The sequence below is a fragment of the Pantherophis guttatus genome, chromosome 3 (genome assembly GCF_059756535.1).
Source record: "Pantherophis guttatus breed Tessera chromosome 3, ASM5975653v1, whole genome shotgun sequence".
NCBI lineage: Eukaryota > Metazoa > Chordata > Lepidosauria > Squamata > Colubridae > Pantherophis > Pantherophis guttatus.
Window position 1 is genome coordinate 76201822 of NC_142065.1, and position 72089 is coordinate 76273910.

A 72089-nucleotide genomic window follows, 5' to 3' on the forward strand; every position below is an offset into this window, starting at 1 on the left:
GGCATTTCTCAAGCCTATACTTGATCAAATAAGGCTATAGTAACAGACTCTTGAAAACACGATTGAGTTTTCTCCTTCTTCCTTCTTATTTTACAGTATGCTGTAGTGTTTCTCAACCATGACAATTTTAAGGTGTATAGGTTTCAATTCCCAGCATGCTAGCTAGGGAATTCTGGGAGTTTAAGTCTACACATCTTAAAGTTGTCAAAATTGAGAAGCATTGCTTTCATGAATTAAAGGGAAGTCAGTCTGAATTTCTTTCTCCGTTTCCTAGGCTTGAGGGATGCTTTTAGGACAGTCACCTCTGTCTTGTTTCTCCAAGATCATCTCTTTGGCTTACATATTTCAACCCTTTTGCCTGAATATTTCAGAAAATTGTCAAAATACATCACTTTTTAAAGGTTTGAACTGTTAATAGATTCTAATGACTTTGATTTGAACTGTGATTTTTTAAATATGATTTTATTATTGTATCAGTAGAAATATAAAGCTGTACAAACTAATGAAGACACATTCTAAGACATCCAGCCTTGGAAACTGATAATGAAGATACTAAAATGATGGATAGCTTCTGCTTTTTAGGATCAATTAGCAACAGAAAATAAGGCAGCAGTAAAGATATATGCCATAGAATTGTACTGGCTAGAGTAGTAATGAAAGCCTTGAAAGAGATATTCAGATGCCAGGGTGTGTCAGACCCACAAAGTTCAGAATCATGCAGTCAATAGTTTTCCTTATTACACTCTAGGAAGCAAAAGTTGGACATTGGCAACGTAGAATAGAGCATGGATGTTTTTGAAATTTGGAGTTGGAGAATACAATGGATAGTATTGTATTCCTGAGAATACAATGGATAGCAAAAAACAACAAACAAATGTATCACAGAACAAATCAATCTGGAGTTCTCATTTGATACAGAAATGAAGGGGTTCAAATACTTACATTTGATGCACATTATGAAAAGGCCCAGCTGTCCTGAGGAGTCTAAAATACTTAAAAATACTGAAAGAGGATAATTAGCAACAAGGGGGATGGACTTAATTATAGAGGTGATGAACTGAAGGATCAGGTTATGGTAGATTATCCTGTAAAAACTCTATTTAAATGATTACTAAGACTCAACACCTACTTAATGGTACATAATCATCTTTTTAACTTTCCAGGTGCTGAATAGTGGTTCTCTAGCATTCCCTTCAGGATACATGTCAGCAAAAGAAGGAAATCATTGCAAAAATTGCTTCAAGGCACAATCCACCATCTAACCCACAGGTTGATAATATCAGAGTCTACCCAAAATGGGTGCTAGATTAGGACAACCATCAGGATCACTTTCTCCTCATCAAATTTCCAATATATGGTAGATCATTAACTAAGATGACCAGAGCAATGTCAGTACCATAAACTAGACAAAACTGTAATTAAGATAGGCCTAAATAATCAAACAATTTGTGACTTACGAGATTTTAACTTTTTGACAATTTTACCCAGAAATGTAATATTAGAGATTGATCTATAGTTAAGGAGAATTTCCATGTCAATAGATGTATTTTCAGGTCCTATCCCACCCATAATTATAAGAAGGCAAGAACATATGGACTCATGAGGAAGCATTCGTCCTTAGCCTTGGGATTAATCCCCTGTTGAACCATTATTCTCCTCCTCTTTTTTCTCCTCCTTCAGCTTTCTCATTAATCATCATCATCGTCTTCACCACCACCATCACTATCATATTATAATCTTAAAACTTTAGCACATCAAGACAGGCCAAAGATACCCATAATTGTTTAGTTTCCTAACAGTAGAATAAATAATAAAAACAATAACTAAGAATCTGCTCACATTACTGGAGATCTTCTGATGCCAATCTATTAAACCTACTAACCAAAATGTTTATATTGCATTCAAATACCCTCCTTTAGATATTTATTAAAATAAGTATTAAAGTCATGAAAATCACTGTGAAAAGGGACAGTACAGAAAGACTAACTGACTGACGTACAGCTCCAACTTCACTTCTTTCAGTATAAGGTTAGATATTTTTCTTCTCCCTTTCCCTGTCTCTCTCTCCCTCCCCCTCCCTTCTTTGTTTATTTGTTATTTTGATATTTCCCTCACAGGAATACTGAAGACAGCATATTAAACTGGGCTACTATTAAAGACTGCAAGTGCTTGGAATTTCGTATGTTAGTAACATGACATGCTGGCATGAAAATTATGTTTATACTTCATGCATAGACAAAGCATTTAATCTTTGAAATTTGTGACCCAAATGTTTTGCTTATAGTCTTTTTTTTTCATTCTTAAAACTCAGTTGTATGTAAAGCCACAATGAGTAAGCCTATCTGTCAAAATTCTTATCCAGCTAGGTTTTGTATCATCTACCACAATAGCCACAAAAGGGCAAGGCAAAGAGAACATGCTTCTCATCTCTCAATAAACAATGCCTGTGCCTTGAGACTGAGTTTTATAAACTGAAAGGAATCAATATGGACAACAATGATAAAATATTACTTCCCTATGGCCTTCCCAATCTGGTATGCAATATGAGAAATTTAGAATGTCCCTGTGAGCTTAGTGATAAATATCAGCTTGGAAAATACATAGTCATCATGATGAACATAAAATTCAGAGCCACTCATTAGTGGGCAGCTTCAGCATGGATACCGAAGAACCTCAAGACAAAAAGTTAGTCCCACACCAGAGAGACTCTTCCAACTGCTAACTCAAGAACACTTACAATTAGTGTAACACAATGGTACATTAATTGTATCCCTTCTACACTATCCAGATGCAGCAATAACATTCAAACTTGACAGCCTGTTGGATAGAAGGGAGACAGAATTCCTACACCCACAATTTAACATCTTTTCCCTGAAATAGTCAACCCCATCTTGCCTCTAGAATGGGGAGGAATCATATCCACTGTACCTATAATTTTTGGGAGTGCTAATAACATATTCTTAAAATTCTATATTCCTTTTTAGTTGTAAATGGATAGAGATCCCTCACTCTAGAAGGAAGGATACACCTAGGGGTGGGATTCAGCTGGTTCAGACCAGTTCGGGAAAACCGGATGTTAATTTTAATCTGGTTCGCTGAACTGATTGTTTCAAAGACTGGCTGACCCCGCCCACCCTGCCCCTCCCCTCCCAGGAGTCTCCATGCGGCCCATTTTGGATGCCAGGTAAATGCAGGGCATACACGGAGGCTCTGGGAGGATGAAAAATGGGCCTACCAGAAGTACTGGAAGTCCAGAAACAGGCCCATTTCCACCCTCCGGAGGCCCTCCAGAGGCCCTCCAGTGCCTAGGGGAGGCCATTTTCGCCTTTCTGGAGGTTCGAGGAAAGCCTCCAAAGCCTGGGAAGGGTGAAAACATCCCCTCCCCCGCCATGGGGCAGGAGGCTGAGTAGAACACGCACACCCAGCAACCAGGCAGCGAACCAGTTGCTGAAATTTTTCAATCCCACCCCTGGATACACAATTTCCAAGCTTGATCAAAATACAGAACCTTAAATTACTTATTAATCTCAGTAATATGTATAATATATTTTCAGTAATATATAATGGAACCATGTATTAAAGAGAATTGTATATATTAGAAATGTCTTTATACTAAATCAGTGAAATGAAAAACCTCAAATTATAAGAAAGTTGATATTCAGAATTTGAGAACAAAATACTTTGTGAATACTAAATGCTACCAAAGTTGACATTTAGACATTTAGCGATTTCAGAACATGTTTATTTTATTTTTAAGAATCATAATGTGACTAAGATTTTTTTTTTAAAAAAAAAAAACAACAACACCCAGCATTGAAAATGCCATTTGAAATATAGTAAACAAAGAGAGAGAGAGAGAGAGACACTTGAAGGTCACCGGGGAGGTGAAATATTGGAATGCATGTTTATGCCAGCCTAAATAAATACTGGTTGGAAAACAAAACACTAGTTATTTAGAAGCAAACATTTTCCTCCTTTGTTCAGAGATTTGTTCAGGCTAATGTAACACTGTTGGGAAAAAACTTAGAATCATAGGTACCTGTATATGTGTCTCTCTGTGTGTTTGTTCAATTTAATTTCATTTATTCAGGTTGTCTCAGGGGCTTCCCACATCTTCATAAAAAAAAAAAAGCCGGTTTAAGTAGCAGCACAATTTCTCCTGAATGAATTTACAGCGACCTAAAAACATGTTCTATCTTAGTATAATGGTTCAGGGTAGAGATTTGCAGACATGTTCCTTTATTTTAGCTGCACTTTCTCTTATTCCACAGTATCATACAGGATATCCACAGGAACTTCTTGAAATTCTTCAAAATGCTCCAGAAAGTTAAACAAGTTCTGAGAATGCCCTCACTCCAAAAAAGCATATTTTCTCTTTCCTTGACCATAGTCTCAAACTGGATAGATATGGCCCTTCTAAATAGAATAGAATAGAATTCTTTATTGGCCAAGTGTGATTGGACACACAAGGAATTTGTCTTGGTGCATACGCTCTCAGAGTACATAAAAGAAAAGATATATTCGTCAAGAATCATAAGGCACAACACATAATGATAGGCATAGGGAAACAGTCAATATAAATCTTAAGGATACCAGCAACAAGGTTACAGTCATACAGCCATAAGTGGGAGGAGATGGGTGATAGGAACAATGAGAAGATTAATAGTAATGCATTCTTAGTAACTAGTTTGACAGTGTTGAGGGAATTATTTGTTTAGCAGAGTGATGGTGTTCGGGAAAAAACTGTTCTTGTGTCTAGTTGTTCTGGTGTGCAGTGCTCTATAGCGTCGTTTTGAGAATAGGAGTTGAAACAGTTTATGTCCAGGATGCAAGGGATCTGTAAATATTTTCACAGCCCTCTGTTTGTATAATTGTATAATATAGTTAGATTAACAAATAAAAAAAAACCCTTGTATCTAAAGTTGAACCGAATTTCTTATTTTTTTTAAAAAAAATCTACATTTTATGACTATTCTACAAGCACACAATATCCCACAATATTGTGTGCTGTAGAATAGCTATTGATCCACGGAAGTGTCTCACAAAATTTTACATGTGATGTGACCAAAAACGGAAAGTGTAGGTTTGATTGTGTAGGTTTAGCCACCATTTCAATGTTTTTGACATCCCCATGTGCTTAAATGTTCCTGTACAATTTTTTTTCATTTTCAAAAAGAAAAGAGAATCCATGGTATTCTGCTAATGCGCTGCCACACTTACAATAATCTTTTGGAGAATTTATCTAACTGGAAAACTGTAGAAAAATGCCCTTCTTGCTTCAAAACTTTAAGTACAGATGATGTAACTGGATGCAATTCATGGGTCCAACTACTGTTTGAGAAATTCTGAGTCATTGCATCCTATTTAGATGTCGCCTTAACAAGGTCACACTTTAAGATTTCTACAAGAAGTTAACAGAAGACTTCTTAGCATGCAGGTGAAGCATACAAGTTCTCTATTCTTCTGAGATATGTATCTCAGATCAGTCCTTTATTTCTCAGTCTCAGCATGTCTTAGGTTAAGACATGTCTACATTTCTAGTATTTCACTGGCATTCAGAGTTTGGTATTTACGTTTTTTTTTTTTTTTTATTTATATGCCGCCCTTCTCCGGAGACTCAGGGTGGCTTACAATGCGTTAAGCAATAGCCTTCATACTTTTGTATATTTATACAAAGTCAGCTTATTGCCCCCACAAACTGGGTCCTCATTTCACCTACCTTAGAAAGGATGGAAGGCTTGAGCCTTGGAGAGATTCGAACCAGCAGTAATTGCAGGCAGCTGTGTTAATAACAGGGTGCTTAGACCACTGTACTATCAAGGTATTTATTTGTTTATTTACTTGCTACTTTGGTCAGAAATGCATAAAGAGCAGAAATCTCAGACTGTGGAAAACAGAAGTCGTCTCTGACCAGACCACCCAAAAGAGGGGAGAGGAGAGGAGAGGGAAGGACAGGGAGGAGGAAGTCTTCCTGTGAGCAGAATAGGAGAAAATAATAATAGCTTCCTGGTCATTTTTATCAGAACTAGAGAGCAAAGGCTGCAAAATCTTCAACCCGCATTTCCCTTAAAGGATCTGAAGCATGAGCTGTGAAAACACTTCTGTCAAATGGGAAAACAGAACCAAATGTAGCCCTCCCCCCCAAAAAATAACCCCCAAGCACAAATGAAAATCTAGCTTTGCAGTTACAGTACCTGTACCACAGCTGAACTGAAGAGAGACCAACTTGTCTGAGTTTCCCATGCTTCACCGTTTTGAATCTCTGAAACTTGTTCATCTCAAGAACAGGAAAGGGTTGTATGAAGAACTTTGCAATCTCCATAACTATACCATATTCAGAAACTCTGCCAGAGACCCTTTTGCATTCTGTATCTCAATCTAAACTCCATGAAGAACTATTATATTTGTTCAGAAAAAAAGGAATATCTCATCTAATTTTGGTACTGAGTTTACCTTATATGTGATTTCTAACTGCCCAGCACTTACTATTCAGATAACAAACAGTAGTTAAAAGCTGGACTGTGTGATCTATGCTCTACCAAGATACATTGGCAAAGGAACTAGCCTGAAAGCTGCCAAGAAAATTTAATTTAATTTAATTTAATTTAATTTAATTTCGAATTTATATACCGCCCTTCTCCCTGAGGACTCAGGGCGGTGTACAGCCAAGATAAAAAACATAGAATACAAATATTAAAACATTTAAAAATATATATAAAATTTGGCCCAAAAAATTAAAAATCGCAGACTAATTAAAAGGATTTAAAAATTTTAAAATTTCTTCTTAAGCCAACCCGGCTTGCTGAAAAAGATAGGTTTTCAGGGAACGACGGAAGGCATTGAGGTCCTGGATTCTTCTTATCTCCGGGGGCAACTGATTCCAGAGGGTGGGAGCCCCCACAGAGAAAGCCCTCCCCCTGGGGGCCACCAGCCTACATTGTTTGGCTGATGGCACCCTGAGGAGGCCCTCTCTGTGGGAGCGCACGGGTCGATGGGAGGTCATCGGTAGCAGCAGGCGGTCTCGGAGATAGCTAGGCCCTATGCCATGGAGCGCTTTAAAGGTGATAACCAACACCTTGATTTAATTTTTTAAAAATTATTTATTTATTCACAAGGTTGTGTATCATCGGTCTTGAGAAAATGCCTCTAAATAAATAAATGCAGTCAGCAAGTAGTAATAGCAATAGACTTACATACTGCTTCATAGTTGAACAGAACAGAACAGAACAGAACAGAACAGAACAGAATAGAATGGAAACAAGAGTTTTACAGCATTCTCTAAGTGGTTTACAGAATCCGCATATTGCCCGCAACAATCTGAGTCCTCACTTTATTAACCTCAGAAGGATGGAAGACTGAATCAACCCTGTTTCATTTTTCATGTAAGACTACCACAGGTGAATTGTGTATATCCTATTGCTCTGTTCTTCTTTCTGTTGCCTGGACCACAAATGATATCTTTCTCTTTGAATGCAGCCTTCTCTTTTTCAGCATTAATACATTATTGTTATCTTCAGCTTCCCACAACGTGTGTCCAGCTAACCACATCAGAGAAATAGTTATTTCCTCAAAAATCTAGAAGAAGTCATTTGTTTGTGCCAGATGTACTTGAAGAAGACATTTCTACAAATAGCCAGCAAGAGTTGCTAAAATATAAGATAAAAATAAAGAGAGCTTGGAGGAATTTGACTTGATGGTACCAAATTAAACATCAGAGAAATTTGTAGTATGAAGGGTTTTCAGATTTTATCATTCATTTATTTATTGGTTTAGGAAACTCATATATTAAGAAACTTTGTATGTATAAAAAAAATAACCATATTTCTTCGGGGCAATTTCTATCTGTTGTAGTCAATTTTAAGCATAAGTGAGTACTGATTTTTAACTGATTAAAGAGTGCAACTGTAGTAATACTGACAATAAGATGAATCTACTCATTCTTTCAGAAGAATGATGCTGAAATGATTAATAGTTTTTGTTTCAAAGCTTGTTTATGGTGGAAAGCAGATATCATTTATAAGCTTAGTGCCTGAGTGTCTCGACTTGCATTGTTCTGAAATCATTTTTTTTTCATTCAGCATGTACTATCTGTTAATTAGATTTGAAGGAGTGCATTTTCCCACACTCTTCCTAAAAAGCAACACATCCAGTTCTTTCCATCTGATTACTAAAATGTACCTGCCTTAGTAAAGACAGCCACAGGAGAGATGGATTAATATGTCAGTTAAAATTGACAGTAGGATGAACAATACCTAGCTTGGCAGAATCCCTCGGTGCCTCTAACTTTCTAAGTGAATGCATCTCGTCAGAAACACTGTTTTTAAGGGATCTAGCTGCAGTGATAACTGGCATCCCGGCATAAATATGGTATTTGATTTACATTTGAAATATTTTTTTTCATTTTGAACAAACTAGCATAAACGTTAACAAGTGCTTGATATTTCCACATTAAATTACCTTAAGCGTTTTTTTGGGTGGAGTTATTCAGATCTAAGTATGTGCATAAAAAGAACAAAATTGTAAATGAACTAAAAATGACTAAATAATAGTCTTTGATAGAAATTGTGTAAGATAAGGTTTTAACGAACAGAAATGTATAAGGACCAAATATTAATTATTATATAAAGATAAAAGAGTCCCTGCAGATTTTACTTTGCTAGTCATCACTATAGGGGCTGGTGTCATCTCTGTTTTAAGGCCATTGAGCTAGCGCTGCCTGAAGATGTTTGCATGGTCATGTGGCCAGCATGATGTCATGGAATGCTGTTACCTTCCCACTTACCCATTTATCTACTCACATTTACATGCTTTTAAACTGATAATTTGGCGGGAGCTAGGGCGAGGATGGCAGCTCAGCCCGTTGCATGGTGCTCAGGTCTCAAATTTGGGCTGTCAGCTTTCCAGTTTATAAGCTCAGCATCTAAACCACTGAGCTACTGTGCCACCCTTAATTATACAGCCTATATATAAAATATAGAGGCTTTAATCATAAGATCTAATTAATGCAGTGTATCTATAAAGGACATAATATTCCAGAGCAGAAAAAGATAATTCTTTTTCATTGCATCCATTGATTTCAAATCCTCCAGATTACAAACTCTTCTTTCAGTTTTGTTCTTTAAAACATGGCACTTCTCAAATTCTAGAAATAAAATCCGAGCTTTCTTGAAAAGTTTGTAATACTAGGAAAGTGAAGAAAAAAAGACAGTGACCGGCAGTAAGGACATGGTGTCAATTATAGTGGTGATGGGTGACTCATTGGAAGATCTGAAGGACCAAATGAGAGGGTAGATGAGTTTGGAGAAAATCCACCTACGTGGTCACTAAAAGTCAACATCAACTTGATGACACACAATCAATCAGCAGAAATAACCTCTGAAAATCTTTCACCTTTCATGCATACCAATTTCCATCTTGGTGAGATATTTCAGACACTATTGAACTAGATTGCTTTTAAGAGGCAACCTCTCCCTATTTATTCATGGCCCTTTAAAACAGCATAAGAGCTGATTCCTGTTGTGTTAATCTTCCAGCACTGGGAAAAGAATGTACATATTGCAAAAATGTAGGGAAGATTATCGAGGGTATTTCCCATCCCGCTGATTTTTGTCTTCGAGAAGACCCATATAGTCTGTCTGAATCACATAATCATAATGGCTATACTGTGAAAAACATACTGAATGATTGTAAAATCAAAACCAATATAGCTTCTACATTGTTCAATGTATATGTTGGAGAGAGTAAAAATCTTAGAGAAAAGGAGAGATTTATTCATTATTCTTGCAGTCAATAGAATTAATTGGCCAAAGACTTAACAAATGATTACATATTTAGTTGTTGCAAATATGGTGTAGCAGTAAAGTTAGCTTGTTGTTGTTAGTTGCGAAGTCGTGTCCGACCCATTGCGACCCCATGGACAACGTTCCTCTAGGCCTTCCTGTCCTCTACTATCCTCTGGAGTCCATTTAAGCTCACGCTGACTGCTTCAGTGACTTCATTCAGCCATCTCATTCTCGGTCGTCCCCTTCTTCTTTTGCCCTCAATCTTTCCAAACATTAGGCTCTTCTCCAGTGAGTCCTTCCTTCTCATTAGGTGGCCAAAGTATTTGAGTTAATGTTAGCTAGGATCATGGAATCTTAGATTTATGTCTACTCCATAATTTACTCCATTATGATGAAAGTCCATTTTTGTCCATATAAGATTTACTCCACATAAAACTATTTACAAATATAAAATATCCTGACCTTTGTGCAATTCATCACATGATGTGCATAAATTTATGTTTTCACAATGTCCATACATCCAGAAACCATCACTAATTGTACCTTCCTAATAAAAGAAAATAGCAAAATAGTTAATCATACAGTATATTGTGAATTGAAAATGGTATCTACAAATGCAGCTTCTCAGTAAGACATTCATTTGCAATGATCTTTAGCAGCATTAATTATTTGTAAGTAATTGGACAGCTATAAAACGCTGAGTTTTTTTTTTAAAGATAGATGTATAATATAAAAACTCATGAAAAATGCATAGTAAATCTGTACATTTCAGAGTCTCATGAAAAGATTTGAAATATTAATTAAATCAATATACGGTAACATACATCAGGCTTCTACAGATGTTTTAGGGATAGTGATGCATTTGATGGAAACATAGCAGTCATGTTTTTAACAGCCAAATTTTTGAACAACATCATTTAAAAAAAAATACATTCACAGGTATGCCTTTTGTTTCTCAGTATAATTTTATTGTGATAATAGCTTTTACAATATCAACCTACTTCTGATGCCATCATCATTTTTCAGATTATCTTTCCCTAAATTGAAAAGCCAGTGGTAAAATAGTAATATTATTCAAGAATTTTAATTCCCCTGCATTTCTTTTAACTATTAAGGAAAAACCTGCTAGACAAAATCAGACTGTAAAAGGCTCTGCTATCTGCCGTGAACCTTTTTTAAAAAATTGGACTTAAACGGAATGGACATCATGCAGCAGAAATCATATTTATGTTGCAATTTATATCATTTAAATGCAAAGAATACAAATGATGTGTATGGCATCCTAACATAAATTAAGAATCATTTACACAACTGATGTAAATTTCTACACCTTTCTGACTCAAGGAAAATTCCTTAACAAAACGGTTAATCCATTAAAACAAGGTCATACAGAAATAATGGATTTAGGAATCTGTGCACCTTTTTGCTTATCCTATAGATATATTGTATTTGTGATGAAATCAGCTGAACCCTGACCATTTTTAGAACTTAAATTGATCTTTTGGAATGTTAAACATTTGAAGTAGAGGTAGTTCTTTACTTACTACTAGTCACTTGATCACTGTTCAGAGTTACTATGGACTAGAAAAAGGTTACTTATGGCCAGTCCTTGATGTTAAGACTGCAGCATTATTCTCTCACTCATGTGATCACATTTTGGGTGCTTGGTAACCGGCTTGTATTTACAATGAGGTGGAGCATCACATGGTCACGTTATCATGTTTTGCCATGTTCCAGCAAAAAGATGCCCACTGGATAAAATGGATTCATGCTTACGATCATGTAGTTTGCATAACGACTGCATGTTGGCTTAAGGACTCTGATGACTTGCTTAATGATCTTCATAAGGAAAAAGTTATAAAATGGAGTCTGGGCACATGTAGGTGCCTTGCCGTATGACAACAATAATTTAAAACCAAATTTCTGGTCCCAATTGTAATTGTAAGTTGAGGAGTACCTGTACTTGCAAATAAATGCTGATCGTTCAGTGAAACACTTTGGAGTGGTACAGTGGCCTAGAGGTGGAGCTCTCGCCCCACAATCAGGAGGCTGTGAGTTCGATTCTAGGTAGAGGCAGATATTTCTCTCTCTGGGCACACTGAGAATTTATGTGCTAACAAAGCTCCACATTGGCAACAGGAAGGGCATCCGGCCATTAAAACACTCTGTTTTACACACCATTCAGTTGCCCAGACTCCACCCTGCAAGGGATTATGGGGTCGTTAAATGAAGATGATTCAGTGAAACACTTTAAAGAATTCATATCAATCCTTTAGGAGTAGGAGAATGATAATAGTCATAATAATTTTAAGGCCAATGTTAATAATGTTAAATATAATTTTGCCAAAAGTAACGTATTATTCCAGTTCTATAGATGTTTGCCTCCAAGTCATCCTTGCTCAGTTAAATATGGTTTATTTCTAGGTAAGTGAACCTAGAAATGCAATCCTGCTAGTCCAACTCTTGCCAAGTGCGTACACTACTGAAGAGCTGTGGCGGCGCAGCGGTTAGAATGCAACATTGCAGACTAACTCTGCCCACTGCCAGCAGTTCAATCTTAAATGGCTCAGGGTTGATTCAGTCTTCCATCCTTCTGAGGTTAATAAAGTGAGGACTCAGATTGTTGCGGGCAATATGCGGATTCTGTAAACCACTTAGAGAATGCTGTAAAACTCTTGTTTCCATTCTATTCTGTTCTGTTCTGTTCTGTTCTGTTCTGTTCAACTATGAAGCAGTATGTAAGTCTATTGCTATTACTACTTGCTGACTGCATTTATTTATTTAGAGGCATTTTCTCAAGACCGATGATACACAACCTTGTGAATAAATAAATAATTTTTAAAAAATTAAATCAGCACCATAAAATAATTTATATTGCTTTGCCTCACATTAAAGACAAGATACGCACCTATTGATTTTAATAGGAAGAATTAAAGAGACTGGTGGGAGAGGATATCAAGTTACAGCTGAAGGCTTGCTGGGCAGATGGCACTAAACTCTACAGCTCATTTTCTGCCTCCAGTGCAGGACCATGAGGGATCTTCTGAGATGTTACTTGGCAGCAGTTTGGATTCAGAATAGGTTTTCCTAAACAAGATAAGGAATCCATATTAGATACATTAGTGATCATATTTAACAACAAAGGAAAACAAAAAAGTAGCACAAGGACATGATAGAAGCAAGAATGGTTTGCATGAATGGTTTGTAGGGATGATAAAGTCAGGGGTGAAATGCTCCCGGTTCAGACCGGTTCAGCCAAACCGGTAGCGATGGTGGCAGGTGGTTCAGAGAACCAGTAGCGATGGTGGTGCGAGGCTCCGCCCATCCGCCCGGTCATCATTACATCCTGGTTTTAACCAGGAAGTAACCTGTTTTTTACCCTCTATGTATGAGCAGAAGGGTTTGCGCATGCGCAGAGGGTCCAAGTGTGTACGTGATGCATGCACGCAAGTGGAGCAGCGCATGCACTTCCGAACTGGTAGGGAAGGTAAGTAGATTTGAAGCAGCTTACATATGGGCCAATGAGGTAGGCGTAGCAGGGTTGGCTAAAGATGTTTTAGACTCTTTTAACCCAGCCAACTTTCAGGCAGATATTTTCAAGAGGTTTATCATATACTGTACATATAATATGTATGTGTGGGAATGAGAATGTGTATGTATATATGTACATATATGTGTATATGTGTATGTGTGTGTATATAAATTTTAGATGTAGATGTCTGTATGTGATAAGTAGATAGATAAATGATAGATGATAGATAGATTAGACATATGAGAGAGACAGAGACACACAGAGAGAAAAATATATAAACATATATGCCGGTAGATATATGTATAATCTCCCTAATCCTACTTCTTTTAGGAAAGGGAGAAGACGGTGAGAAAAGGACAACACAATAAACTTCAAAAATTCTATAGAGAAGTTGACTGAATCAGCACACTAAGTTTTAAGTTAAACCATTTAAGTTAACACATGTTAACAAATAGTAGAATCCAAGTTTTCAAAATACTGTTTGTGTTTCTGTCTGTTTTAATAACAGTTTTGTTGTTAATTTGTAATAATTATTTCTGTTCTCGGATGCCACAAAGGTGGCTTAGTTGATTCTGATCATTTCACTTTCTAGTTTTGCTTATTTACCAACTGCCCTTATACAAAATCACAACTTGCCACTTGCTCCATTCAACACTCTTCTTCATTATCAGAATTAGTTGCAACATTTTATATTGTCTTTAGAATCTCAGGACAGCACAATAACCAATGAATTTTTGAAAGGCATTAATTAATTAATTAAAAAATTGGGTGAATTAATTAATTAATTAATTAATTAACCTAATTTTGATGGGTGGCTCCTGCTCAGATCATATTCTTTAAATCCCTAGAAAATACACCAATTTGTTTCTGAGCCAAGTGCAAAATATTCACTTTTGCTTTCCCCCTTCATGCTTTGGGGTTTATCATCTGCCTTCATAAGGCTCCATGAAACACTTACCTTACCAACCCAAGTTGCATTAATGACTCCCTTCCATTAAAATGTCCTTCAGACAAGAAAATCACCATACATATTTTTGTTTTACACATGCTTTTCTCCCTGCTATTTTCAGGCTGTAACTTGAAAACTAGTTCAGAAGCAGGGAAGCAGTGACCTTCCAGATTTGTTGAACTACAACTCCCAGGATCCCTCACTATAGATGATATGTCTGGAGTTACTATGAACTGGTGTTCAAAAACATCTGGAATGGCATATATTTCCCACTCCCTGGGAAGAGCTCTACTTTTATTTTTTATTCTGATTGCTGCCTTTGATCTGAGCCTCTGTCTGATCTCTCTCTAATCTTGTTTATATCCCTGGAATCAAAATACCTACTTGTTTTGGACCATAGCCTTGTTATTAGTCTTCTAAGTTTCCAACCAGCATTACTGGTGTCTTTGACCATGATAGATAATAGCTTATCCCCTGAAGTAACCTAGCTATCATTTCACTTGACAAATGAGAGGTTGGATACTATTTGCAAAATCAAATTATATTCTTCAAAGTTGGCAATTAAAAGTTGTAGAAATCAAGGCCTTTTTGAATGGGATACACACACTCAACTGTCAAGAAACTTATGCTATGCCTAGAATATCCTCTCCAGGAAAATATATTTGCTCACTTTTCTGTTCTAGTCATCAGATAGAATTCCACAGTGGGTTATCTTTCTATGTTGACCTTAAACATGAATTTTGTTTGCATCCCCCAGAGAAACCTAAGATCTGATTTTGTCATGACAGTATTTCCTGAATTACATTAGTACATGCTCTAGGATCAGTCATTTACCTTGATTCCCGGTATCTTATCTTCCTAAAATAAGGTCAATGGGAGTGAGGTGTTGATATGATAAATGAACAAATATTTAATCCATATGCTGGCTGTATGTACATTTCTTTTTGGCTGAAAGTAGAGACGAGGAAAATGGATTCAAATTGTTAAAATATATGGTCTTTGGCCAACATATTATTTTTTTTTCATAATCCCTTAAGAGTAATTTGGAACTTTGTCTAGTCTCATGTTTAAGAGTGCAAGTGGTGAAAATACTTAAAAAGGATTATTTTATAGTTTAATAAAAGCCACCATTAGAACTCTTTTTCCTGCTAGTTGTCCAAAATTATACTTTCTTAATATTGGTCTTGTAAGACTTTCTCACATCTGGAGAATGCTTTTTAACATTTATTAGACTTTTCCTTGGATATTGGCAAAGACACAGTCCATACCAAATTCTATTTCCAGGATAATATAGTAGTTTAGTTTGGAGCCAATACAGAAAACATTTAGTGCAATAATTCTTTCTGGCCTCTAGCTATACTTGTGAGCCCAATTTTGTATATAAAAGAAGGTATCCCCTTGATCTACCACCCCATACAGCATTAGTACTTGAATTTCAGCCCACAGCTATACATCAGAAAGACATGTTGAGTAGACTAGTATTTTATTACAAAGCCAAAGCTCTATAAAAATTATAAATAATTAGTTTAATGATTTATTATTTTACCTAAAATCTCTTAGGCCTCTTTTAAATGATCTCTGCACAAAAAAACCCCCTGATTATAAAGGTTCAACTTTAGACCACTGTCTGGTCTTGCACCATTAGCTGAAAAATACACTTCACCATTCAAAGGCATCCTTTTTTTTTTTTGCATCCTTTGTGGATTTCAAATCAGTTTTTCCAAGGGAGAGGTATGGCAAAAACTCTAGCAATAGCATTAGCACTTAGGTTTATATACCACTCTATAATATGTTACAGAACTCTCTGAGCAGTTTCCAATGTCAGCATATTGAAATCAACAATCTGGGTCCTCATTTTACTGACTTTGGAAGGATGGAAGGCTGAGTCAACCTTTAGCCCCATCAAGCTCAAACTGCAGACTATGGGCAAAGTTAGCATGTAATACTGTATTCTAATCACTGCGCCACCAAGAATGATCAATGGATCATTCTCCTTAGCTTTAGGTTGCTTCTCTCCTTGTTTAAGTTCCATCCATTGTTCCTTGTCTTGCCTACTGGTGCTTTGAAAAATAGTTTGACCCCCTCATCTTTGTGGCAGTATTGCAATATTGGAATATGGTGATCATGTCTCCCCGAATCCTACTTTTCACTAGACTAGAAAACATACAATTCTTTCAACCATTCTTTATATGTTTTGGCTTCAAACTCCCTGATCATTTTTGTTGCTCTTTTCTGCACTCTAACCATAGTCTCGGCATCTTTTTTATTTGGCGAAAACTGGATTCAGTATTCCAAGTGTTGTCTTACTAAGGTTTTGTAAAGTGGTACTACCAGTAATACTTCACATGATCTTGATTCTATCCCTCTTTTAATGCTGTTCTGTCCCCCTTCCCCACAGAGGCAAACACACCACCAGGCACGCCTGCCAAGATTTTATTAAGCAATCAGACTAGAAACTCTTGCAGATAAGAGTTTTTGCAGTAAACTGCGAAATGCCTGCCAAGTCAGTTTTCACTCACAGTAAGCAAGAGAGAGTTTATCCTCAGTCTGGTTCAGTAGCAAAAAGTAATCCACGGAGCAAGAGTTAGCCAAGGTCCAATCCAAATATGTACAAGCCAGATTTCAGGTAACGCGATGTGACACTCAGGTTTTTAACTTTGACCGTCACAAAGCCTGAAGAGCAATCACACCCACTTTTATTCCTTGTGGGGTGTGGCTCAGTGACTCAGCTCAATCTCTGGCCCTCCCACACCTCTTTCGTTGCTGCACACGCTTCTCCCTCTGACACTGCCTGGGATCAAGCCAGGATTCATCATCCTCGCTCCCTATGTGTTGTTGTTCCGATATGCTTTCCTTTTGGCATATCCCAGGCTGTTTCTCTTGGCCTTTGGATGGAACCTGAGGCATTGCCAGAGAGGAGGGTCCTGGAGAGGGAGGCCTTATCAGTTCCTCCCCATCACCCTCTGAGTCCTCTTCCTCTGTTAGGACAGGCTCGGGAGTCGGGGTCACAACAAATGCAGTCTAGAATACTGCAGTCTAGAACATTGGTCTTTTTGATGGCTGCTGCACACTGCTGGCTCATATTTAAGTGACTGTTCACTTAGACTCCAAGATATTGATTGTCAAACCAGTCCAACTGTATAGTTTATATAGCCTTCTCAAATGGGCATGAGCCATAGTCTTATCTCTCTTCAGTGCTAATTCTAAAATTTTGGAGGGCTTTCTCTTTGGCTAATTTGATGTTTTACCCTCTGCAGTTTTGTGGGGCTGGTATAAAAACATTTCTTTTTAGCAGCGCTTATGACCATGTGGACTTGGGTTTCTGGAATCCCTAAGCAATATGTTCCTTTGTTGCTTTCACTATAGTGAATCAAGAAAGATACATATTTTTCCCATTTGAAAACAACAACAACAACAACAACAACAACAACAAAAACAACTATGCTGATAGAAAGCACAATGTATATCTGTCACTGCTTCTGTCTGACCAGAACATTGATATATTTTCCAGGTTGCCTGATTTTGTGCTATTTTTTGTGCTACCCATTGGTGAAATCCAAATTTCTTTACTGCCGGTTCTGTGGACTTGGCTTGGTGGGCATGGTGTGGCTTGGTGGGTGTGGCAAGGGAAGGATACTGCAAAATCTCCATTCCATCCCCACTCCAGGGGAAGGATACTGCAAAATCTCCATTCCCACCCCACATTGGGGCCAGCCAGAGGTGGCATTTGCCGGTTCTCTGAATTACTCAAAATTTCTGCTACCGGTTCCCTGAACTGCTCAAAATTTCCACTACCAGTTCTCCGAACCTGTCAGAACTTGCTGGATTTCACCCCTAGTGCTACCCGTCATTGAAGTTTAGCACAAATTGTGATGGTTACCACTTCTATCTGTACTAGTAACAATAATAATGTATTTTATGTAATGTTGTTGCATTTTTATAAAGTTTTATTAATAATTACAGGTCTATGCATTTTATTGTTGTGCTTACGAGCCCTTAGTCCATAATAAATGTGTTTCCCTTGAAAGATTTTTGTTTCCTTGTTTTTAAAGTTTTTTTTTTTATTCCCCATCCACCCACCCATCCTGAAGTGTAATACTATTTTATCTTGGGGAAGCTTAAATAACCCTTTCTTTGTAGAATGTTTGCAACAGTGACACTGACGAAATGCATTGCTGTTTTCCATAGAGACAGTAGCACGGTTACATTTGCTAGTTGATATCTCTTTCAATATTATGAAACGGTGTCAAATATTTTTGTAGACTGAGCAAGCATTTGGCTGAGTATTTCTTTGCAAATTTGCAAAATGAACTGCCCATCAAAACTTGTGGAACTGGTCAACATCTTCAATTATTGAGGTTTACTGTGTAAGTCTGCCACCTCCATCCATAAATTGCAAATCCCTAAGGTGTCTGCATTATGCCTAGAAATATTTTTCTAGTGTATAATTAAAAACATAGTTCCAGTTATTTGTACTGTATAATTAAAAACACAGTTCCAGTTATGTGTATTTTCTACTCATGGGTTTTCTGTTTCACAAATCCAACTTCATGATAAACTGGTACTTCATATTTCAGATTATGCTTTAGTCATTCTCTATGGAACATTCATTTTTTATATTCTTCACAACTCAATCCAAAGCACATTTTGTTTTTCAGACTGTACCTTTCTGAGTACATTGGGACTGATATTCTAGAAGTATATTTAGGATTAGTAAATGTTTTATTCTACCATATGTTTTTTGATAGTAAGAATGAATTTGCTCTCCACATTTCTTTTAGAGGTATGAATGGTTTGTGGAGGTTTCATTCATTTAGCAATGTTTTTGCTAAGGGTCCTGTGTGAATCCTGTGGTTTTCAGCAGGTTCTGACCAGTTCTGCAGAACCAGTAGCGGAAATTTTGAGTAGTTCAAGGAACCGGTAGTAAAAACTCTGACTGGCCCCGCCTCTATCTATATTCTGCCTCCCAAGTCCCAGCTGATTGGGAGGGAATGGGGATTTTGCAGTAACCTTTCCCTGGATTGGGGAGGGAATGGAGATTTTACAGTATCCTTTCCCTGCCACGCCTACCAAGCCACACCCACCAAGCCATGCCACGCCCACCAAACCACACCTACAGAACCGGTAGTAAAAATTTTTGAAACCCACCACTGGTGTGAATGATATGCCCTTTTTTGTATAATCCTCTGTCCAAGGTTCTCTGGCTTCCCACACAATCTCAGATTTAGATTCAATTTTTTTTTTTTTTTTTGTAAACAAGTTTTATTAGAAGTTTTCTTTCATCATACATATTTTATGAACAGAGTGTTGATTGGGTCACATCTTATACATCTTATATAGATATATATTAATCTTTATAATCTATTCCAATCTTCCCACTTTTTCCATATTCATCTCTTTTATATAATTCTTTATCACAAATTAATCATTTTCACCACATCTTGTTACATTTTGCTTCTGCCATATTGTTCTTTTTTTTTCAAGTCCATTTTACATGTTTCCGGTTTCAGCCATAATATTCTTTTTCCATATTTCATTACCTTAATGTCTTCTTAATACATAAACAGTATCACTATCCACCCTTAATTCCTAATCTCTTACAATAACATCAATTAATTATCTTATTTCTCCATTACAGAATATATTTCTCAAAATCCCCATCCCACTTTTTAACATTTCAACTTTGTCTCTGAATTTAAATTGTCTTCAAAATTAAATCAAATTGCCATTTCACATTTCATCTGCTATTCTGTTTTACTATAAGCAATATACATCATCATATTCAAATCTTACATTAAAACTCTTTAACTTAGTTGACCATCCACAATTAATATTAATACAGTTCCCTTAAATCTACTAATATGTACCTTATTTCCCTCTCCTTTCCACTAATCTTCCCTTCTTTAACCATTTTCTCTTTGTCTCTCCAAACTTCCACTTCTTGATAGTTTTCTTCTTTTATCCTTTTCCTTTCTTTTTTTTATATATTTATTATATCTTTTCTTCTGAATCCTTTTTCTCACTTTTAGATATATTATTCAAATAGTTCTCCCCAAGCTTTCTCCTAATCTCTTTCCACTATTTCCCTCTTTACCCTTTGATTGATTCTTTTTTGGGGGATGTTCCCCCCTATCCACTCTTTTTTTGTCACTGTAAATCCCAGTGAAATAATCTAACTGCTTTTTGCATTCAATTCCTTTTCCTTCAATATTATTTTCTTGCTCCATATTTATGCTCTCTTTTACCACCTTTTTCCTGTTCTGTGTGTTCCAACAAAATTTCTGACTTTTCATTACCCTTTAGTGAGTCACACATATTTTTAAATATCTCAATTAATTCCTCACACATCCAAGACTCCATATTGCCAATTTAAGAAATTGTTAAAACTTTTGAGTTATATCACTTTTAATTAAAACTTAAAATCCATATAGTCTCTTTTTGTTTTCAAATAATGTCCAATTCAAATATTTATCCAGTCCACTCCAAGTTAAAGATTTGTTATCTTCCACAGCCATTGAGAATCAAAACCAAGCAATGTAGAAAGACAAATACTCCTAAAAAGTTCTCACAGTTTCCAAATTATCTTTCAGTAGTCAAGGTCACAGATGTACTTTCTCTTCTATCTCCCAACAAATATTGCAGTACTCTCTTTCTTCCAGCAGATGTCTCTCTCAAATCCAATACTACCAAGGAGCCTTGGTAGTACAGTGGTCTAAAGCACCCTGTTATTAAGACCAGCTGCCTGCAATTACTGCAGGTTCGAATCTCGCCAGGCTCAAGGTTGATTCAGCCTTCCATCCTTTCTAAGGCAGGTAAATTGAGGACCCAGTTGTGAGGGCAATAAGCTGACTTTGTATAAATATACAAAAGGATGAAGGCTATTGCTTAGCGCATTGTAAGCCGCCCTGAGTCTCCGGAGAAGGGCGGCATATAAATCAAAATTTAAAAAAAAAAAATCCACAATATTCTCAAACCAACTAAATGTCAAATCTGTCAAAAAATGTTTTAAATCACATAAAAATTACTTTTCCTTGGGTTCTTTTCTTTTGTTATTTTTAGTTTCTCCAAATCCAATTGTAAATATGAAAGTTTTCTTGGGCTTTGGTATTTTAACCTCTTCTTTGTTCTTCTCCCTCCATAGAATTTCCCAAATCCCAATTAGCTACTCATTTCAGCTCCGGGACACCTTTTAATGTTCTAATTCGAAATTTTCTTTTACCTGTGAGTTGGCCAATCACTCACCCGGTACTAGCACTCCATTCAAACACTGCTCCTGCACAAAAACTTAGTCCAGTTGCCCCAGCTTCAGAGCGGTCATTTTACAATGGCTGCCACCCCCACTACTGGTCCGAAGAGTTGCCTCTGACCTTTCAAGGAACTTGTTAGTTCCTCTTGTTTGTCCAAGACATCTCTTCTTCTTCACCATCCGTACAGGATGGTTTTTCCCCCGACAGCAGTTTGTCCGGATGGATTTTCGCGGAGCTTGTCAGAGCCCACTATTTTTCCAGCCGGTCTCGCCGCAACACTTCCGGTTTCTCTCAGATTCAACTAAATCTTAAAAATAAAGTATTATGGGGAAATATCTTTGGAATTTCTTAGATTGAAAGTTGTGGGCAGTAAGAAGGCTTCAGAGTGATGGACAAACATGCATGAATCATAAAATAAGCACAAAACACTATCAAGAGAAATTCAAAAGAAAACTTGAAGCACCCTAAGAATAACAGAAGCCTCTTTCAGATAATAAATCAATAAATAATTAGGAATTTGAAATTCAAATTATTGATAATCTTAATTTAGGCAATTAATTGCCAAGCATAATTTAGAATTCTAAGAGACATATACTGTGTATAACATTGTAATAGCAAAACTATAACATATAATAGCAATCAAAATATAATACATATGCTCTTAAATAGTTTTCTTTTAAATGTAGTGACTGAAAATCCTATTTAAAAGGAAAGACAACACAGATTTATAATTTTTATACATAAACACATATATCATGAAGCATTTCAGTAGTGCACCTCCCTTCTGCCAGTTGCTTCAAAAGCATACTCTACTGAAACTGGTGACATAAAATGGGAAGTTCCTCAGCAGGAGTCCCATATGTTCAAATTTAGTGGTTATGAAATATTTCAGTTAAGTATAAACTACCAACAGGACTGAATTATAATATTTCAGTGATGACAACTGTTGAGTTTCGCCTCCATTGGTATCATTAAGCAGTTAATACTCTCAGGGTAGCAAATATAATTTGAAGTGAAGGGAAAGGGAGATTATTACTTACAGCCTCCTAGAATGAAAGCACAAGGTATGGTATGGTATGGTATGGTATGGTATGGTATGGTATGGTATGGTATGTATGTGTATGTGTATGTGTATGTGTATGTGTATGTGTATGTGTATGTATATGTATATGTATATGTATATGTATATGTATATGTATATGTATATGTATATGTATATGTATAAACTGAACAGGGTAAGCCTTTACTCTCTCCCTCCCTCTCTCTCCTGTTTGTCTGTCTGTCTCTCTCTAACTCTCTATCATCTATCTATAAATTGTATTAGGAACCCAGCTCTACACTAATATGTTTAAGTTTATGTCTTTTTATTTTCAAATTTATTCCATGACCTAGAAATGGCTTGCAAGTGCTACTTTGGTTCCGATTATGTTTCTTTTTTTAAAAGGCATGAATGATTTCTTTTTAGGACTGGCCTGACTCAAAATAGTGACAAATCTTTGTAAATATTTCTCTGTGTAGCCTTTGACCAGTAAAAGATCTTTGTCATGGGAGATATTGGCATGTCTGGAAATGCAGTTTTGCCAATTCAAGTTATTCCCTTTTAAAGATATTTTAAGAACACTCAGTGATTTGTTAAAAAGAGTGTTACTTAAATAGAGGAGTAGGAGTGGAGAACTAGTAGCGGAGTTACAATTCCATAACTGGATGTGAAGGAGAACCAAGATATGTATGTTGCACAAAAGAAGTATTGCTAGCAAGCTGTTGACATCATATTCTTTCCTTGAGGTTTTAAGTCTGGCAGCAGCCAAAGGTTTCAAGTGACTGATGGATGAAGCAAGCTGTCACTCAGGAAATCAAAGTGAGAGTAAAAATCCAGGTGTGTAAATCTGGAGTGGGAAAAGCAAGGTAAGTGTAGGTAGAGGTATAGAGGTGAAATAACCATTTAGGTCATCAGATCCAACCTCCAGCTGAACATATAATTAATTAAAATTAATTACAAATAGCAAAAAGATGGAGGTCAGATTTCTGCCTGAACACACAGCCTATAACTGAGGAAATAATTCTTAGAATTTATATTAGAGTGTTTTCAAACAGTTAAAACAGAAATATGAAAAAAAACAAAAACCAAAGTGAAGAGAGAAAACAGAAAGTACAGTAACAAAGAAAAGGAAAATAAACATTGAATGAAATGACTTCTGATCTTTCTTACAGCACTTACAGCAAACACTGAGAAAATTATTCTTCAGCTGAACCTCATTTTTCCCCCTGTAACAACTTTTAACAACTTTTTTAAAAAATAACTCATTATTCTTTCTCTTGCACTCTGGGATATGCAGATATGTCACAGAGTTCTTTGTGTGATACCTCTCAGATACCCGAAATTGGCATTAGGTTGTATCACTTCCAACTTTTCTTCTTTAAGCTAAACATTCCCCATTTTCTTCATTTGATGCCTTTTAAATAGACATTTGGTGTCCCATTCCCAGATCATCCTTGTTGCCTGGCTATGAACATGCTGTCAGTTAGTTAATTCCTTGGCAATCAATCAGTTGGTCAATTGAAACAGTTATCAGGGAATGGATGGGACAGCTAGTTTTACTGTCTGAACTAGAGGGGGGGAAGAGAGAGAGAAAGAGAGAGAAAAAGAGATAATAGAGATAAATAGCTACACACACACACACACACACACACACACACACACACACACCGTATTTTTCAGAGTATAAGATGCACATTTTTCCCTCTTAAAAGGGGGTGAAAATTTGGGTATGTCTTATACACTGAATGTAGCCCTGCCGACCCACTGGCCCCCATCCTATGGCCTCTACCTCCCAGCAATTTACCTCCTTGCAGCAAGCAGCAAGAAGAAACAGCCCATTTCAGCTTCAGCACAGCCTAATTAGCACAAGTTGATTGTCCGTTGGATTGGCCTCCCGACTCTCAGTTGTTTCAGGCTACAGGGATTGCGATTGCCTATTGCTGTGCGGGCCTCTGCTGCTTGCTGTAAGGAGGTAAATTGCTGGGAGCATATTTCTTTTTTCTTGTACTAATCAAGCTAAACTGAAAATAAAAATGAAAGTAAAGCAGGCTATTTGCTCTTTGCTGCAATAAGGCAAAATTGCTGGGAGGCAGAGGCAGATTTCTTTTTCTTCTTTTCTTCACCAAAAAAGGTAGGTGCGTCTTACACTCCAAAAAATATGGTGCATATATATATATATATATATATATATATATATATATATATGTATGTATGTATGTATGTATGTATGTATGTATGTATGTATACACACACATACACCAGGAGTGAAATCTACTTACCTTCCTTACCAGTTTGGAAGTGCACACGCAGTCACATGCGCGTGCAGACACATGCGTGTGCAGACCCTCTGTGCATGCACAAAACTTTCTGTGCATGCGCAGAGGGTAAAAAACACATTACTTCCTGGTTAAAACCAGGAAGTAACGACACCCGGGTGGGTGGGCGGTGCTTTGCGCCGCCATCGCTATCGGTTCTCTGAACCACCTGCCACAATCGCTACCAGATCGCCCAATCCAGTCAGAACCCCTGATACACAGAGAGAGAGAGAGAGAGAGAGAGAGAGAGGGAGGGAGGAAAGAGAGGATCTATTAGTTTAAACTGTTTATAGCTGTTATATATAGCAATATAAAGCATCTTATACAGTATATTCCTATTTTTGTATATGCAAAGACACCAAACTAAATTTGAAGTTGTTCAGTTTATTGCTCAAACACAATATACTGATGCAGTGTTTTCCCTTAATAAAAGATACCAAGAGTAGCTGAGGGTCCAGTATGTGCTTAAATCTCCCGGGAACATCTGCCTTAAAGAAGAAAGTTGCTCACAGCTAGCCTAGATTACTTACATTTTCCTTTCCCCAGGTATACAAATACATTCTTGAATAGGCCATACTCCTTGTCTGCCTATTTCTGGTTTTAGCTCTTTGTTACAATGAAATATAAATTTGCAAGCTTCAAACTTAAAACAGCTTATTTAAATAAATAGGGATGAGGTGGCTCAGTGGCTAAGACGATGAGCTTGTCGATTGAAAGGTCGGCAGTTCAGTGGTTCAAATCCTTAGTGCCGCATAACGGGGTGAGCTCCCATTACGTGTCCCAGCTTCTGCCAACCTAGCAATTCTAAAGTACGTAAAAAATGCAAGTAGAAAAAATAGGGACCACCTTTGGTGGAAAGGTAACAGCGTTCCGTGTGCCTTTGGTGTTTAGTCATGCCGGCCACATGACCACGGAGATGTCTTCAGACAGCGCTGACTCTTCGGCTTTGAAACGGAGATGAGCATTGCCCACTAGAGTCAGGAACGACTAGCACATATGTGCGAGGAGAACCTTTACTTTTACCTTTGTTTAAATAAACATATTTTATTTATTTAAAATATTTATATAGCCACCTATTTTATATATTCTCTGGGTAGCTCCCAATCAACAATTAAATCAACATCAATTGTGTATGTATTCACAGACACACATTAAAAACCTGGCACCCAAGTTCCACATGCCACCCCCCATTAAATCCTCTTGTCCACTTTACCCTATTCCAACACATGGGGGAAAGCCAGGTATTAAGTGTTTTTGGAAAGCTAGGACCGTAGAGGCTTACCAAATTTCAAGGGTAGGGATATTGCATGTGGTAGGCATGCTTCCTAGATCCCATAAGATGGTAACATTTAGGGTAAGGGATTAGGAGCATGCCCACCCTATCTGATCTGATAGGAAGGGTGGATTTCTTTAGAGAAAGGCTATCCCACAGGTAATCTGGCCCTGTGCCATATAGGATTTTAAATGTAGCAACCAGCACCTTGAATTGCATCTGGAAGGAAACAAGAGGCAGTGCAGCCAACAGAGGTGTCACTTGGATAACCCTGGGGACATCCATCACTGACAAGCTGCTGCATTCTGGACCAGTTGTAACTTCTATGTGGTCATCAAGGGCAGTCCCATGTAGAGTGGATTGGAGTAATCCAAAGAAGCCGTGGTGGGTTGCTCCCGGTTCGGTCCGGTTCTATAGAACCGGTAGTAAAACTGGCAGGAGGCTCCGCCCACCTGCCACAACATCATCATGGGTGATCTGCGCACGTGCACTTGCTCCCGCTGCAAACCGGTAGTAAAGGTAAGTAGAACCCACCTCTGCAAAGAAGTGACTAAAGCAAGGCCTCCCAGTTCAGAAAATGATGCAATTGGAACACTAAAGAAATCTGGGCAAAGATTCCCCTTAGTCACCTGGTCCTCAAGCAGGAACTATGGATTTAAAATGTGCAATTTAGATGGACTCCTAAAATGGCATACCAGCTCAAACCAAGGGAGTACCACCTTGTCCAAGTCAGATGAAATATCACCTGAGCCTGAGCAAAGCCCCAAAGCCACTCCATCTTTCCAGGGTTGAGATGAAGCCAGTTCCTCCCCTTCCAGACCCTTATAATCTCTAGGCACTCAGCTAGCACCAAACTTGTATTACCTATCTAGCTATGGGTGGAGATATATAACTGAGTATTATTAGCATACTCCATACTTATGGATAACCTCTTCCAGCAGTTTCATGTAGATGTTAAAAGTTTATGTATTCTGGAATGGATTTTCAATCAGTGCTCTTGCTAGCCATTTCTATTAGCATTGGTCCTCTGCTGTACACAGACACTTAAAATGAATTAGATCCCATGAACTCCGTAGGATTTATTTCAAACTAGACAAACGTAGGATTGTTCTATTCCCTGACCAGGCTGTAACTACTGCCCAATTTGTGTCTCCTTATATCATTACAGTTGCACCATTAGCTGCACTGAGATGCATAAAATTAGAATTAACAAGAATAGTAGAGTCCTGGTTTCCCAACGTGACTGTTTGATTCTTCAGGTCATGGGTAAGCTGTTGTGGGTTTTTTACCCAGTAATAACAAACTATAATCAACTCCAATGTTTGAATGCTGCCAACCTTTAGCGCATCATTTGGACATTGTTACAAAGCTAAAATAGACAAACAGCGCCAATATTTCAGCCCCCGAATAATCTGCTGAAGCTTATTTCAGCTCCACACTGACTAATATTCCTTTTACGGTGCTGAAAGATTAAATATATTATGAAATGTTTATTTGAAGGAAAATTAATTCTCATTTTGCCATCTGAGGCTTTGGGCAGATTGCCTAACAGCTTAAGAATTTGCTGCAATGTTTAGCTTGGCAAGTTGGCATGGCTGCAACATTCAATTTTTTTTCTTTCTTTCTTTTTCATTTTGCCTGCGATCATTTTTCTGCTTGTTCAGGAAATCAGTCTCCCTGGACTTGTGAAAGCAGGAAGGTCTGGAACTGGTCAAGGTGTGTCACTCAATTAAATCTATGAGGTCATCTCTCATAGAAGTAAAGGCGAGGCTCAGAGAAATGGGACTGTTCTTTTTTCTTTTACTATCAACACTACAGTAAGAGATGAGATGTAAAACCACTGCATACATCGGAAAGGAATCCACACAGGCTGTATAATAAGCAACCCAGATAGATGTATTCTTCTGTTACTCTATTATATTTCTTAATATAAAATCTGGCTCAAGTCTATGGTTGTTGTTGTTTTTCTTGCCAGCTTCTCAAAAAGCAGGAATTCAGCAGAGGCAGAATGATCCACCACAATCTCAACACACCAGAAAAGGCAGAACAAAATTCAAAACGTGCAATTACTAAAGTCACAACAACTTTGTGGTGGCAAGTGGAGTGGGCTGGGGTGGGGGAAGGAATACCCATGCCTTTAATCTTTACAATTTTGTTCTTCCACCCAGATTTTAGTAATGAAGTGCTTGGGCTTATACCATATTTTTCAGAGTATAAGACGCACCGGAGTATAAGACGCACCTACCTTTTTTGGTGAGGAAAAGAAGAAAAAGAAATCTGCCTCTGCCTCTGCCTCTGCCTCTGCCTCTGAGCAATTTTGCCTCATTGCAGCAAACAGCCTGCTTTACTTTCATTTTCATTTTCAGCATAGCTTGATTAGCACAAGGGGGAAAAAAATCTGCTCCAGCAATTTATCTCTTTGCAGCAAGCAGCAGAGCCCTGCACAAAACAGCTGAGAGCAAATCAGCTGAGAGTTCGGAGGCTGATCCAATCAACTTGTGCTAATTAGGCTGTGCTGAAGCTGAAAGGAGCTGGTTTTTCTTTCTGTTTGCTTGCAAGGAGGTCACCGCTTGCTTGCAAGGAGGTCACTGCTGTGAGGCAGAGGCCAAAGGGTGGGGGCCAGTGGGTGGGTGGGGCTACATTTGGTGTATAAGACGCACCTAAATTTTCACCCCCTTTTGGAGGGGGAAGGTCTTATACCCCGAAAAATACGGTATTTGGATTACAAAAAGGGAAACAGTACAGTGCGCTTGGATTTCAATGTTGAAAGTTATGCAAATTGTACATTTGGATTCTTTGTAATCTCTGGAACACTTTCTTCTCATTTCAGTTTTCCTTCTTGGCTTAGCACTTTTAAAATCCTTATGCTGCATGATAGCTTGCTAGTCACATTGTCACCTATTCGTTATGTGTATTTGGAAGAAAAATTTTGACAGCTATTATATGGAGCTTCTATACCTGTCCTAAACATCACCGTTTTGATGGGCAGCAGGTTCTTCTTCATCTTTTATAGCAGCCTCTTCCAAGATTTTTTTTTTAATCCCCCCTCCTACTAAATCTCTTTCTATGTTTATTTATTTCTAGCACTCTATCCTAACATAGATGGAGAAAACAATTCAGCCAATCTAGACCTTTGAAGGAAAAGGTGTAGGGCAGACCTGAAATATCCTGCACATGAGGGATCCATTGTAGTTCTTAAGACCTGGCACTCATCCCAGTTTATGCATATCTCACGAGAAGTAATGCACGCCATATTTCAGGAAAGGAAATTAAGCGCACAGTAAAGTCAAGTCTCCTTCAAATCTAGTTTGACTCCTGGTGACCTCATAAAGATGACCAAGTAGTTTTCTTGGCAACAGTAGCTAGGTAAGGGGTCCTTGATGCTCCCCTGAGCTTGGTTGTTTTCTTGCAGATGTTTTATTATCCAAACCAGGTAACATCATCGATGAAACAAAATTGCAAGAAAACGACCAAGCTCAAAGAGCATCAGGGAGCTCCCATTTCAACCCTGAGCTACAAATATTCTCCTTTATTGATATCCTGCACAGTTAGATGAATGCTACTTGAGGAGGAATGGAAAGGCTACATTTAAATAGCTGCTTTAAAAAAAAAAAAAACCCTCTTCTCTCTTACCTGATGAAGGCTCAATGGGTTATCTTCTGGAAGAATGCTGGATACAAAATGCCTCTTCCTTTCTAATAAGGTGAGACAGAAATGGCATTCAGCTGATTTCAGCAAGAAGTGTTCTTTGCCTTAGTTATATTTATTCTTGCTCATGAAAAAGAGAAAGGAGGTGAGTTGATATTTCAGAAGACTTCCTGTGACCTTCCCTTTCTACAAATGGCAATGAATCATGTGGTGATATTTATAGGGTCTACTGCAAATTTGACAAAAAGCGTAGAATATCTCTGAAAACTATTCACAGATTTTCAATGGTTGCATAGGTAATTCCTTATAGCTTGTTCCCAGTGGTGAAAACCAATTTTTTTTACTACCTGTTCTGTGGGCGTGGCTTGGTGGGCGTGGCGTGGCTTGGTGAACGTGGCTTGGTGGGTGTGACAAGGGAAGGGTACTGCAAAATCTCCATTCCCACCCCACTCCAGGGGAAGGGTACTGCAAAATCTCCATTCCTACCCCACTGTGGGGCCAGCCAGAGGTTGTATTTGTTGGTTCTCTGAACTGCTCACAATTTCCACTACCGGTTCTCCAGAACCTGTCAGAACCTGCTGGATTTCACCTCTGCTTGCTCCCCATGCCTCCTCCCTGTTTCCTGAAAACTGTGACCTATTCTTTTTCAAAACAAGTGTTTAAGTCTTGCACATAAGGAAGATCTCAATGTGAAATCGTTTTATTTATCAAAATAAAATCTGGGTTGATAAATCTGGGATCATGTGAATCCAGGACGCTACGGCAAAAAGGCTGCCATCTGGAGCCCACATCATAAAGGATTGTTAATAAGGATTGTTAAACACTCTTCTATGTTTTGGACAGTAGCTATCACCATTCTTGTAATGGAGGACCTGGATTTTTTTCAAACCTCTTCACCTGTGGAATTCATTGTTGCCTTGTTTCAGCAGCACACAATAAGAAATATTACAAAGGAAACAAGACAATTATTATTGTTTTGATTGTAAAAGTCAACCTTTTACAAGATGTCCTGTTGTATTCGGACTTCTGCAACACCCAAAAGCATCAGGTGAGCTGTTTTATTTCTTTAGAGATAGTACACTTAGAATGGGAATTTCAGTAGTGGGAAAATGAACCATGGCTCTGACTTTCTAATAGAGTATGTTTCTAAGAACAGCTTTTTTAGTGAGGGACTGGATTTCAGTGTATCATTGCAATGCACAATTTTAAGGTCAGGTGGATTGTTGTCATCTTGTCATTTCCTCTTCCCCACAAAAATAAAATAAAATAAATAAATTGAAGAAATTATTTTTCTTTTCTTCTTCTTTAAAATTTATATATTTTTTTTAAAAAAGAAAGAAATCTCTGATATGCTACGTTTCAGTTGTACAAAGATATTACTATGTTGATACACTTGAAGGGTTTCCTTCTATTTTTAATGAATGGCATAGACAATTCCTAATTCTGTCCTGTTTGGTGCCTTGGGATTTCATTTATTTTATTTTATTTATTTATTTATTTATTTATTAAATTTTTATACCGCCCCCTCTCCCGAAGGACTCGGGGCGGTGAACAGCCAGAATTAAAAACACACAATACAAATATTAAAATACATTAAAACGAAATTAAATTGTCTTTGGCTTCTCCAATTTAAAACCCCTTACCCATAAAATTCCCCAATTCTGTTTGGATAAAAGAAAATTATGCACACATACAACTGAAACAAAAACAACCATTGTTTAAGGCCCTATTCTTCAAAATACATTGGTAAAATCTAGAATCATCAAGTCAAATATGGACTATGTCATTGAGCTGAACTCCCTGCTTAATATAAGAATTCAAATTAAATCATTTGTGAGAGAAGGTTGTTTACTCTTCAGAAGCCATCCCTTTCCTCTGATCTCACGTCTTTGTTTGATTCTCTTCCTTAAGAAGAATTTTGTCTGTTCTAATGTTGCCGTTATTTAATAAGAAAAATCTTCACCTCTCATCACTGTTCTAGTGATTTGACTCTTTTCCAAGGACTGCTATACAAGTATACACGTGCTATGAGAAACTGTTCTGACGTTAGAACATAAACTTGCCACAACGATTGCAGTTCATCACTGGATATTCTTGGCTTCCGTGACTTAACTTTCAATCAGTGGAAGCTTTTCATTTCTTCTTCCCTTCTCAGACTAGCTATGTACACAATGACCACTTAGAAAAAAATGTAACAACTTCCCTAAAGTCCACCCCCTCCATACATACCTTTAATTCCACTGGCAAATTTATATTAGCAATAGCAATAGCACTTAGATTTATATACCGCTTTACAGTACTTTACAGCCCTCTCTAAGCGATTTACAGAATCAGCATACTGCCCCCAACAGTTTGGGTCCTCATTTTACCCACCTCAGAAGGATGGAAGGCTGAGTCAACCTTGAGCCTGGTGAGATTTGAATTGCCAAATTGCAGGCAGCCGGCAGTCAGCAGAAGTAGCCTGCAGTACTGCACTCTAACCACTGCACCACTGTGGCTCAATATATTATTTGCTCTTTTACTCAAAGTGATCTGCTATCAATGATACAATTATTTCTTATGTACCATGATAAAAAAAAGGGGGAAGAGGATCTATTTTCCTCAAAGAAGTTAGTTTTCGTATTAGTTATATATGTAGTTTTTTCCATATTTCTCTTTTCTTTTCTATGAAATGCCATACTGTCAAATTAATGCTTTGGCCACTTCCAATACTAGATTATACATTAATGTTATATTAGTTGCCTAAGTGTTCCAGAACCTATTTTCAAAAGCTTCCCTTCAATGTTTGATGTTTTCATGAGTTTATAAAGGACAATTGTCCTTCTGTTCAAAATCAACAGATGTTTGAAGTGCTGATGTTCTTCCAATTGGAATTTGCTTGCTTTCTTACTTTTAAAACACTTTTTGGAATGAGAATTCAGCTATTCATGTCTATCATGTGTCATGAATCTGTTTTAAGCAACAAGTTAGGTCCAACCCATTAATTTTAATTAACACTTAATTTCACACAGTAGAAACATAACTGATACCAGGAAAATGGTATAAGAGGAAAACCACCATGTACTTAAATACTTATAGCAGTGGTGAAATTCAATTTTTTTTACTACTGGTTCTGTGGCCGTGGCGTGGTGGCCGTGGTGTGGCTTGGTGGGCATGGCAGGGGAAGGATACTGCAAAATCCCCATTCCCTCCCCACTCTTGGTGGAAGGATATTGCAAAATCTCCATTCCCACCCCACTCTGAGGCAAGCCAGAGGTGGTATTTACTGCTTCTCTGAACTACTCAAAATTTCCTCTACCGATTCTCCAGAACCTGTCAGAACCTGATGGATTTCACCCTTGTCTTATAGGTTTCAAATATTTTTTTTTCATTCTAGTCATACATTGTAGGTAGGGTCTCTACAGAGTAACCCTATATCTACTACTATTTGATTATTTCCCTAGCATTTTCTTTTTTAATTTGGGATATTTTGCTCTGATTTATTTTTCACAGTTGTACCCATTTATGATGCCACTCATTCACTTATAATATCCCACAAAGGTATCCCAAACCCATGGAAGTTCCTTTGAAGTGACTTTTGAATAAGTTCTCACTTCCTATATCCAGAATATTGTTTGAAATGTCACCCCCCCACATCAAAAGTCCTGATTACTAAAAAGATCTAACTACAGTTTGGTGAAACTGGATCAAAAAATAGCAAGAACATCCTTAGATTATTTCAGTAGGAACTATCCTATGACTAGGTAGAAATGCCACTACTTGATGTTGACTCAATACAAATATGTATTTTAAAGATTAAACCTGGGCACAAACTGAAAGTTTTCACATGCAGTGAATCATAAAACGCATAGTCTATTTTGCACTTATTTGTGGGGACTATGTGAATCAGCCTTGGGTCTACTGTTTAAACACAGAAGCTCTTTTTTAAAAAAAAAATACAAAAAGGTTTTTAATGTTCATTCAGTACGAGAGGGAGTTTTATAAAGCTGGATTGTCTCTTCTCTCTCTCCCTCTCTCTCTCTCTCTCTCTCTCTCTCTCTCTCTCTCTCTCTCTCTCATTTCTTTATCCCCTTAAAACCCTTTCAGATCAATAGAAAGTCCCTTTTTTCTAGGCCATAAATATATTCACCAATCAGTATGTGTCTTTAGTTCGTCTCATCTCTTCAACATATGTCTTGACATTTGAAAAGAATGTTTGGCAGGTGAAGAAAGCAAGCAAGAAAAAAAAAAGTTCCTTTCTCATTGTGCAATGAGATTTTGTTCTCTGGTCTGTCTGTCAGACAGCCCTGAAATGAAACCATTCTTCAAGGCATGTTCCCAGCTGGACAGTAGCTCCGTGACAATGGACAACTCAGCAGCAACTGAAGTGATAGAAGAACTGTCTGACTCAAATTTTTCTGATGAATCAAGGCCTACAAGCTTTAGATCTGCAGGAACGACTGTGGCCAATTTCTCTTCTGTGTTTTCCCTTATTTCATTATTTCTGACACTGCTGAGATGAAGCTTTGTTATATACCACAAGCCTGTGGCAGTGGACTGGGGAGATAAGAGTTTGCTAAGACAGAGAACACACAAGCTGAGAAAATGTGTGGAAAATTGAAATGACAAGGGTGTGTTGATAGTTTGTTATTTCTGAGCAATTGTGTCTGGATTAAAAAGGTAGCTAGTCAGAAGCAGAGCGAAATGAAATATGGGCTGACCATGCCTTCAGATTTAAACAAAACCTGAATATTTAAACCTCTTAAGACAGTTATGTGAGATAAACCAATTCACCTCAACAGAAGCAACTGCTGTTTTTTTGAGGGGTTTTTTTTTTTTTTTTAAAGCATGTCTGTCAAATGGTCTTCTGTACAATTTATTTATATTTATGGAAAAAGAATCTGGCTGTATCCATCATTTTAACAATGTCATCATCTCAGTATATCATCAATGTTACAAGACTGTTGACATGCAAAGAAACTAGCACATTCCTGGATTGTTCTGGCTGATTCTCCCTCAGTGATTTGGTTTTTCCCTCAGTGATTTGCAATGCTTACCTTAACAAACCATCAAGTTAGAAATGGAAAAGTTCTACCCAACCAGAAAGATTGGATAATTCCCAGCATCTTTCACCCTGTTAGCTAGATTAGGTGCCATCCAATCATTTTCAACTCCTAACAGATACATTTGCTTCATGATGATCTACCCTTAAATTGGTCTTCCAATGGAGCACTTGATGGCCCTGGAAGTTGTAATCTTCCTGCTGGTTTCCTTCCTCTTTCTCCTTTTTTTCCCATCTTCCCCAGCATTAAAGTCTTTTCTAGAGAGATAGATTTTCATATTAGAATAACTTGACCCTAGACATTTGTACCTCAAGTGAATACTTCAATGATCAATTTATTTGTTTTTCTGGCTGTCCATGGTATGTTTAGGCACCTTCTCTAATATGAAAGTTCAAAAGCCCTGAAACATTTCCTATCCTGCAATCTAATTTATTTATTTTATTTTTATTTATTTTATTTATTAAATTTGTTTGCCACCCATTTCACTGAAAGATTCACTTCACTTTATTAGAATATCACAGGGAATACCAAGATTCACACAACATTTAAATACCTTTTCCAAGGCCTTCTTGGTTATTCTGCCAAGTGCTAAATGCGGTGTATTTCTTGACTGCTTGGGTTTTTTTTTGTTTTTTTTTTAAAAATACTTTGATGGTTGGTCATAAAAGGCAAAACTTATTTATCACTTTGATATCTTCATTTACATTTTTAAGGTTGATTGTTTTACTTGCTGTCATTTTTTGGTCTTTATATTTAATTTTAGTCCTTTTTTTTTTTTTTCATTTTTCTCCTTAAGTTTTATTACTGAAGCCTGCATCAGGATAGTGTCATCAGTATAGCACAGGTTATTGACATCTAATTGTAACACCACATTGATCTTCCAATCTGGCTTCCCTTAATATGTATACAAACAGATGTTGAATAAAAAGGGGGAGAACAGATTGCCTTATCTGCCTCCTTTGCAAACTTTGTAGCCAGTAAATTGCATCATATTCTGGCAGTGTAAGAAACACATATTTCTACAAATAACAAAGTATAGTCTATATATTTTTTCTGTTGTGATACTGGAATTACAATCTGGGCCAGATCAAGGGTCCTCAAATAAGTTTTTTTTTTTATTTTCTATATTCTAATATTCAATATTAATATACTCAATTCAGTATATTATACAGAAAGCTTTTTGGAATGTAGTACTAAACAAACTAATTACCTACAGATCAGTTTTTATGTTTTGAAAGTTAATGATTGATTACTTATTATCAAGTTGGTATCAAATTTTAGCAACCATATAGATAAATCTTCTTCAGGATGATTTGTCCTCAGCCTGGGCTTTTATGTTTTTCAACAATGCACTCATGTTAGTCTGTTTCCAAACTCTGGTAAGTTTTATTCAGGGTATTGCATAAAAGTAAACATTCAGGTATTAAGACCTTTTAAAATTCTTTGTAAAATTCTCCTGAAAATCTATTAGAATCTGGAGATTTTCCATGTTTAAATTTTAAAGACTTCAGAAATTAAAAGGAAAAGGAGATTTGATAAATTGAAAAAGGACAATTGATGAAATTGTATGTTCTGTTGAGCTATTTCTAAAAACATTAATCAGTTTAAATGTTTATTAATTTTTATTAGTGATGGATTGTTTTAGGAGTATAGTTGGTGAAAAAAGTTAAAATTCTTTATATATTTGATTTTAATTATCACTTGAGTATTTCTATTTTTAATCTATTTTTTCCTCTTAAATTTTATTTATTCACCAGCATTGTAGAATGTTTATATTCATAATAATTTTTTTTGATTTTTTTGATTTTGATTTATATGCCACTCTTCTCTGGAGACTAAGGGCAGCTTACAAGGCAGTAAGCAATAGCCTTCATACTTTTGTATATTTTATACAAAGTCAGCTTATTGCCCCCACAAACCGGGTCCTCATTTTACCTACCTTAGAAAGGATGGGAGGCTGAGTCAACCTTGAGCCTGGTGAGAATTGAACTCGCAGTAATTGCAGTCAACTGGAAGCTAAATACTACCTTTAACAGTAGCATTAGTCTGCTGCGCCACTCAGGCTCCTTTGCTTAGCCAAAATAATTTGAGAGGATGTTATGATTTTAAGATGTACTAACCAGGACTTCCCCTATCATCAACATTATTCAACCCAGCTATAGAAGTGCTGGCAATAGCACTTCAATCCAATGATCAGATTTATGAGATAAAATTGGGTGATAAATCATGGCTTTGAAATTTATTTGCAGATGATACGGTTCTGACTCTCCCAAATGCCTCCCATTCAGCTAACTGCATTAGGAATGAGTTACAAGAATTTGTAAAGGTGTCAGAATTATTTATTAATATCCATAAATCACATTTCGTATTTTTCATATCCTCCCAAACCTCAAAAGAAAATTTCTATAGGTTTAAGGATTCCAGTAGAAAAAAGATAAGTATTCAGGGATCACTATTACCAAAAATATTGTTATAATTATGATTTTAGAAATGAAACATGGAAATATTAAATTGGAGTTAAGTTGGAAATAAGTTAAACAATATTTTAACACTTTAGGGCAATTTGCAGTGGTTAAATCATTGAAAAATCATTGAAAGATTTAATTCTCTGTTTCAATGCTTCCCAGTTGAAAATCCAGAATAGATTTTAAAATATTGGCCAAACAAATTAATAAATAGTAGAAAACTTTGCTCCCATAGAAAAAAAAAATCAGAATCAATACAAGGATTTTTATAGTTCTTGGGAGCAGAGACGGTAGAACATATCGAGCCTGAGAACATATCAAATTGTGTGATAAGGGCATATGATTCCATTCATTCTGGAACAACCTTCTAAATAATAGATACAAATTGAATCTATACTAGAGGCAAGTAATTCTATAAATTGATAGTTCTTTCACCCAAACATTTCCACAGAATAAACAGGACTGAAAATATTTTCCTAACAATGATACTCCAAATTTGAAGATAGGTAAAATAGACTTGATAAAGTATGCTTTTTATCTAACTCTTTTAACAGGACAATCATTGTAGCATAGCTTAAAAGAAACATTTGAGAGGAAATAACTGATACAGAATAAAATATTTTATATAGCAATAGGGAACCTTAAGATAAAGATCAGATAGAGCGATGAATAGATGACAAGTTACCATGGTTTTGTTTTGTTTTGATCAAAATAAATCTCTATTGAAAAATAAAGGTGACAGAATCTTAGTAAATCAAACTTATACTGACGTTGAGAAATTAATTCTTAACTGTAGGACAACCAAGTGGAGGCATTTCAAAAATCCATAATTTATGTTGGAATTTAAAAAAAGGAGATTCACTGCTGGTTTAAGGAAAGCTTGGAATGCTGTTCTCAGCAATAGTGAAATCCAAATATTTTTACTACCAGTTCTGTGGGTGTGGCAGGGGAAGGATACTGTAAAATCTCCATTCCCACCCCACTCTGGGCCAGCCAGAGGTGGTATTTGCTGGTTCTCATTTTTTTGACTACTCAAAATTTACGCTACCGGTTCTCCAGAACCTGTCAGAACCTGCTGGATTCAGTAACCCCATACTGGAGAAAAATTGGATGGGTTATGGAGATGAGGTGGATTCACACAGCTTTACTGTGAGAATTTCAATGGAGGAATCATTAGTCCTTGACTCCAGTTACTGAAGATTGGCATGTATGTATTAAATTATTCTTCCAGGTGTTTCAGAGCTTATTAAAAAAAAGGGGGGGTATCTTTCTTTCAATTGTTGTGGTCAGGTGATAAAGTTATGCTCTTTTGGAAAGATAAGCATTATTATTAAACAAAGAATTGAAGAGTTACAGGCGTACTGCACTTATTTACAGGACAAATCTCAAGCTTAGAAATAAGCAATTTATCTAGCTTATTTTAGTCCCTAAAATGATAATTGCTCATCATTACAAAACTTTAGATAACTTAATGAGTGACATGTGGATTAATAAGGCCTTTTCAATTGCTACACTAGAAAATATGATAGATAAAGTTAAAATAATAGAACATCAGAGACTGGAATTACAGTTGAATCAAATTCTGAAGGACTTTATATTTTATCTCAATAGCAACCCTTTACACAACAAATAACCATGTGCATATTATCTGTTTATTTATTTATATAGCAGGATTTATTTTTTTAGTTTTTACATCTTTTTTTCTCTAATCATTATGGATTAATATTATTTAATTGCTTGATATTTATTCATCATATTCAGCAAATATAATACATTAAAAAGAAAAATATGATTAAATCCACTCACTGTGCTCTCGGTTGACATCTTATTTTATTTTGCACATTCCCAGCATTATAGACTTCTCAAGAATGGATTTCAGGAGGAAAATGGCAGACTGAAGATGGCGGTTTTCTTCTTAATATGGACCTTTTTTTTTTTTTTTTTTTGGCTATGAACAAGGCTGCTACAAATAAATTGACTAGTACAACCCTCTCCGGACAAAGAGATGATGCAAGATCACCCAAGCTGATCTCTTTATGGTTGCTCATCACAAAAAGATCTCAAGACAGTGATCTTTGGAAAGGGGGAATTGGGAAATGAGGCAATTCCACATAATTGCTCCAGCTTCATATGAAGCTTTGTCAAAGGACAGTATGCTTGTGTACTTCCCATGTTAACCACCTTTGGAAATTTCCTATAACTGCTTCAAAAAGGTTAGATGTCTTCAGAATGACTAGGCTGGAACTACCACATGAGTTCCTTCAATCCGAAATATAAGAATAGAAAGATTTATCTTTATAATCCTTAAGAATTTAAAATAAACAGCAAAAACTAAGGCAAGGTTTTGGCTAGACAAACCAAGTTTTAAATGGATTAAGGACTTAGAAATGCTAGTGCATGCTGTGGAAAAGAAAACTATTTTTGAGATTGGAGAACTAACAAGACAAACAACTATAATTGTGTTCAGACAAAGCTTTGAGCTTTGTGTTTTCTTGGGAACAATCTGTTCACAGACGAAGATGCTATAGAAAAGATATGCAGGAAAATTTACTGAAGAAAAACACAAGTCTTTGAATAAGAACTTCTTAGCAAATATAAAGACACAACTGGATGAGCCTTGAAAAATTAAGAAGAAAATAAACATGACATTCCCAGAGAGCATTATATTTTGTTTTTATTCACATACAAGCACACACAAAAAACCCACATCTGTTTAAAGTACTGAAGAAATTTGTAAAAAGAATCCATAACCATTTGAATGAACTACAGAAAAAGATCGTTCTGTGTATGGGAAAAAAAGGGATATAAAGCCAGTTTATTTGACAAGGATAAAATGAGATACATTGGTGTTCTGAGTGGTTTTGGATGCTGGTATCTGAACTGGAAAAATATGGTACACTAGATTTGCTTACATTTAATAAGGTGTTTTAGTTCATTATCCTATAATTAATTTATGTATCCTAATGTTGTAATATTCATCCTGGCTTTCATCTGGCTTTTTACTCAAAGTAAGGAAGCTTAGTAAAATTATTTCTCCTTGTTATGCTAAATTTTAGTCTTTTTAATACTATCAGGTAACAGAAATTACTGCATATTTGAGAAATGTGGATGTATTTATACTTTACAGTTAAGATGTATAACGTTTATTTGAATGGTATGAATTCAGTGGTGAAATGTAAAATTTGTTACTACTGGTTCTGTGGATGTGGCTTTGGGCGGGGGGAGGGTAGTGTGACTGGGTGGGTGTGACCAACTTTTCTTTTTACTTTTAAAAGCATTTTTTCTACAACCTCTTCGGCCGAAGAGATTGCAGAAAAAAATGCTTTTAAAAGCCTCTGATGATCAGGCAACTCATCTGGGATTGTCAGAGGCTTTTAAAAGCATTTTCTTCTACAGCCTCTTCGGCCAAAGAGGTTGCAGAAAAAAATGCTTTTAAAAGCCTCTGATGATCCCAGCTGAGCTGAGCAATCATTAGAGGCTTTTTTTTTTACTTTTAAAAGCATTTTTTCCAGCCGAAGAGGTTGTAGAAAAAATGCTTTTAAAAGTAAAAAAAAAAAAAAGCCTCTGATGATCGCTCGGCTCAGCTGGGCATGGGGGGGGGGGCGGCCCACAGGGATTTTTGCTACCAATTCTCCGAACCACCCACCGCCATCACTACCGGATCAGGCGATCCGGTCTGAACCGGGAGCATTTCACCCCTGTATGAATTGCTATTTAGACATTTTGTCTGGAACTGTTGGTTCAAATGGGAAAAGTGTTGTGTAATGAAGCTTGGAGAAATGGTCTCTTTGTTAGTGTTTCTTTTATTTGGTTTACATTAAGATATTGTAACCATTTTATGCTTTTAAATGAAATTTTGCTTATAGTTAAGAACTGATATGTTGAGTTTTATATATATTAAATAATGCTAATATATTGGAGCTCAGGATTTTTTTTGCTGATAATTGGATTGGAGAAGATGTTACTTATTTGATTTGCATATATAATAGTTTTATATTTTTCAACTAAGAGAAGAAGAAGAGCTTATGAAATAAACTACAGTTGTCATGATGATGGTGGGAAGGAGGGTTTTTTTCTTTCTTTTTTTCTTAAATCTTTTATTCTTTTTTTAGTTTATTGCTCTAGATAAAACTTTTAATAGAATTATTACAAAACTTCTCAAGAGACCTAAGGCTTCACATAAGGTGTCCAAAATACAAAAAAATAGAGCCCAATCATTGTGCCCCAAGTGAGAAGGAAGGATTGGCCATTCTCCAAAGTCAATGACTGGTTTATTTTTCTTGTTTTATATATAACAGCTCAAGTGAATAAGCTCATTGATAGGAGCTTTCAGTGACTGGGTACTATTCTCATAATTCAATCTCATTAAATTAGTATGCACATTTTTCTTCTATTAAGCAGATTTGTTGAGATCAGTATTTAAAATTCCACTCTTTCTGTGTGATCCCAGCATATTTGAATTTTTATCTTCTCTATTCAGAATGAAGAAAATATCTGTCTTTTCTGTTGTAGATTCTACTCAATTTTTTGTTTTGTTTTTTAAAAAAACAAAATTGAATTAGTCAGGTACCATGAGGTGGGACGTGGCCCCTGATATCTGTCTAGATAAATGCCCACAGTCTTGATCTATCCCTGATGACAATCCATATCTCTTTTAATATTTTCCAGTGATTTTCATCATGTCCACCTAACTTATCTTAATGTTGCTGTTGATAGTTAACACGTTAGTTCATTGCTGAAACTTGACTTGAGATTTTTAATATGGGCTTATACAACAGAAAATTGGCTTTCTGAGCTTTCTAAAGAGCCATCTTTAGCTTCTTGGATAAGAAGCGAAATTTTTCAAGGGAAAAAAAAACCCCAAGAAAGTCCAATTATCTTTTGAAAAGCACCTTGGGGACACCCTAATCTGAATGATTGAGAATCTCCATAGATCAGGGGTGGGCAACTATGGCCCTTTTATGACTTGTGGACTTCATCTCCCAGAATTCCTAAGCCAGCCATGTTAGCTCAGGAATTCTGGGAATTGAAGTCCACAAGTCATAAAAGGGCCATAGTTGCCCACCTCTGCCATAGACATTTGACTTTCTAAAAAAAAAAAAAAATAACTATCAAGCTAAGCAAAATAAAGCCCTCTGATTCATTGAAAGGGGAAAAAAAATCTTATGATCTAACAATAGGTTTTAAATTATGCTACATCAACTAATTCCAACATAATCCAGAACAAGAAGCTTTTCCATTGTTGTAAATAACAGCAAAGAAGCCAAACTAAATATTAGGCAATTATACAAGGAATGTACAGGTAGTCTTCCACTTACAACAGTTCATTTAGTGAACATTCAAAGTTACGATGACACTGGAAAAAATGACTCACCACTATTTTTCACAGCATCCCCATGATCATGTTATCAAAATTCAGATGCTTGGCAACTGGTTCATATTTATGACGGTGGACGTGTCCCAAGATCACATGATCATCTTTTGCTACCTTCTGACAAACAAAGTCAATGGGGAAGCCAGATTAATTTAACAACCAGTTTACTAACATCAGCTGCAGTGATTTACTTAACAACTGAGGCAAGAAAGGTCGTAAAATGGATCAAAGTTCACTTAAACAAATGTCTCATTTATCAACAGAAATTCTGGGCTCAATTGTGGCCATATGTCAAGAACTACCTGTATTTCACTTTACAGTATACAAAAAAGGACAGAAACCCATTATAATATAATGTTATGAGATAGCTGGCTATCACAGATACATTGTGGTAGTTTTTCCTTAAAATTAAATATCAAGCACCATCTTGGAGCTGATAAAAGAACATTCAACTATTTTATCAGTGTAGGATCATAAAAATATGCTAATGAACATCAGGTGAAACATGGTCCTTCCAGTGGCTTTTGAACTATTATATACTGTCTTTACTTTTACCACTTTTAATACCTAGCTTTGCATTTTAAACCACCATTTTATAGTGTAATATTAGCCTTGCATTGTATCACCATTAAATAACTGCTTTCGATATATCAACTCTTTAGGAGCCACCTAAAACCAGCTGGTCAGAGTAAATGAATAAACAGTTTCTCAGTGTTCAGTAAAGTTGACCAGTCCTTCATATTCAAGCAGGGAAAAAAGGTTTTAAAATGCATAGGAGTGCTCACATATCATAGCATCTGTCTGCAACTTTATGTCATTTCTTGGGATCACTGCCCTTTGCAGCTGCTACGCAGTCCCTGAACAAGACTTGGCTATTTCAATGGCTTAGCAATAAATGCTGTGTGAGTTCTCTAGATTCTCCTATGCATCTTTTTCTATTTGCATCCTAAGTGCTGCAATGGCCTTAAATTCTTCCTGGAATGTTAAAAATTCATCATTGTCATCTATCAGTTGGTCCAATGTCAATATCCTCGCTTCTATCCAATTTTTCCATATCACTGTTTTATTCTCAATTCTTAAAAGTTGGAAATCAACTTCAGTTGGTTGAATAGAAAAAGACTTGAATCTTCTTTTATTAGACATTTCCATAAATTTCTAACTGATGTAATTGTCTCCAGGGATAACTAGAGTTTTATGGCAATTTAGATCTTAATACAGTCCATCCAACCAAAGGTGCCATATACATACTGAATATTTTGAAGTTGCCCCAAAATTTTGTATAGAAAAGGGCCATTAAAATAGCATTTTGTTGGAGATGTAATAAGGATAATGATTGTTTAAAACACATTCTTTTACAATGTCCTATACTTACTAAGTTTTGAGAGAAAGTAGTGGATTATAGATATATGATTGTGCAGCAAAAGTTAAAATTTTCAGAGGACAATATTCCCTTGAACTACATACCTAATACACAAAAATTGTAATGTAAATGGATCCTTTCTTCCCTTACTGTGATGAAAAGACTAATATTGCAGCATTAGAAAGAAAAACATATGGCTTCTGTCACTGAGTTGACCGAAGTTCTGATCACACTTGCTACCTATTATCTAATTGCCTATATGTCAGGGTTCCGAATGCCTGATCCAGTAGCGATGGAGATGGGTGGTTCGGAGAACTGGTAGCAAAAATCCCTGCCCCCCCCTCATGCCTATCTGAGCTGCGCAATCATCAGAGGCTTTTTTTTTTTTAGTTTTTAAAAGCATTTTTTCTACAACCTCTTCGGCTGAAAAAATGCTTTTAAAAGTAAAAAAAAAAAGCCTCTGATGATCACGCAGCTCAGCTGGGATCGTCAGAGGCTTTTAAAAGTATTTTTTCTATAACTTCTTCAGAGGTAGTAGAAAAAATGCTTTTAAGAGCCTCTGATGATCCGAGTTGCCTGATTGGCAGAGGCTTTTTTTCTTTTAAATGCCTCTGACGATCCAAGCTGAGTTGCCCGATTGGCAGAGGCTTTTTTTCTTTTAAAAGCTTCTGACGATCCCAGCTGAGTTGCCTGATTGGCAGAGGCTTTTAAAAGAAAAAAAGCCTCTGCCGATCAGGCAACTCAGCTGGGATGTCAGAGCCTTTTGAAAGCATTTTTTTACAATCTCTTCGCCAAAGAGGTTGTAGAAAAAATGGTTTTAAAAGTAAAAAAAAAAAAAATTGGCCACATCCACCCAGTCTCATTAACCCCCCCCACACACCAAGCCAGGCCCACAGAACTGGTAGTAACAAATTTTAGATTTCACCACTGCCCAGGGTGTGTCATTAATCACATTCGCCAACAGAGTAATTTCGCGGGTTGTAGACGTCACTCCCCTCGGCTGCTGTAGGTAACCCTAGGATACAGCCTTGATAGAGATAAGCATTGAATGTGCATGTTCTTTGGCTGCTGTGCCATTTTGCCAGTTTCCCATCCCTGCTGGCCAATGGCAACTCAAGAGCAGGCCAGGGATGCTTTGCGAGTTGACATTATATATGTAGACTTTGTATGGACACATATAACAAAATATGGGAGTCATTTATATAAATACATTAGGTTAAAAAAGCATGATAGTTATATAAATGTATTAGAAATATATATGTAGAATTGTAATTATTTACTGTTAAAATTATTTTCCTCTTTTTTCTTTTGTTATATTTTCTCATTTTTTAAAAAAAGGCATTTTTATCTCTTTTTTCCTTTTCTTTGACAATATATCTATTTTATTATAATTATCTCTAGGATTTGTTTTTTGTTTAATTTATTTATTTGGTTATTTTAAAAGCAATAAAAGTAAATTTTAAAAAACTCTTTCTGGAAGGTTGAGAACAAGGTATCAGCGTTCAGGGAAAAAAAGCATGTGCATGTAACAAAGCCAAATATATAGCAAATCAGTACAAATCAAATTTAAATTGGTCTCAGATTTAATGAGATCATAATTGGATTCAAATTTGTGATTAGAAATTTGATGGTAATATAAACACTGGGATTCCTGGTTGCCTGTGATTGAGACATTTGGATGAGACTAGAAGACTTCATTATTAGCAAAACTACTTGCATCAGTTATCCCTTGAGGGCAAAAATTTAACTTGATAAATTCAAGAGAAGAAGGAAGTGAGGCTAAAACATAGAAATAAAGAAAAAGTCTCCGCCTCCCACAATCCCCCCACCCTTTTTATTTAGAAGAATAATGGAAAGTATTAATAAGATTCTAGATCTAGAACAAAATACAGAGGCTATATGGGTGCCCTCACAAATCATAAAGCACCTTTGGGGCTTCCAATACAAATACACTGTATTAGAAATGTATGTTTCTCAAGATCCGATGTGATGTGAGATTATAGCTTGTATATTTGTAAATAAACCATATATTTGCACATGCACAATGACTGCTTGTTTTCAGAAAATGTTATTGTCTAATATTTTATTGAAATATTTTAAGAGGGATATTTGGTTGAAAAATAGGATATCTCACACTATATGCAATTGCAGCTATTTCTCCTTTCCCGTGGGTATATCATAATGGTTAAGACAATGGTCTTTTAAATGTATTGTGCAGATATGAAATGTGGCAATTTAAAGAATGAGGGAAAGAAGATAGATGCCTCCAAAGAACAGATTTAGAAGTGGCTACTGAGAATACCATAAATTTCAAGAATCAGTCATGTCTGGATGAGAAGAAGGCTCATTGAATGAATTATCATGCATACAGAAACTCACATGTTTGCAGCATGTTATGTGAGGCGATGATGGACTGGGAGAAATTATGACATTTGGCAATGCTGGAAGAAGTATAATATCTTGGTAAGGCCACATTTGGATTACTGCATACAGTTTTGGTCACCATGAAGTAAAAAAGATGTTGAGACTCTAGAAAGAGTGCAGAGAAGAGCAACAAAGATGATTAGGGGACTGGAGGCTAAAACATATAAAGAACGGTTGCTGGAATTGGGTATGTCTAGTTTAATGAAAAGAAGGACTGGGGTGATATTATAGCAGTGTTCCAATATCTCAGGGATTGCCACAAAGAAAAGGGAGTCAAGCTATTCTCCAAAGCGCCTGAGGGCAGGACAAGAAGCAATGGATGGAAACTAATCAAAAGAGAAGCAACATAGAACTAAGAAGCAATTTCCTGACAGTTAGAACAATTAACCAGTGGAACAACTTGCCTCCAGAAGTTATGAATTCTCCAACACTGGAAGTTTTTAAGAAGAGATTGGACAACCATTTGCCTCAAATGGTATAGTGTTTCCTGCGTGAGCACGGGGTTGGACTAGAAGACCCCCAAGGTCCCTTCCAACTCTGTTATTCTATTCTATTCTGTTCTGTTCTGTTCTGTTCTGTTCTGTTCTGTTCTGTTCTATTCCTGTTCCTGTTCCTGTTCCTGTTCCTGTTCCTATTCCTATTCCTATTCCTATTCCTATTCCTATTCCTATTCAGTAGACGAGGAAGATAATGGATAAAATAGATGAGAAAGATTCTTGGTATGTCCTTGAAGAGCTAAGATTTGTTACCAAAGCTGGTCAAGGTGAGGAACATTTGCCCATATAACCCTCAAAATGTGAAACCTGACTTCCTAGAACCTAATTAATTGAAGTCATATGAGATCACATATGTTTATATGTCTTTTGTTTCCTGTTCTTTTTTTTTATACCTAATCCCCAGTGTATGATAAACTGTCCAGTATTTTTTAGCAATACACCACATAAAAATAATAAATTGAGGAATACAACAGCAAATAAGGTAAATTCATGTTCTGAGGGAATTGATTGGGCTTGATAGTCTCCCTGTAAACTTGCTTTTATATGATTCTATTAGTGGGAGGAAACCAAAATGTGAATAATGAAATCCCTAATAAACTAGCCATGTTCCTCTTTAACAACCCCATTTCAGACGGAATTTAATACAAAACAAAACAGAAATCCAAGCTAACAACACAGCAGCATGAATATTTTCTAGCCACTCAGTGAAGTATTGAAAAGACGGGCCTTTAAATATAAGTGTTCATTATTAAAAACCATTGGGAGCTTTTGGAAGAAGACAAACACATCTTATTTAATGGCCTTTTGGGAGCAACGTATTCATAATAAAGAGGATATAAATCTCTTTTCTGGTTCCTTTATTTGATTCATTGGCCCACTGGCTCTTCTGCTGTGCCTATCTTCTTCCATCAGCAACTCAGGAGAACTTTTAGTTGCTAGAAAATTCACAGGGAAATTTGTCAAGGGTCTTTAATTGATTTGGAACCCAGCCCATATTTAAAATTAAATGATAAGGGAGGGGGTATTTTTTCTCACAACTTAAATAAGAACACAGTTTTCAAAGGTTGCATCTTTGCCTTTTTGACCAGACAAATTAGCCATTATGTCCTCTTGAGCAATTCATTAGTTCTTTAATGGCTGCAGTGACATCTGCTGATGACAGCAAAGCTGATCAAATGTTTCTTTCATTGCTGGTAAATTCATCCAGAAAGCCTCTCATAAAATTTGCCCATTGCTTGCATTTTCACATTCTTTGCAAATCCTCCCAGTTCCTTAAGAGAGAATTTGTTTTTGTTTTTCTTTAATCATGTCTCCGGAACATACTCTGAGTCTGCATAATGCAAAGACCTGAGCCCCATATTTTATCAATAACTATGAGAAAAAAAACAAAAACCATAGACATTTGAGTGGAAGAAGAGGTAAATATAAACATGAAGAGAAAAATCACGATGTTCAGGCATGATAGATACGGCTATAATCTGTTATTACTATTTAATCCAAAACAACTTTAAACCAATTTCATTAATGCCAATCCCTTTTTTAAAGATCATTGATTTATGACTCTTAACGCCTCCTTCAAAGTCTATTTGCAGGTTCTTGTCCTAAAAACATCTGCACTCAAAAATTAATGGGAATTACTCAGGTGATTTACATTTAGGGACCTCTAGTGTGAATTAGTAGGTTATTACAGTACCAGTTGCCTGAGATTTTAAAGATATACCCCACTCTGTCCAATTTTAATTGTGATTTGTACACTTCTACTTTTCTGATTATCTTTTTTTTTTCCTAATTGGGGTTTTAGTACTAGTATTTAAGTTTAAAAACTAGCATTAAAAAAAAGAACCTTCTCCTATACTTTTTTACCTAAGTTATTTCTCAAATGTTTAATAGCACCTTTTAAGGCAGGGGTGTCAAACTCTAGGACTGGGGGCTGGATTTGGCCCACGGGGTGCTTAGATTTGACCCGCAGGGTCACCCTGGAAACTGCAAAGAACCGCCCCATGGTGCCTCTGCCAGTAAAAATGGAGCTCTCAAGGGCTGCATGAAGCTATCCCGAGTTCCCTTTTCACTGGCAGAGGATTGCAGGAGGCCATTGCAGCTGAAAATGGAGCTCAGAAGCCTGTTTTTGCTGGCAGAGCGCTTGGGCCACCACAGGCTCCCCCGACAGGAGTGATGTTGAGCTGGCTGCACCCACCCTGGCCACGCCCACACCGGCCCCCCAAGGTCAAACAGAACCCTGATGTGGCCTTCAATGAAATCAAGTTTTACACCCCTGTTTTAAGCCAAAACTATTTGAATGTATTGTTCTCCTCTTTGGTTTGTTTTAGCAATGTATCGACATATTGGCACTGCAAGCAGAGAGGGAGAAATTTCTTAAATTGAGATCTATAGAGGTAAAGTTGTTACATCCAGAGTAAGCTCTAAATATGTCATTATCTTAAAGATATCTTAGGATCTTTTGGAAGACTTAGGCTTCATTACATTTTGTTGAGAGACAGTCAGATAAGTGAAGAGAAGTTACATTTTTCTTTCTTTTTCCATTTGTTTTTTTTCCTTTTGCAGTTTCTTCTCTGATTTCTTCACATATTTTTGCATATTTCCTTTGCATTTCTTCACATATTTTTGACTTTAGTTGTTTACAGTTATAATTCTTAATAAAACTATTTGAAAGAAAAATAGAAGAATTAGGCTTCAAATCTTATCAGCTTAGCAACGTGGTCTATGTCACAGGTGTCAAACTCGTGGCATCACATTGCTGTCACATGATGTTTCAGGACATTTTTCCCCTTCACGAAGCTGGAGTGGGCATGGCTTGTGCATGATGCATCCAGCCCGTGGGCAGCCAGTTTGACACCCCTGGTCTATGTTAAGCCATTGCTGAAACTATAATCAAGCAACAATTTGAGGCCTGTGGAAACCAGGTGGTTGTGTATTTACATTTATTTATTTATTTATTTATTTATTTATTTATTTATTTATTTATTTATTTATTTATTATTGAATTTCTATACCGCCCTTCTCCCTGAGGACTCAGGGCGGTGTACAGCCAAAATTAAAAAACATGCAGGACAAATATTAAAAAAAACAATTAAAAGATATATAAATTTGGCCCAATTAAAACTCATTACGAATTAAAACGTTTAAAACATTTAAAAACAATTAAAAATTTCATCTTAAGCCAGCCCGGCTTGCTTGAAAAAATGGGTTTTAAGGGCACGACGGAAGGCACTGAGGTCCTGGATTCTCCTTATCTCTGGGGGGAGCTGATTCCAGAGGGTAGGTGCCCCCACAGAGAAGGCCCTCCCCCTGGGGGCCACCAGCCTACACTGTCTGGCTGATGGCACCCTGAGGAGGCCCTCTCTGTGGGAGCGCACGGGTCGATGGGAGGTCGTCGGTAGCAGCAGGCGGTCTCGAAGATAGCTAGGCCCTATGCCATGGAGCGCTTTGAAGGTGATAACCAACACCTTGAAGCGCACCCGGAAGACCACCGGGAGCCAGTGCAGCTCGCGCAGGAGCGGTGTTACATGGGAGCGCCATGCTGCTCCCGTCACTACCCACGCTGCTGCGTTCTGGACCAGCTGGAGCCTCCGGGTGCTCCTCAAGGGGAGCCCCATGTAGAGAGTGTTGCAGTAGTCAAGGCGAGAGGTGACGAGGGCGTGAGTGACTGTGCACAGGCAATCCTGATCAAGAAAGGGCCGCAACTGGCGAATCAGGCGAACCTGACAAAAGGTCCTCCTGGTTACAGCCATCAGATGTTCCTCCAAGGACAGCTGCATATCCAGGAGGACTCCCAGATTGCGAGCCCTCTCTGTGGGGGCCAATGACTCGCCCCCAATAGTCAGTGATAGAGTCAACTGACTATATCGGGATGCCGGGAGCCACAGCCACTCAGTCTTGGAAGGGTTGAGCTTGAGCCTGTTCCTCCCCATCCAGACCCGCACAGCCTCCAGGCACTGGGACATCACTTCAAGGGCATCGTTGGGGTGGCCTTACATCAGAGGTGGTATTCAGCAGGTTCTGACCACTTCTGGAGAACCGGTAGTGGAAATTTTGAGTAGTTCGGAGAACCAGTAAATACCACCTCTGACTGGCCCCACCCCCATCTATTCTCTGCCTCCAAAGTCCCAGTTGATTGGGAGGAAATGGGGATTTTGTAGTATCCTTTCCCTGGAGTGGGGTGGGAATGGAGATTTTACAGTATCCTTCCCCTGCCATGCCCACCAAGCCATGCCACACCCACCAAGCCATGCCACACCCACCAAGCCACACCCACAGAACCGGTAGTAAAAAATTTTTAAACCCACCACTGCCTTACATCACATAGTACGTGGAAGGGCCAATCTGAAGAACAGGTACTTCCGGTAATAGTAGAAACAAGGAATGATATAATAAGAGAAGCAAAGAAGCATCCATAGCGCTTCATGGCCTAGGTATATGCAGATGTAGCATATGCATTTTGCAACAAAGAAGTACCATGTTATAATTTGGACCTCTCTTGGCATCTGTGAATATAATAAGTGTTTGTGAAAATGACCCTAACAGATGCAGTTTGCGCACATCCCTTTTAAGGTTCGACAGAACAATATATTTCTTCTCTGATCAGTGCATGCTCTACCAAAGTCTTTCCTCCCCCCTCTTTTCTGACATAAATAGCCAAGCAAATGTGGGTAAATATATGGGGAAGCACAGATGACTTCAATAACTTTTGAAACATTTGAAATGATCAATTCATATAGCATTTGTTATATTAAATATTTGTAGACCCCTTCCATCTCCTTAATCTTGGTCCTTTTCCTCTGCCATTTCTACAATAACAATATGAACAGTGATCTCTTAATGTCTAAGAACTCTGAGAATTATAAAGATTCAGGAGACTATTTTGTAAACAGCCAGCTGCAGGCTTCTCCATTCTGAGAAAGATTGCCTTCTCACTTGATCATAGGAAGGCTGTTAAATGAAAATTAAAAAAAGAAAAACATTTCTGCCCTTAGGTCAATGTAATTATGTTGCATTGATTATAAGTTGAAGATGATTCAGTTGCTGGAATTATTGTAGCTCTACCCTTTCATGTCAATAAAGCTTGTTAAAAGAACTCTAATGACTATGGTTGGTAGAAGGATGTTGTCTCTTTTAAGTACCTGGTAAAAGCCTGGCAAACTTGCTCGGTATAAAACTACCTTGTTTAGTAAGCTCTACCTAGACAAGCAGCTTCAGTCCAGAATTTCAGATAAGAATTTTTTCCAGTCTAAAGATGATGGACTTAGCAACTGGAAACTTCTGCGCATCAATAATATTGTTCCTTAATTCTCTTCCAATCATCCAATTTTATTTTGAACAAAGATGAAATTCACATCTTTCTCATATTCTATGGAGGAAAATAATTCAAAATTACAATCATGGAAATTATTCTCTATCAATTTCTCTCTGTAAAAAGCCATTATCCGTCTACAGTTTAAGGCACAGGTGTCAAACTTGATTGAGGGCTGCATCAGGATTGTCTTTGAGCTCAGGGGGCTGACTGGGCGTGACCAGGGTGAGCATGGCCAGCTCGACATTCTGCAGCCCTCTGCCTCTGCCAGAAAACATGGAGCTTGGGAGGGCCTCCCAGGCTCCATTTTCACTGGCAGAGGCACCACAGGCTGGTCCTTTGCTGTTTCCAGGGTGGCCCCGTGAACCAGATCTAAGCACCCTGCAGGCTGGATCCAGCCCACAGGCCTTCAGTTTGATACCCCTTGGTTTAAGGCAGGGGAAAAAAGGAAGAGACATGGTGGCAAAGTGATTAGAATGCAGTACTACAGGCTAACTCACTGCTCACTCCAGGACTTGACTAAGCTTTCTGTTCTTCCAAGATTGGTAAAATGAGGACCCAGATCGTTGCAGGCAATATACTGCCTCTATAAATCGCTTAGAGAGGTCTGTAAACCACTATGAAGAGGTATATACCGTATTTTTCACTCCATAAGATGCACTTTTTTGTCTCCCAAAAGTGGGTGGAAATGTTTGTGCATCTTATGGAGCGAATATTGCCAAAGCCCCGCCCAACCACCAGCCCCTACCCTTTGGCAGTTTTTAGCCTCCACACACTCCATTTTTGGCCCCCATGCATGGTCCTGTGTGGAGACTAAAAATGGGATGTGCGGAGGCCAAAAATGGGACGTGCGGAGGCCAAAAATGGGGCACATAGACTCTGAAAACAGGACACGCAGAGACCAAAAACAGGGCACATGGAGGCCGAAAACAGGATGTGGGGAGGCCAAAAATGGGGCATGCAGAGGCCTAAAATGGGAGTGCATCTTATGGTCAGGTGCATCTTATGAAGCAACAAATATGGTAAGTCTAAGTACTATTGTTATTAAGAACTGGGATGAACTAAACTTGAGCCTAAAATTACCAAATAAGATAAATCAAGCTCATAGTTCTATTCCTTCTTAGGTGTACCATTGCATATAGTTATTCCCCAAAAACTGAAGCCACATTTCATTAGAGACACAATGATTGTTTAAACTCATGCATTTTAAGATTTCTCATGATCCTATCAACAATACTCATTGAAACAGTTCCAAATAGTACTCAATATTTACTATTCAGATCCATACAAGTACATTGAACAGTACAGTACATACACTGCACACAAGTACAGTGACCTTCTATTGTAGTGTATAAATCCAATCTTTTTCTCACCCATTATTGAAAGAAAACATGAATGGAAATGGTTCATATTAAACTCTGAAACACATACAAATACAACTGCCATAAGAATTGCTTCCCACGTTATTAGATCTTCCTCCTATAGTTGTCAATTCCATCTGTGCACTTGAACTCGTTGTGTTATTTTGTTTCAGGATGAATGAAAAACTGCTGTAAAGTACTTTGGCCATCTGCATTTTCAAGGACTGAAGTGAAGAGCTGTATTGCAAAGGCAGTTGTAAGACAGCATTCCCCATACGTGCACGATGATGTGAGTTTATCCTTTTAGTGCAGGTCACTGAGTCAGGGAAATTCAGTCTTCTGGGGGGAAATGGAAGGTGCATTTGCCACAGGAATATATTTTCTACTGACCTAAGGACTGTATCAACAGGATCATCTGATCTTCTAGAGTAGCTAAAAACAATGCTTGTGTCCCTCTAGCTAGATCAATACAGTGCATTTACTAAAGTGGGATGGCCTTGCTATGAAACAACAAAATATTCAGGTTTTCTGCCTGCCTAAGGAACAAGTGAATAAATGCTTCTTTCACTATTCCCTGCACTCCAAAATTATATTTCATGAAATGGTTAAGATAACGTATTTCTAGAAAATGACCTTAGCCAGCAAATCTCTGGTGACTTTCAAATGACTGAAAACAGAACACTTGCTCCAAACAACAGATTTTAGCAGTTTTGGCACTACTTACAAAGCCAAGCCAAAACATAATGCCTTTATTTTATAAAAGAGATTCTGACCTATGCATTAGAAGAAAGGGGAAAAGTGAACAAGCTTAAATACACATGTAAATGTCAAACAAAACAGATTTAAATTGTGTAACTATAGGCCAGGAAGAATGAAAGATAAGGTTTTTATTTTAAATGCCCTATCGATATAAATTTGTGATTAACAAAGAACAGCTAAGCTAATAGGCTGCCACTGTCTTCCAGTTCAAACTCAGTACTATCACAATACTTTCAGATTGACTCCTTTCTATGTGTGATTTTTATTTTTATTTTTATTTTTATTTATATGCCGCCCTTCTCCGGAGACTCAGGGTGGCTTACAAGGTGTTAAGCAATAGCCTTTATACTTTGGTATATTTTATACAAAGTCAGCTTATTGCCCCCACAAACCGGGTCCTCATTTTACCTACCTTAGAAAGGATGGAAGTCTGAGTCAACCTTGAGCCTATGAGAATTGAACTCGCAGTAATTGCAGGCAGCTGGAAGCTAAATACTACCTTTAACAGTAGCATTAGTCTGCTGCGCCACTCAGGCTCCTGAGTGAATGCTGAGGCTCCTGAGTGAATGATTTGAATGCTTCCAAGCACAATCTGTCACCACATTGCTAATAACTGTGAAACAGCATTCAGGAAGAGTACATTGCAACACAGGGAATATGAAAGGTATACCAAAGATGTACCATGTGTGTACCAAAAATGTACAGCCATCAGAGGAGTGCTTGGCAAAACTTGTTAGGGTAAATGAAGTGCCCTGAGAAGTACTAAGGCAGTGATGGCTAACCTTTTTTGCCATAGTGTGCCAAAAGTGGGGGGAGCATGGGGGGAGGGTCATGCGCAAGCATGCCCACAACCATAATTCAATGGCTCCCATGCCCCCCACACACATGCACACACGACTCCTGCGCTCCCCCCGCTTTTGGCATGTGATGGCAAAAAGGTTACCGGTGGGCCTGGTAGGCTCATTTTTCACCCTCCCCAGGCTCCAGAGGCTTTCCTGGAGCCTGAGGAGGGCAAAAACAGCCTTCCTCACCCCTCCAGAGGCCAGAAATGGCCCGTTTCCTGACTTCCAGTGGGCCTGGAAGGCCCGAAAATCACATGTGCATGTGCTGGCATGCACATGCGTGCTGGAGCTCAGCTAGGGCAACACTTGTGTGCCCACAGATATGGCTCCGCGTGCCACCTGTGGCACGCGTACCATAAGTTTGCCATCATGGTGCTAAGGTAACTGATACTCCATAAGGCAGAAAAACAATGTTTTGAAAGTCTTCCCTTGGTCTACACCCAAAGGTGTACAAGGAAAGTCTTCCAAACATATTTATTCATTTTTCCAGGGGATGCAGTTCTTTCAGCTTTGGTACACACGGCTGTTTTTCCATTAGTTGCAATGGAAGCTTTATCTGCACATGTATACTCACACACACACAATGTAGAAAAGCCTTCAAAACCTTTTGAAGCATATGATTATTTTGGAGTTTGAAAAACCAGCCCGACATTTTCCCCAAAGCATTGTAGGTAGAGCTTTCTACAATTTATCAAACTTATTGAATAGGTAGCATCCTATATACCTTTTCTGCACACATACAAGTCCACTGGTTATTGAAAATTAGATTTGGCTTTTAATATATTGCAGGAATCTGCCCAGTGATCCTGTACTTCATTGTATGACTTTTCCGGTAGCTCAGTCAAAATTTCACTTTTTTCTAAAAGCGAGGAAAGCAGAGAAAGAAAATGCTCTTTTCTGATCTAATGATTTGTCACAATTCTTCTCAAGCACGATTTTGAGTGCAAAAATTGAAAAATGATGCTGTTTGCCGGTTCAGATACTTACTTCATATAAGAAAATCAAATTTTATCAAACTTGGATGTACAAGGTTTGTACAAATGGATGTACAAAGATAAACTAGGCATCTTTTAGAAGGAATCCATAAATATAAAAATAAAGCTTATAAAGAACTAAGTGGTATGTGGGGCATATATTGAATTTTATCAGTATTTCTCTATTTGTCACTTGGCACCACTTTGTTTATTTGTGCCTTACTGCCAATAGCCCAAACTCTCAAATAGTTTCACATAAACTTTTTTGAGGAAATCTGAATTAACAAGTGAACTTTACCACTTTAAGTTTTTTCTGTCGAAAAAAGTAACCCATGTGGAATGAGAGGTGCCCTTTCAAATGTCACGTTTTAAAAATAATACAGAGGTTAACCATGGTTTTATTAAGAAGTGTGGCTTATTCTTATTAAACATCTAGATTTCTTCATAAATTGTTAAAGGTTTAGGTTTCAATATTTCTGAGTGCTCTGGGATCATGGTTTTGTTCCCCTGAATAGTGTGCAAAGGAAGATATGAACTAGGAGAATTGTTAAAGATACAGAAAAGTCTCTCTGTGTTTTCTTTTGAGGGTAAAGGTAATTTGTTAAGAAACCTTCTTGACAGGATGATGAAGCATACGTCTTTGTTTTTTTCTCCACAGTGTATTGCCAAGTGAGTCAAGCGAAAGCTAGGCTGTAACACATTGACTGACAATTAGATTTTTAAAACCTCAGAAATAAGACCTCATAATGGTACCTGATGGGATTCTGAAGCAATGCCTACAATGCCTGACTATCATCAGGCACTGGAATTAAAAGAAAAGCCTAGCACAGCTCAATTAGGGCCCAAGGAGGCTCTTAACGGCTGTTGTCACAAATAAGAGTTTCATTGGTTCCCTGACAATGCTGCTAATTTTGGCCTACCTGTCCTATTTGAGTTGATTAGGCCTTGTAAAATTAATAAATCTGTGAGTGAGATGGGTGATATCAAAATTTATTGACAAATAAATAAAATCTGCATCAAGCTTGACACCCAAAAGATTTTAGAACTGTCAACATTCCTCCAATCTCCTCTTCCATCCCTAACTCCTAACCCAGGATAAAAAAACCAAGGCCATTCTGAAAGGAAAGAATATCATGACATGAAAGAATATTGTACAACATAATCCACAAATGCTAATGGTTTAGCAACTATGGTTGCAAATGTATAAATTTTACCTAGTGCTTATTACCATATTTTGGTGACAATTAGTTTTATAGGACCTATAGGCAAAACTATGCTGTTATCCTTTATCATATATCTAGTTCATTTCAGCTAAGCTTGAAATGAAAACTTCTTTGGACTGAAATGAAATGAAATTTGAAATGAGGAGGAACTTTCTGGCAGTGAGAACAATCAACCAATGGAACAGAAGTTGCCTTCGGAAGTTGTGGGAGCTTCATCACTTGAGACTTTCAAGAAAAGATTGGACTGCCGTTTGGCAGAAATGGTGTAGGGTCTCCTGCTTGAGTGGGGGATTGGACTAGATGACCTATAAGGTCCCTTCCAACTCTTTTAATCTGTTAATCTGTGCTCTGTAGAACAACGGTGGGCAATAACTGAGGCAAGACAGGTGTAAACAGAACAGAGGTTTATTGCTAACAGCTAACAGAACAGCTTCTATTTATACAGTATAACAGCTATTTATACAGTAGCTGTCAAACCTCCCAACCAATAAGGTGGCTGGAATTCTCCCGCCGGCTCTTGGCGCGTCTTAGCCAATGGGAACACTGTGTCATATGTCCGAGGACCAGTCGTAAGTCTGAGGACTTAGCAATCTGTGCCTTGCAGGTTTAGGTATAACCTGGGCTGGTCACAGACTTGCCGGATATTGAAAACTAGCTCTAAAAATTTAGCTGAGAGAGTAAATCCTGAATGCTGAGTTTTACTTAGTTGGTAGCTTTTTCATTCAGGATGGTGACTTAGAATTCAACACTATTTTTATGCAGGCCTTATATTTTTCAGATCTTGAAATAAATTGGACAGATAGCGATAGCAAAAGAGAGAAACAGGGTGAAAGTCACTGCCTTGCACAACAGAATTTAACCTGGTCTTCCCAGATTTTAACCATAGCAACACACATGGCTGACTTTCTATTACACTTTTATATAATTAGAATACCGACTGTACTGATTGTATTCCGAAGGAAGGAAGGAAGGAAGGAAGGAAGGAAGGAAGGAAGGAAGGAAGGAAGGAAGGAAGGAAGGAAAGAAGGAAGGAGAAAAAGAAAAAAAAGTCACTTCTCATTAGAGTTAAATCTTCACAATAAATAGTTTATGAGAGACCTGTTGGTTAATAGACTTTTTAAAAATATATTTTTAAATTTTATTTTTTTACAGCTAAAATAGAAATCCCTATTTCTGTATATTTTGTCTTATCTTGGTCTTTAGAATGAAGAATTTTCTCTGGATGTTACAAAGGCAAACAGAAAATTTCCCTGATATGAGAACAAATCAAATCCACCAAGAGAAAAATGTCATTATTTAGCTATTATTTTTGATTGAAGTGCCATAAAAGCTCTTGAAGGAATCATCTTGATTTTTTTAAAAAAAATAGAATCATATATCAGTGCCAAATACACACGCTAAGTAATATACTCATTGAACATACAGGATTGTCTGTGGAGGGCGGCCGAGCAGTCAAGATGATCACCTCAAACATGTAATTGGAGTCCCATCTCTTTTTACCTGTGATGCACTTAAAAAGGGATGGAGCTTCGGTCATACAGTCATTTGACACCTGTGCTGCTAAATATGGCTGCAAATCTCCAAAGTGCTTATAGATTTGATGAGATCTTGTGCAAGTGACTTCTTCAGGGGTGCCTTACAGAACAGCCTAATTCTCTGCACCTATAAATAAAGCTTCCAGGTTCAATTTAAGAGACTGATCCAAAACAGGCAGTGTACTTTGGAACCTCTGGGATCACACTTGCTCTCTCTGACAGCAAGTGAGTTTTCCCACTTCACCCAGACTGGGTGGGCTCAGGCAAATAACTGTCTGAGTAAAGAAGTGAGTAAGGTGAGCCTTTCTGCTATTCCTCAAAGGAATCAGACTTTTATCAGGCTTTCACGTGAGCCTGAAAAGAAGATACTGCTACCATTAAGAAAACCCTGTTGTGGACTTTGTAAAGCAGCAGTTTCTTTTTTTCAGGCTCATGTACAGGCCTAGAAAAGGTCTAGGGTTTTGTTGTTGTTTGTTTGTTTGTTTTGCTTTGTTTTGTGGCATTCAGGTTGTTCTCAACTTACAACCACAATGGAGACCCAAAGTTCTTTTAGTAAGCCGGACAATTGTTTAGTGAGTTGTGCCCCATTTTATGACCATTTTTTTGCTGCAGTTGTTAAATAAACCACTGTGGTTGTTAAGTTGATCATGTGGTTGTTAAGTGAGCCTGGCTTCCCCCACTGACTTTGCTTGTCAGAAGCCAGCTGGGAAGGTTATAAATGGTCACACGATCCCGGAAAAGTTGTCAAGCGTCTGAATTTTTATCACACAACCTTGATGATGCTACAACAATCTTAAATGTGAAAAAGAATCCTACGGTAAATCAACTTTTTTCCTACTTCAAATGGGTCACTATATGGATGGTTGTAAGTCGAGGACTGCCCATAAATAAATAGCTGAGAAGGATTCTGCTTCTGCTTGCAATTGTGCAAAAAAGACCAAGCACCTCTTCCAAATCATTTTCAAAGCATGCAATTAGTCATTAAATTATGGACATGCCAGTCAAAAGTACTGAGGTAATTTTGTAACAGGAATAATGTCCAAATATATAGGATCCAAACTCAGAATTTTGGGAACCCCTTATTCAAAGGTCTTTTGTCTTTAAGGATCAGCCTTTTTTTTCCTCTACACATTTATCTTTCTTTTTAAAAATCTCAAATTCTTTCCTGAGTTCTTATTTTGAAATAATATCCTTAATTACAGTCCATTAGAGTAGCAGGGCACTCTGAAATGGTAGGAACAGTTTTGGCAACAAATACTCCCCCCCCTCAAAGTAGTAAAATTGCATGATACTTTTTATTACAATTCCTTTCACAAATCCCAAGAAACCTGGGAGATATGGCTGCTCTTTTTGACCCTCTATTAGACAGGAGGAAGTCTGGATTTCCTCATGTTTGGAATTTTGTACTAAGGCTAATCTGAGGGCCTGATTGACTGAATTCTTATCCTTGTAAACTGACAGCTCGATTAGCAATGTGAACGAAGCGCAGCCCCTATTGCCCTTAATGGAGCAACCCAGCCAAGTTTTCTTTGTAAATGATGGATATATTTTCTTCCACTCTAATCCTTTCTCACATTTTTTTTTTTTGGTTCAGTCCTATCCCAAATTTGCACAAACAGGGAGTTCAAAGAGAATACTTTTGCCTAGCTCATCATGAATAATGGAGCCAGAATCAGGCCCCTGAGCATTGAGCAATATGCAAAGACCTTGCTCCAACCGATAAAAATGGGCTTGAGGTAGTAATGAGGAGTTAAGTGTTAATGCGTCCTCATTAACACAATGTGAATTAACTTTAATGGAGTGCAGCAAGAAGTCATGGATAATATGCCTCCTGATGGCTATGGCTGAATTCTCCTGCAAGACGTGACTGCCGTTTCTAGTGACTGGGTCATCCCATGGCAGCTCTCAAGAGCTGGCACTCATCCCAGCTTATGCATATCTCACGAGAAGCGTTACATGCCATATTTCACGAAAGGAAATTAAGTGCAAAGTAAAGTCAAGTCTCCTTCAAATCTAGTTTGACTCCTGGTAACTTCATAAAGATGCCCAAATAGTTTTCTTGGCAACAGTTGTTGTGATCCACCAGCAGCCGGTGGAACTGGCAGCAGAGTCGGACAGTGAGGAGGCTGGAGAGGAACATGGGCCAGTCCTGGAGTCTGGGGAAGGCTCGGATGAGGGCACTGTGTCGGAGGCAGAGATGGGGCCAGGGCCAACTGGGAGTTATGTGCAAACTTCGGAGCCTCAGAGTCGGACATCAGAGAGGCAGAGGGACAGGGGGAGCCTGTTCCTAGTGCGCGCATGCGCAGAGCTGCCAGAAGGCAAGGACAGTTAAAACAAAAGGGACGACTTGGGAGTAAGGCTTGGAGATGATTGGCCCCTCCCATAAGACATAAAGGAAGAGCAAAGACGTGGGCCTTTGCAGGAAGTAATGTTGTGGATGGTGTTGGTTTGTACTTTGGGGCTCCGTTTTTGACTCTGTGTTTCCATGTGGCCTTGCCAAGATAATTGCCAATTAGGTCTTTGGCAGCGTGTCAAAGAAGATAAAGGTGGGTGTTTACCAGCCTTATCTGAAGGGTTGTGGCAGACTTCTGTTGGACTATTTATAAACTCTTGGTGATTCAGCAGGTGCTGTGAATGAAAGGAATTCACAGTGGTTAAAATAAAAAAAGGGGGTTTTTGGGGACTAATTGTGTGCTTTTTACTATATCAGAAGCCTACGTCAGAATAACAGTAGCCAAATAAAGAGCCCTTGATGCTCTTTGAGTTTGGATGTTTTCTTGCAGACATTCCATTATCCAAACTCGGTAACACTCTCAGTGCTAGCATTGTTACCTAGTTTGGATAATGAAACCTCTGCAGGAAAACAGTCAAGCTCAGAGAGCATCAAGTACCACATTTGGAATATTGCATCCAGTTGTGTTCACCATGATGTAAAAAAGATGTTGAGACACTAGAAAGAGTGCAGAGAAAAGCAACAGAGTTTATGAGGGACTGGAGGCTAAAACATATAAAGAATGGTTGCTGGAATTGGGTATGCCTAATTTAATGAAAAGAAGGACTAGGGGTAATGTGATAGCAGTGTTTCAATATCCAAGGTGTTGCCACAAAGAAGAGGGAGTCAAGCTATTCTCCAAAGCACCTGAAGGCGGGACAAGAAGCAATGGATGGAAACTAATCAAGAAGAGAAGAAACCCAGAAGTAAGGAGAAATTTCCTGACAGTTAGAACAATTAATCAGTAGAACAACTCATCGCCAGAAGTTGTGAATTCTCCAACACTGGACATTTTTAACAAGAAATTGGACAACCATTTATCTGAAATGGTATAGGATTTCCTGCCTGTGCAGAGAGTTGGATTAGAAGACATCCAAGGTCCCTTCCAACTTTGTTATTCTGTTATTCTTACCCTTCATAGAACAAGAAACTAATTTGTTAGCAGGAAACTAATTAGGTGGAAACTAATCAAGGAGAGAAGCAACTTAGAACTAAGGAGAAATTTCCTGACAGTTAGAACAATTAATAAGTGGAACAACTTGCCTGCAAAAGTTGTGAATGCCCCAACACTGGAAATTTTTAAGAAGATATTGGATAACCATTTATCTGAAGTGGTGTAGGGTTTCCTGCCTGGGCAGGGGGTTGGACTAGAAGACCTCCAAGGTCCCTTCCAACTCTGTTATTCTATTCTATTCTATTCTATTCTATTCTATTCTATTCTATTCTATTCTATTCTATTCTATTCTATTCTATTCTATTCTATTCTATTCTAAACCCTGAGCTACAAATATTCTCCTTTATCAGTAGCCAAATAGTTTCTCATTGCCTTTTTCCAGGATGCTGTTTTGACTTAGATTCATTTACAGGGCAGGTCTCCTTTTCCACTATTCACTAGATCCAACCCTGCTTAGTTTCTGAGCCCAGACAAGAATGGCCAGATACTGCTACCTATTGAGATAAGCATAGCGTGCTGGGTTACATCTTGTTTATGTCTTTGAAGGTAGCAGGCTCAGCTCATGAATGATTCTTCCCTTACCAGCTTTGGGCAGCACATGAAATTTTTAATACCACTTTGTAGGCTCATATTAAAAGTCAATGGTTAAGAAGGTACAGGGAAGGCATAATGGCAAGCATGCATGTACAGAAGAAATATAACACTTTCGAATATCTAGAGCCCAGAATTTCTGGTCTTACAGTACAGTCTGAATCTTCCATACATTCGTCTCAAGGTAGACTGTTGAGGAAAGCTTTGTCCTTGAAACTCAGAAAGTTGTCACCTATCAGTATGGCTGACAGGAAGACCAATGTCCTGACTCAGTACGAAGAACATTTCTTTAAGTTCTTGAGCAAACAGCTTTTTGTGTCTGCACCATTTATAAGGCCAATCAAACAAGGATGTTAGAGACGGGATAGAACTTACTTGTTTGCATTTTAATGTTCAGTCATTTAATTCACACATCCCAAATCTATATGCAAATCAGAATGTAGTTGTACATCAGTACCTGCGCTTCTCCAAAGATTGCATTACAGTTGGCAACTAAAATATTAAACATATAAATGCATATATTAGGAAAAGGTGTGAACAAAACATATTATATTAAGGGAAAAAAAAGAGCTTTGAAACACAAATGGATGCATTGAAGGAAAGCAGTCAACCAAACAGGGGGAGGTGGGGGGAGACTTTAGAAAATTATGCCATGATGCATAGAAAATTTTACATCAAGAGAGGGCTTTTTAAATTAGAAACTGGCCTAGAAATGGAACAGAACAAACTTAACATGAAAAAATGAGATACTTGGTAAAATAAAATAAATTTAACATATTTCACCATGTCAGAACTTCCTGTTTTTCTCTATGCAGACAAGAAACAAAGAGCTCTAGAGTAACACTAATCTAACCAACATGGTGCCAGACCACGCGGTTTGATATTCTGAATTCCTGAAGAGGAGGAATTCCTCCACTTTTTTGATCAACCGTCTCAATGAGCCTGGTGGTGCAGTGGACTAAACTACTGTTAAAGTAGTATTTAGCTGCCAGCTGCCTGCAATTACTGCGAGTTCAATTCTCACCAGGCTCAAGGTTGAGGTAGGTAAAATGAGGACCTGGATTGTGGGGGCAATAAGCTGACTTTGTATAAAAAAGAACACCGCTTAGGGGGCGCCAAAAGCCCTACTAAGCAGGTATATACAAAAGTATGAAGGCTATTGCTTAAAAGCATTGTAAGCTGCCCGGAGTCTCCGGAGAAGGGCGGCATATAAATCAAACTAATAAATAATAAATAAATAAATTTGTGTGTTTAGGATATTCCATGGATTTTGCCAAAACAGGAAGAGTTTGGGTTGTCTGAAGTTTCTATTAAAAGCTTTTTATCTATCACTCCAATTGAATTGTCCCTGAACTAGCAATGCTGAACTAATATTTTTTCCTTATGATTTATTGCTTATAGCAGTCAATTAAAGCATCACTTGACTAATGACCAGGGTAAGCTACCATATCAGGCTGGCCTAGTTCCTCTGAGTTACAGCATAACTTTTTCACGGCAAAAGTTCCAAATTTCCCAGCTGATGTCGTATGGTAGAAGGCTGACCTCCTCTCTCAGAAACCTTCTAAGTTGAGTCTGGACATGTCTGGACACTAGCCTTGTCTTTTGCCTTGGTGTAATGACTTGATACAAGGGTGGCTCACTGTCAATCGAAAGGTCAGCAGTTCAGCGGTTCGAATCCCTAGTGCCGCATAACAGGGTGAGCTCCTGTTACTTGTCCCAGCTTCTTCCAACCTAGCCGTTCGAAAGCACGTAAAAATGCAAGTAGAAAAATAGGAACCACCTTTGGTGGGAAGGTAACAGTGTACCTTTGGTGTTTAGTCATGCCGGCCACATGACCATGTCTTTGGACAGCCCTAGCTTTTCAGCTTTGAAACAGAGAAGAGCACCGCCCCCTAGAGTCGGGAATGACTAGCACATATGTGCGAGGGGAACCTTTACCTTTACCTTAATGACTTGATAGTTCTTGTCACAACTTCCTACACTCATGAGTCACTTCTGTCATGAAAGGCAGATAAGCCCCATAGCATTTAAAAAAAAAAAAAAAACCTGATAAAAGAGGGAGACAAATGAAACATCTCAGGAACTGATATTTGTATTTATTTATTGGTTATTTATTTATTGGTTCGATTTATATGCCGCCCTTTTCCAGAGACTCAGGGCAGCTTACAATGCGTTAAGCAATAGCCTTCATACTTTTGTATATACCTGCTTAGTAGGGCTTTCCCCCCCCCCCGAGCGGTGTTCTTTTTTATACAAAGTCAGCTTATTGCCCCCACAATCCGGGTCCTCATTTTACCTACCTCGAAAGGATGGAAGGCTGAGTCAACCTTGAGCCTGGTGAGATTTGAATTTGCAGTAATTGCAGGCAGCTGGTGTTACTTAACAGTGCTTTAGTCTGTTGCGCCACCAAGGCTCTTATTAAACTCTTGAAAAATCAACCCACTGATTTGAATGTATCTGCTGGAACAGACCACACCATTCACACATCATTCTTTTTAATTCAGAGGCAACAGTGAACATTAGACCTTTGAGAAAACACTATCTTCTAAAGAGCTACCTGGATATGATGATATATTTCTCACTTCTATCTTTACCTTTATTTTTATGCCATTAAAAAAAAAATGGTTCCTGTTGCTGGTTCATTTGTTGTTGTTTTTTAATGGTTCATGTGTACACACAGCGATATGCAAGCCTAGAAGGAAGCACAGCAATTATCTGCACCACAATTAGAAGTACACAGGTGGAATGGTGTGCAGGAGTTGAGGTCCCATTTGCCTAATTTCAGCACAACACAGTCTCAGTTAATGTATCATTACGGTCCCTGGTTACCCAATAAATGAACTCTTACTGGATGCTTTCACTGACACTCAGGAAGATAATCTGTGAACTACAGCTGAAGTTACTTAATGTGCTCCAGAAAAGTATTATTCCATGCACTTACTAAAACAGATTTGCATGCATTATTAATGGTAGCCAACTTGCAGGCATGATAACGGAAAAAGCTACCCATCCACCAAGAAAGCATACAAACATTATTATTAATTAGAAACACAGACAAATCTTTAAGATGTCTACACTGAATGAAATAGTAGACACTTGCACATCTGGCAATATTGATGAAGAAGATTTAGAGGAGAATATGTCTCAGTTGTTGAGCTAAGAAATTTTGTTCTAAGTAACGTATTTAGGAGATATGGAATTTTGAGGCCTTATTTGAACAAATTATTGAATCAACGACATTGTGAATGATAGTAAACTATAGCTTTTGAAAGTTTGCGCTCTGAGATAAACTAAGGTCCATATGCCATAATTTTCTCACAAAGCCAGAGGGGAAGCTTGAAATTCTGCACATCTTATGGCATGGCTTGAATGCGTTTCCCACCTCTAATCAACAGAAAAGAGAGTCATTAATATTTAGCAACTATAAAAAAAACAAATTTGAAAGCTGGAATGTGGGACCCACGCATGCCCCAATGCATACAGTAGCGGCCAAAATTGTGGAAACCTTTTGGGAAAAGTGTATTTTCTAAAACTAGCTAATAACACCACTTTTCTTTGGAGTAGTACCATAAAATTATATATCAATGGAAAGATAATTTAATCAAGAATGTAATGCAATAACTTTTATGAAGGATTTGCTATTAGAATAGCAGTTACAGTATAAAGAAGAAAAGTGAAACAGGTAGAACAAACGAGATATACAAAAATTATCACCATAGAAAAAATGAGATATACAAAAATTATCACGTCAGTTAATACTTAGTTGTGTAACCTTTAGCATGAATTATGGCCTTACAACATCTTCCCATGGAGTAAACCAAGACTTTTAGTTCTGTAGCTGTTATAATGTGAAACCAAGATTGAATGATTGCTTCTATTAACTGGGTTTTATTGCTGGGTGGCTTCTGACTAACAAGTTTCTTTAGTCGGCTCCATATATTTTCAATTGGGTTAAGGTCTGGGCTATTCCCAGGCCATTACAGCAGTGGAATATGATTATCTTGAAACTCAAAAAAATAAAAATAAAGTGATGTTATTAGCCATCAAACCTCAAAAATATACTTTTCCCCAAAGGTTTCCACAATTTTGGCCACTATTGTATATATTTTCCTATAACTTAGAATGAATCAACATTCTAAAAAATCCATATCATAACGCCCGTATAACTTGTTTTGCTACTTTATACATTCTCAGTTATATTATTAGCTACTAACAGTATTTGTTGTTGTTGTTTTTTATACTGTGCAGATGTCACCATTACTGGAACATTGTACAGACTTTCCATACCACCCAAGTATCTGGTGTACTTCTCCACTGGAGTGTTTAGAGGGCAACTGGGGAGAATCCCATAGTGTCACTGCTTTGGCATCCACATAAATGTCTGGAGTTAACCAAAAGGAAAGGTTGTAAATCACGTTTGGAAAAAGATTGATGATGTTTGTGAGATATATTCTCTGGGGGCCACAGTGCTGTTTGTTTCTAAGATTTCAGAATTGGGGATGAGGAGGAGACTAGACAAGGGTTTTTTTTAATCATTAAAGTTGATGATACGTCTACATTCAGGAAATGAAAGAAGAATGCTTGAGATGTCAAAGTGTTTTGCTATTTTTTCCCAGGTGTTAAAAATAAATAAATAAATAAAGGCCACCCTCTCCCCTCAACCAGATTATGTGATACATACAACCTTCAAAATGTTTGAAAATCCGCCAAGTTCTGAAGTTGCCACTTTGTGGGGAGGTTTTTGTCTGAATTTATGAGGGATACAAACTGTAATATCTAAAATGTAAAGTTGCTGTTCTTATTTAAATAAGGAGACTTTAGTAGAAATATTTTGACCAAACACTGTTTGCATACTGAACAGATTTGCTTAAGAAGTTGATTAGTTTTATAACCATTTAAGAGCAGAAACAGAGAAAAAGAACTCCTATTTATTCAATTCACTATGAAAATAGTTTAATATGTGAAAGAGACTCAGTTTAGAAACTGAAGAGGAGGTTGAAATACACTAAAGCCATATGGTAAATGTAGCGTACAGGTATATTGTATGTTTCAAAATATTCTACATAGGATTGGTTGTGTGAATATATTTTTATACTTGTTTCCATATAAATTACCTTCACAAAAATCAATGAAATAAATATTGCAGAAGGCTAACCTAATAATGCAAGAAGACTGGCACCAATACAATTTTGCATCTTTTACTGTGCTATTTCTTATTTCCCATTTCCAACTTGTACAAAACTTTGGCAGGAAAGTTTCCTAATATTTAGAGGAAAAAAATGCACCAATGATTTGACAACTGCTAACTGCCCACGTTCAATTTTTTTAGATTTATGATTAGCAATGATATAAATTCCATGTGCATATTATAGGGTTGAATTTGTGTAAGAGGCTATTGAGTTTTTGTAAGATACAGATGGTTTATTATAGTGGCAGAAGACAGAGGACATGAAAATCGAGATATATGACATTTCTTATTTGTAAGGTTTTCCTTAAGAACTCAAGAGGTTCTAGAAACCAAAAACTCAAATATTTTTTAAATAATAAATATGTCCATTATTTGTTATTTACTGCATAAAAATAAAGCAATTTCATTTCAGTGAATCCACTGAATAGGAAGTCATCATTTCTGCTTTTAATGCTCTTATCCAAAAAGCAGCCATCTGCCAATCCCAGAACCCCATCTAAAAATTATGGCACAGGAGGAGATGCCATCAGTTTTCACTTACCTGTGGACTATATTTGCAACTAAGCCCATCAATAAAAAGGTCTATATAGCAGATAGACAGACAGCCATAGATAGAATAGCTAAGATGTACTTAAGATCTGAAAGGGAGCTGTAAGCAAATTTAAATGATTGTATTTTCAGCATTCCCTTCATCTGAGATTCTTGTTTTCTCATAATTGTTGATTGAGTGGTAGCTATGTTCAGTGACAAGCACACATCTTTTCAAGTTTCAGGTTTATACAAACAGCTGGACACAGGAGGACATTCCGAGCTACAGCACACCTGCTTCCAATCTCTACTTCAGCATTACACGTCGCAAAAGAATAGATACATCAACCCACTGAATTATTCTAGATTATGTAGTGTAAATTAAATTTCTCAAATGAGGAAATGAAAGTGAAAACTACAAGCTATATTTATGCAGCCCCAATTTTCTGCAGCTTATAATACTTGCTATATTTATTCATGGTAAATGCTGCCTGCAAGGCAACACCAATACAATAAAAAAAGTCACCATAATCCTAAAAAGTGTAAGGAAAATATAGCATAATTTTCTTTGGAAAAAAAAAAGCAGACAAGCAGAAATAGATGAATGATTGCATCTTTGATAGAATGAGAAAATGGCATATACCAGATATGGTTCTAGATTAGTATTATCACATAATTTATATTTAGAATCACAAATTTCTGACAGAGATTTTTTTTTTGTCTTTTGTATTAGTAGTGACAGTACAGAAAGAGAAAACTCTGAGATACGCCAGTTTAGGGCCTCTCACTTTCTATCTTTTGCTAATTCTTTTAACATAACATAGCTAAGTGTAATATTTTCAGGAACAAGTAGTTTAAGTATCATAAACTGACTTTATAATATTTCTAGACCAGACTGTGCAGATTATACTCTTGATATTTAACTTGTGTCTTGAAAGCATGTCGCAAAATTTGTCAGTGGGAAAAAAGAGAGAAAAAAACAACCTTCCCTCTTCCCAGTTCACATCTCCCATCTGCTTTCACAGATGGAAAACTGTAATCCTTGGTAATTTTGAAGCAAATACAGAAAACATACCTAAAATAAGAGCCACTGTGGCGCAGTGGTTAGAGTGCATTACTGCAGGATACTTCCGCTGATCACTGGCTGCCAGCAGTTTGGAGATCAAATCTCACTAGGCTCAAGGTTGATTCAGCCTTCCATCCCTCCAAGGTTGGTAAAATGAGGACCCAGATTGTTGGGGGTAATATGCTGACTCTGTAAACCACTTAGAGTGGGCTGTAAAGCACTGTGAAGCGGTATATAAGTGCTATTGCTGAATGCTATTGCTAAAGGAATTGGGAAATGGGCAAATCAGGGCAATAACCATTTTCAACTTCATACTTAAGCTACATGCTCTTCTCAGTTGCTTTTCCATTGTTTGCTGATCGTAGGCCCTATAACTTATTCAAAAAATAGGCTATCTAATGTTTCCTTCATGAAATAGTTAGAAGAATGCTAGAAACAAATATGTGCGGCTATCCAGAGGGTGCCCAACAAGAATAATTTGGATTCTTCAACCAAAGGACTTCCACTTCGTGTTTGTACAGCTCCTGGCAAATGATAGGCTATACTTATTGGGAGTTGCAAACAATAAGTTTGGCAGATGACTCACAAAGTTCTTCAAACGAGACCTTGAGTGGGTGTCCTGTTCATTCAGTCCATAGGAATTCCAGGGTTTTTTTATGGAGATCAGGAAAAGGGAGTGAGAGGAAGGGAAGGGAAGGGAAGGGAAGGGAAGGGAAGGGAAGGGAAGGGAAGGGAAGGGAAGGGAAGAGAAGAGAAGAGAAGAGAAGAGAAGAGAAGAGAAGAGAAGAGAAGAGAAGAGAAGAGAAGAGAAGAGAAGAGAAGAGAAGGAATGAACTTTGGAAGTCTTCTAGTCCAGGGGACCCTGACCCCCAGTTCACAGCCCAATATTGGGACACGTCCCATTGACAATCAGGCATGCAAGTGCCAGGCGAACATGCAAAGGTGCATTTGGGCAAACAATGCACACACACATGAAACCATCCCTCCCCCTCCCCCGCCCTGCAGCCACCACAAGTTCACAGAGCCGGAAAGGTTGGGGACCATTGTTCTAGTCCAAACCCCTGCTGCAGCAGGAGAACCTATACCATTTAAGACAAATGGTTGTCCAATCTCTTCTTAAAATCTCCAGTGTTGGAGCATCCACAGCTTATGGACTCAAGCCATTCCACTGATTAATTGTTTTAACTGTCAGGAAATTTCTCCCTAGTTCTATGTTGGTTCTCTCTCATTATTTTCTATCCATTGCTTCTTGTTCTGCCTTCAAGTGCTTTGGAGAATAAGTTAATCTCTTCTTGTTTGGGGCAGCCCCTTAGATATTGGAACACTGCCCTAGAATGTACTTGTCACAAGTAACTCTACCTAGGAATCATTTGGCATGGCCGATCAGTATAATTGTTGCTCAAGTGGGAACTATAGGTTTCCTGTATTTAAGAAGGTACATGGGTGCAATACAGAACTGAAGCAGCATCCCTTTACCCACCCATGCCCCAAATCTTCCCACTTCAGCCCTTGCCCTTGGTCCTTGGATCTTTTCTATTGGTGACATGTTTGACTCCTAATAAATATGGATTATATTTTATTATTATAACTTTGCCTGAGAAATAGTTGCTGGCTAATTAACTGAGCCAGAAAGACCCTAGCATCTATTGATTTTTATTTTTATTTTTTTTTGGAAAATGGTCACATGATATTTTATTTATGATGGACTGATCCTTAAGTTGCTTTGAGTATCTGATGCCATGCCAGTAATGGCAGAATTCAGCATGCATCTGGGATAAATAAATATTACATGCCAAATTAAAACAAAGCATCAGCTGAAGTCAAAAGAACAAGGGGCAATAATTCAATAACAATTAGGCTTGTGCAAACCCTTTAAAACAAATGCTTTGCAACACATGAGGAGGGGCGTATGTACAAAACACTACTGAATCATTAAAGCAGGTTCTTTATAAGATACACCTGGCCATATTTACAAGAGTGCATGCACAACCACTGAGCTTTACTGGGTCAGATGGTTGCCTATGCATATTTATGGAGGAACAGTTGGCAGCAGTTACGTGATTCTAAAAATGCAGCTGCTTCAGTGGTTCAGAGAGAGGTGCCTGATACATGCTCCAAAGCACTACAAAATACCTTCTGAAGGATTATAATAGTGTCAATTTGCCCATAAATATTACTGAATGAAGAATTCAACTATGACATTAAAGCAGATATGGTTTTCATAAATTTCTAAAGTCCATGCAACCCACTTTAGAAACCTTAGAAGTGGGTTGTCAAATGGGAGTTGAAATTCTGGCAGAGCGTACCAAATTCTCATGGCA

General features: G+C 37.6%; 2 long non-coding RNA genes across 2 annotated transcripts; one reads left to right on the forward strand and one right to left on the reverse strand.

Annotated features, from left to right (window-relative positions):
* Positions 1 to 12683: 12683 nt before the first annotated feature.
* Positions 12684 to 29436, reverse strand: LOC117677343 (uncharacterized). Its single transcript, XR_004594756.3, has 2 exons — positions 29296 to 29436; positions 12684 to 12869 (listed from the first exon to the last, which is right to left on the reverse strand). It is a non-coding gene; the product is annotated as an uncharacterized LOC117677343 (long non-coding RNA).
* A 314-nt stretch (positions 29437 to 29750) lies between these two features.
* On the forward strand, positions 29751 to 39203 carry LOC148114635 (uncharacterized). Its single transcript, XR_015732867.1, has 3 exons — positions 29751 to 29840; positions 30632 to 30833; positions 39142 to 39203. It is a non-coding gene; the product is annotated as an uncharacterized LOC148114635 (long non-coding RNA).
* Positions 39204 to 72089: the final 32886 nt, after the last annotated feature.